At 31.5% G+C, this 72,089-nt stretch overlaps 5 protein-coding genes across 7 annotated transcripts; 1 reads left to right on the forward strand and 4 right to left on the reverse strand.

Annotated features, from left to right (window-relative positions):
- Window positions 1-4,626: 4,626 nt before the first annotated feature.
- Window positions 4,627-10,116, reverse strand: LOC126667860 (casein kinase 1-like protein 3). Of its 3 annotated transcripts, none has more exons than XR_007638302.2 (15): window positions 9,812-10,116; window positions 9,684-9,724; window positions 9,461-9,530; window positions 9,044-9,192; window positions 8,534-8,629; window positions 8,344-8,414; window positions 8,139-8,200; window positions 7,897-7,960; window positions 7,635-7,719; window positions 7,428-7,554; window positions 6,995-7,077; window positions 6,724-6,781; window positions 6,148-6,266; window positions 5,471-5,947; window positions 4,627-4,959 (listed from the first exon to the last, which is right to left on the reverse strand). XR_007638302.2 is itself a non-coding variant. In XM_050360972.2 (15 exons), exons 1-14 carry the CDS (start codon window positions 9,885-9,887, stop codon window positions 5,768-5,770), a joined length of 1,281 nt encoding a protein of 426 aa, XP_050216929.1. In that variant the 5' UTR covers window positions 9,888-10,116; the 3' UTR covers window positions 5,041-5,679; window positions 5,760-5,767. The 3 variants fall into 3 exon arrangements, 2 of the variants coding, with proteins under 2 accessions (XP_050216929.1, XP_050216928.1); XM_050360972.2 differs by lacking the exon at window positions 4,627-4,959 and having other exon boundaries at window positions 5,041-5,679; window positions 5,760-5,947; XM_050360971.2 differs by lacking the exon at window positions 4,627-4,959 and having other exon boundaries at window positions 5,041-5,947.
- A 17,673-nt stretch (window positions 10,117-27,789) lies between these two features.
- LOC126670049 (uncharacterized) lies at window positions 27,790-28,455 on the forward strand. The gene has a single exon (XM_050363703.2). The coding sequence runs from the start codon at window positions 27,905-27,907 to the stop codon at window positions 28,313-28,315; it is 411 nt and encodes a 136-aa protein (XP_050219660.1). The 5' UTR covers window positions 27,790-27,904; the 3' UTR covers window positions 28,316-28,455.
- Window positions 28,456-29,000: 545 nt separating this feature from the next.
- LOC126670048 (probable xyloglucan endotransglucosylase/hydrolase protein 26) lies at window positions 29,001-31,255 on the reverse strand. The gene is made up of 4 exons (XM_050363702.2): window positions 30,904-31,255; window positions 30,650-30,750; window positions 29,934-30,127; window positions 29,001-29,572 (listed from the first exon to the last, which is right to left on the reverse strand). The coding sequence occupies exons 1-4, from the start codon at window positions 31,079-31,081 to the stop codon at window positions 29,164-29,166; spliced, it is 882 nt and encodes a 293-aa protein (XP_050219659.1). The 5' UTR covers window positions 31,082-31,255; the 3' UTR covers window positions 29,001-29,163.
- A 1,176-nt stretch (window positions 31,256-32,431) lies between these two features.
- LOC126670047 (aldehyde oxidase GLOX1) lies at window positions 32,432-35,003 on the reverse strand. Its single transcript, XM_050363701.2, has 3 exons — window positions 34,379-35,003; window positions 34,000-34,160; window positions 32,432-33,913 (listed from the first exon to the last, which is right to left on the reverse strand). The coding sequence occupies exons 1-3, from the start codon at window positions 34,904-34,906 to the stop codon at window positions 32,746-32,748; spliced, it is 1,857 nt and encodes a 618-aa protein (XP_050219658.1). The 5' UTR covers window positions 34,907-35,003; the 3' UTR covers window positions 32,432-32,745.
- Window positions 35,004-48,598: 13,595 nt separating this feature from the next.
- Window positions 48,599-51,524, reverse strand: LOC126667311 (protein SPEAR3). Its single transcript, XM_050360279.2, has 5 exons — window positions 51,031-51,524; window positions 50,853-50,927; window positions 50,172-50,257; window positions 49,906-49,987; window positions 48,599-48,960 (listed from the first exon to the last, which is right to left on the reverse strand). Exons 1-5 carry the CDS (start codon window positions 51,235-51,237, stop codon window positions 48,844-48,846), a joined length of 567 nt encoding a protein of 188 aa, XP_050216236.1. The 5' UTR covers window positions 51,238-51,524; the 3' UTR covers window positions 48,599-48,843.
- Between the last annotated feature and the right edge of the window lie 20,565 nt (window positions 51,525-72,089).

The raw sequence follows: 72,089 nt of genomic DNA on the forward strand, positions 1-72,089 counted from the left end.
GGTAGGTAAAATGTACACATTGAGATGTTAATAAGGTTAAACTATAAGACGAGTGATTAAATGGATAAACACAATTAAATTTAAAGGTTTAAAGATATATTAAGCTAAATAAGTTATTTTATCTACGAAATGTCGTACCACACGAAATGAATAGCACAAATCACAACAACACCGGACTGGAACTAGCCGGTTTGGCCAGGCGGTTCTATATTTTTTGAAAATTAGTGTCGCTTTACGTATTTTATACGTGACTCGTAACGTGACTGATCAATTCATATTTCATTACTCATTAATTATTTATTATAAAAATAAAATTTATATAAATAATAAATAGTATGATTATTATAGTAATTTGTGCTTTAATATATATGCCATCCTTTAAGTATGGCTGCCGGTTTCATTACAAACCCTAAATTTTAAAAACCTAAATTTAAAAGATCTAACCTATCCAATCTAAGGTTGGAAATTTTCTACACGATCCGTTTACACGAGACGAAGCGAGTTTAGGGTGATTCTATATGAGTTCGGGTTATAAACGGATCAATCTGATCGCTAAAAGAGACCCTGGAAACAAGGCAAGCCAGGAGACCCAACCTCAGAAACCAGCACAAAGGCCGGCAAACTAGAGCAAAACACACAACAAAGAGCTAAACCAGGGGACAGCAACAATATGACAAGAGCACTAGCAAAAAATTGAATAAGAAAACAGCTAACTAACTCCCAAATTTACCATCAAAGGCTCTTCTCATTTTGATGAAGACTTGATCAGCTGAAAAGGTCTTCTGATTAAAAAAAACCTAACCAATCCAACCCCATCTAGATTTAAAAAACCTAACCTAAACTATCCTACCCCGCCTTAATTTTAAAAACCTAACCTATCCAAGCCCCCCCACTCCCCCCATCTCCATCAATTATCCCCTACATCTATCTTCTCTAGTCATTAGTGTGCATTGATGAATTTAATTCGTAATAAAAATATCAAAATCTTTTTGTACTTTTAAGTAAAAGTCAAATTGATTAGAGTAGAGAATATTTTAAAAAAATGAAGATAGAATTGAATTGAAAACTAATAGATATTAAATTTATGTTTGAATTTTAAAATATCATTCATTTTTACTTATATATATATATATACATACATGATAATATTATTCTTCAGAATAGTATTACTTTTTTAGAAAATTAAATTATAAAAATATAGTTTAGTTTTTTTATTTTTAAATTAAAAATCAAACCATATTGTTAAAAAATTTACAATAAACAAACGGTTTAATATATCTTTTAACTTCTGAACTTGTATGCATTAACCTATCTGACCATTCATCTTTCAGTTTAATTTATATGACGTCTCGACATGTAAATTTTTCTTGTTTAATCTTTAAAAAAGATAAAGAGACATAAATGCACTGATATGGCAACAATGTTGGCTCGGCCGTCACCCAACTCAATACATCACTAAAAATGGGCTAATAATCACTCATGGCACCTCAACTTTAGGGGTACGGGCGCTAAACCCCCTGATGTTTAAAAACGGGCGCTAAACCCCCTGAACTTTGAGGCGGCGCTCACTAAACCCCTTTTGGACGAAATATGACCAAAATACCCCTGGCGCCGTTTTTTGGTCAACTGACTTTTTTTCAAAAAAATAAATAAATAAATAGTGGCGCCACGTCAGCAAACTACCCTAAAAAAATTAAAACACCTAAAATACCCCTAAAACACCCAACCCAATCAAATCAACCCAATGACATCCAACCAAACCACTTTCACCCGAACCGCCACCACAACCGCCGCCGCCGCCGCCACCATAACCACCACCGCCGCCGCCGGGATCTGTTCCTCACTGAGGAACAGATCTGGATCTATTACTCAGTGAGGAACAGATCTTCTGTTCCTCAACTGAGGAACAGATCGTTCCTCAGTGAGGAACAGACCGTCGTCTGTTCCTCAGGAACAGATCCGGCGACGGATCTGTTCTTGAGGAACAGATCCGGAAGATGACCGGAAAATTTTTCCGGTCATCTTCTCGGAAAAATTTTCCGGTGTGGTCCGGTCGGGTGGAGGTGGTCCGGTCGGGTGTTGAGTTAATCTTTTGATTTAGATTGGGTTGATTTATTTTTTTGTCTTTTTCTAAATCAAATTAGGGGTATTTTGGGTGTTTGAAATTTTTAAGGTATTTTACTGACGTGGCAGCTGATGTGACAGTGTCAGATTTTTTTTGAAAAAAAGTCAGTTGACCAAAAAAACGGCGCCAAGGGTATTTTGGTCATATTTCGTCCAAAAGGGGTTTAGTGAGTGCCGCCTCAAAGTTCAGGGGGTTTAGCGCCCGTTTTTAAACATCAGGGGGTTTAGCGCCCGTACCCCTAAAGTTGAGGTGTCATGGGTGATTATTAGCCCTAAAAATGGGTCAAGCGGGTTAAACTGGAAGATAAAAGAGTTTGATGGATGAAAAAGTAAAAGATTAGGGTTAAATGAGTGAAAAAATACAAATTTAAAGGTCAAAAATATATCTTAACCATATAATATGCCAGCTAAAAACATATGTCTACGCGCCTTTTTTGGTTTCTAACGTTTTGTCTAACTAGATAAAAAAAAGAATCAAATAATTATAAAATTAATAAGTTTAGAAATTAAATAGATAAAATTTACAAATTGAGATGTCAAATAGGTTACACTTAAAAATAAAAAGTCGGATGAATTAATGAATACAAATACATAGGTCAAAAAATGAATCACTAATTTTTCTCAGCTTGATGTATTATTTAACTCCTAAACTTTATCCTATACGACCCTTAACTATATTTTCTTCATATGACACATCTAAATTTTTATTGTTTTTGATGATTTAACCCCTCAAGGAATACGTACACTGAAAAATAAAAAGTCGGATGAATTAATGAATACAAATACATGGATCAAAAGATGAATTAAGCCATAAATAAACAAAACTGCCAATTTTTCAGTCGAATTCAATTTTTTCACGCTCCTTATCCCTTATACACTAATTTCTTTCAAGCTTGATATATTATTTAACTCATAATTATCCTATGCGACCCTTAACTATATTTTCCTCATATCACACATCTATTTTTTTTTTTTTTTGATGATATAACCCCTCAATACATGAATGACACGCGCCAAGGAAAGAATACATGTTGATATTTGACCTCTAAAATTATACCATTTTAACATATAACCTCTTTAACTTTTTTTTATTTATTATATAAACTTTTATTCTTTTGTTTATTTAACCTTTCAAAGAATGTAGTAATTTTGAGAAAATATAAATTTGTTCCACACTAGAGAAAAATATTTAACACCTCTTTTTTTCTTTTCCATTTAAATTTTTCATATTAAAGCTCAAATAGATAGACTTAATATAAATTATTTTAAATATTAATTTTTTCAAAAAAAAATTTATCAAACCTGCCAGAACCAGCTCCGTGGCCATAGCTACTTACACGTGCATACTTTATTTATTTTCTTATTGTTTAAAAAAATAGTTACTTAAAAATTAAAAAAAAAGTAATTGCTCAGTTCATTCTTCTTGTAGCACAATATCACCAACATTCTTCCCACTCATATCAAACTTATTCATAACTACACTATATACGATTCCACCAATTCAAAATAATACTAAAAAAATAAACCAAGAACAAGAACATTAACATAAACATCAATATGCAATTATGAAAAATAACATATCCAAAATAAATTAAATTAAACTGTAAACTCCTCCCGCCATTCTCTTCATTACCTAGAAATATTTTTTTCGCCCAATTTCATAGCTTAAACTTCATCAAAAGCCGAAAGGTTCAGAGCGCCAAAATCAAATGGATGTCACTGAGACTGTATCTTCCGAATATTATATAACTTATCAACAATAGTCAGTATCTCGTCATCACATCAAATATTAATTTCCAGATCGCTTAAATCAGTAGATGACTTGCAAAATGTCATAGTTGCATAACTTGCATATACCACAGATTACCAATAATCTGTTAAAAGGAGTCTTCTCATAAATGGAAATGCTCCAAGCCCAAAAAGAACTATCAGCATTGTAATCCTAGAAAATAAAGATTCCGACAAGCTTGAAGGAGTAACATAAAATTCTATTTTTAACTTTAGCAAGAGATTCACTTCAAACCACCGAGGCATCCAGAAATTTGAGAACTTCAAATGCTGCACTGCCTTATAGCGAGCAGTAACTGCTACCATGTCTAGGCTTACTACTATCAAACTAGCTTACTACTATCAAACCGTAAAATACAAACCGAATGCCCGAGGAGACCATAATAGAAGTTTCATAGAGATACATAAGCATTAGCAAGAGCTCAACTGGAGAAACAAACTTGAGTTCTAAAACTCCATTCTTAATCATTTAACTTTCCAGATGATTCTGATTGAAAAAAAGAGCAATATCGCTGCCAAAGTTTTGATAATAAACCTGGAACAGATCGTGCAGCTGGTTGAAGCTAGTGATAACTTCCATCTCAAAACTTATATCTGCTGAATATTTTGTACGTAAATTCCTCAGACGCTAACAAATCATCCAAATAATTTACAGAATATCACATATCACAAGCTCATCCACCGACACCGACATGAGCCGAAGTTGCAATCAGATTAATCGACAAAATCACTTATATATTGCAGCATCATTAGCAAATCTAGCTTCAATGGTGAAGTTTACATCTCATGTTCCTGGCTGTAGCATAGCACAGCTGACTTCTACTTCAGAAGATTCCTAACCAATTCCATACTTTCAACCAGAGATAAATAAGCAACATAATTAAGCGTGCATGCTAAAAGACTTCTGCAGAGTTCTAGGCACACATAAAAGTATCAATTTAAAACCTTGTTCTCCATATTGCATCCTCTAAGATAGCCTTCAAATGCCACCCTCTAGTAGGTCTACTATATTCGATCATCGGACAGTGCTGTAGAAGAAAATGAATCCTGCAAATTACAAAGTATTAACTGACAATAACACATCTATTTATATTAGTTATATGAAATGTGATTAGAATGCTACTGTCATAGTAGTAAAGACAATTTTCCTCATTTTCACAGCAAAACTTCCATAAACTGAGGACAATATAAATATAAATAGTACACCCGTAACACTCCTTAACGGGATCTGAAATGAGAATAGCAGAAAGAAGATAGTACACAACAGATGCCTAGTCCCATTAGGCCACCACCATGACAACAAGATAGTACACCCCAAAGTTATAACCTTATCGAAGCTAACAACAATATTAATAAAAAAAAATCTCGACAAACAAGGTTTGGTGGAGAGAAATTATGTCTCCAGGTGAGAAGTTGAGGAAAGGGGGGGGGAAAAGCTTCACATTACATGAACCATAAATACAGTATTTGTATGAGCCATTCATGACAATTATGTACAGCACAGAGTCTCAACTTTGGGTAGTTAGCATTCCAGACTAACCAATGTGTTTGAATTCACCTTAAGACAAAAAAGTCAGCTGCTTCTGGGAGAGGAATAAAGCACAACGGAGCCCCTTAAATGCATCACTGGAAACTTCTTAACAGATATACAGCTGAAAGCGTGACAACGGTAACTGAAAGTTTTGCTGCCTCCAATAGATGTATCACTAAATTCGTCTGGCATCGATCCATTGCTAAGACATGATGCACAACAGTTTGTCACCCGTACTGTTAAACATGACACAGCATAGCTTCCATAAATATGTATCCCACTTTACCCACTGGTAACACATTGTAAGAAAAATTACCACAGTGATCACTTGGAAGAATGTATTCGTTGCAAGGAAGAAATCCAGCTACTTGAAGGACCAATTCTGCTGCTGGGCCCCTGACTAGGATTTGCAGCTTCATCGGGCAGAACAGGTTTTGGTGCATTTCTTTTTGAGGTACCAGCAAGTGAAAATGAGGTGGAGGGGATGCGCACATCATTTACAACCTACAAAAGAAAATTTCTCAGGTCATTGATTTGTTATGGTCTTTGATAAACTGACTCATAATATGCAAGCAAACCTTCAACGGTAACAAAATTAAAAAGAAAAATGTTTTGAGTATCTATCATTTGGGATTAGTGAAGGATGATACACTTCCCGTTATATTCCTTTTGATGTCCTTGTTTAAGGTTAAAGCAAGACTTACATTGTTATCGACATGCTTATCAGAGCTCAAATTCTTTCCTATTGCTGATTTAAACTGCATGTGTACACCAGGACCAGCAGATCTTATGAGATCAGTAGAATATGGAGCATTATTGCTTCCTGCCATCAAGAATAATTATACAGTTACATTCTAGAACAGTCATCAATAATCAAGCTCTATTTATAGTGGCACTGATAACAAAAATGCCATCTTCACGAATAACCTGTGCATATGCTCCACTGATTTGTACTTATCACCATAAGAATAAACAAAAGAAAATTTCTAGTATATAAGAGTTAAATCTCACGAAAATGTAGAAAATAATACAATCTAGTAAAGTGAGGACACTTTGTGGTCCTTCACTTTCCAGGTTCAGCAATTGAGATACTATCTGAAGTACACAGGCTTGCTTTGAAACATTATCTTACCATACAGCATCAACTTATGGTACCAATACCATAATAAACTAAACTTAAATTTCAAGTAGACTTGTGTCTTGAGTCAACCTAAGAAACTTCTTCCAAACTATGTTTTGAAAGGCGACTCAAATGCACATAGAATTCAAAAGTATCTAACCTTGATGATTCTCCATATCCGCTGACACAATGTGACTGCTGCTTGCTCCAGGAACTGGCTGCAAAATGTGAAAGGTTACCTTGTCATCAGTAATATTAATATCACAAACTCAAATTATGAATGTAATTTATTTACATGATAGCTCATGCACATAAGGAATCAATGATGCAATTTTGGAGTGATAGCAAAAAAAAAAACACTAAGAGAAAGTAGCTGGTGGCAGAGAAAGGAAAATTGAAAAGAACAAAAAAGGTGTGCTAAAGATACTAACAGATATACGAGGTTGATTTCTGTTCTTTTGTGCCTGCTGGTACTTTATAATGGTCCAATCAAACACATAATCAAATTCATATCCTGCCATGGAAAGAAGGAAAACAAATGTTAAAGTAGTGATATTTCCTAGAATATTTAAAAGAAAAGCCAACAATTAATGAGTTTAGTTGGGAAAGGTCGGTCTCTTTTTTTTTCGTCTTCTTGGTACGTTGTACTTGTATGCAATGTTAAAGCATTTAAAAACCAATGCTTGCCAAATTTTACAAACACAGAATGGTTTCATTCCATGGATTATTATCAAATTCATTCCTAGTATAAAAACAGGATGTATCGAGTTGAATCATATCGCCATGGTTCCAAAAAGTGATTAAATAACTTTGTTTGCTTTTGCCAATCTTGTTAAACATCATCTAGAACTAGTAATCAAATACCTTCACGGGCAAACAAATCTCGAAACAGGCGTTTTAAAAATCCATAATCAGGTCGCTGATCAAATGTCAGCGAGTGGCAGTAATGTAGGTATGAAGCAAACTCCACTGGATGAGATTTGCAAAGAACCTGAACAATAAGAAAGCAGTCTTTAGATGTAAGCCCAAAAACTATTCGTTTAAAGCCGTATCCAAATAAAAGAGACTCACCTCAATAGGAGTTGACAATTTCTTTTCACAAATTTTATCATATTTTTGCTTCTTCGTGGCAGCTTTCAAACCCTGCCATGGAAGGCTGCGGTCGTAAAAAAATTAAGTTAGCTCAGAACAAATGATCCACACACTAAAATGCATAAGCTCATGGTTGTCTCAAGCATTTGACTACCCCAGCCCTTAAACATTAAACATGGCTATTCGTAAGTTGTACCTTCAAGTAAATCAAAAGAAATTTACAGCTAAGCTAACAATTTACCTTCCGCGCAGAAAATATAACAATACATATCCAAGTGACTCCAAATCGTCTCTCCGACTTTGCTCTGCAACAAAAGAAACCAAAAGATGAGGTGAGATAAGGGAATGCTGTAATCAGCATGAGAAATATTTACGTTGTAAGTTTACATACAAATGTGTATGGTCCATGAAAAAAATGGTCATACAAAAAGGTAGCTGATTGGACATTTATTAGAAAGAAGAGTGTAGTGTTTCCTTGCTTACCAATTCCAAGGTGAGTGTTGCAACTGGCATAACGTGCAGTTCCCGTCAAGTTTTTGTTCTCCCTGAAAAATAAATATATCACTAAAATCAGTAGTGGATGATATGCTTTGAAATTAAAAACATATATAAAGAATAGAATTATGGTTAACATCATATAAGAAAAAAATTCAATTAAAGTAAATTCATAGCTTAGCTGGAAGATTACCTATAAGGAATATGACGATGAGTTGTGGCGTCACGATATCTTTTTGCAAGGCCAAAATCAATTACGTAGACCTGATATAAATAATAAAAGCATATAAAATTAGCAAGTACTCAACAGCAAAGAGGGCAGAAAAAAGATAATTCAATAACATTTAACTAAGAAAACTAAATTATAATAAAACCGCCATTACCTGATTTGCTTTACGACCAAGACCCATAAGGAAATTATCAGGTTTGATATCCCTATGCAGAAACCCTTTAGAATGCACAAACTCTATCCTTGAAAGCTAAAAGAAGGACAGAAAGAAAAGTTAAGAAAATAAAAACAAAATAAAGGTTCATTTTGCCACCCGAACTTGGCATAAAAGATCAATTAAGACCAAGTTTGTGGCTTTGGAAAAAAGACACCCTGAACTTGGCATTTTGGCTCATTTTACCCCTTCAGCTTCAATTTCTCCAATAATATTCCGAAGCATCATCTCCAATTTGTATATAACGGACCACTCATTTTTTGACAACTCATATGAGAGGATAAAATGAGACAAAAAGCCAAGTTCAGGGTTTTTTTCCTAAAGCCATGAGATTGGCCTTAATTGATCTTTTGTGTCAAGTTCGGGGGCAAACTGAACCTCTGTTAAAAAGCAAAAACTAAGCAGGATCTTAACAGTGAATCAAAGGTGTACAAAGCCATGCTTCCTTACCTTTTGTTCAGCTAACATTAACACTGTCTTTAACGAGAATTTCCTCCCACAATACACAAATAAATCTTCAAGACTAGGTCCAAGCAAATCAAGAACTAGTACGTTGTCCTCGCCATCGCCACCGGACCATTTTATGTTAGGAATACCACCTAAGTAGTAGAAATAACAGTAAGCATATCAATTACTTAAATTCAATTCATTAAGGTAGAAACAGTGAAATCAAAAGCAAATGACCAGCAAGCAGTTACTATTAGGTAGGACGGACACTTCATCCAATCACTATGTCCTGTTTCGGAAAAGTTTCGGACTCGAAAGTTATTTTTTTACATATGAAACTTAAAATAACACTGTCTGGCCATATCCGTGTCCGTGCTACTTAGGTTACTAATAAGTAGCAAAGGTGCTAATAGTACTTACTGCCTCCTTGAAGAAGATTATACAATTTAGCTTCGTAGAGCAATTGCGGATGCTTTGTTTTACTGTTCTCCTGCAAATATTAATCAAATAATTACAAAAGTTAAAATTCACCTAAAATAAGTTCAGCTCTAGCTAAAACCAGCTCACAAGTATCGCATTAGCTTTAAAACACGATCAGATCATAATCAAAAATTAAGTAAAACACAATTAAATAAAAACTCACGATCTTAACAGCAACGATTTCAAAAGTATCGATATGAGTAGCTGCAAACAAAAATACACAAAAAAACAGTTATAAAAACACAAATTTAAACCGAATTTAAACAGTCAACAAAATTAAATTAAACTAACCTAGAAAGATTTCACCGAAGGAACCACTGCCGATCTTACGGCCGAGCTTATATTTTCCACCGACGATCCGTTCCATGAGAAGTTAATCCACTAAATCGAATCTAAAAACCATAAAAATAATCAAAACGAACAGAGATTTGATATGATCTGGAAGTAGAAATCGGAGAGAAGACGACTGAGGAGGGTAATTTTGGAATTCTGTGAAGAATTGAAGGCGGAAATAGAGGAGAAGGAGCAGTTTTGTATAATAGTACAGAAGAGCAGACACACAGAAAGAGAATGGTTTGACAGACGTGGCTGTGAATTTATTTGCGAGGATAAAAGTGGGAAATCATTTATATAGGGGTGTTTTTGGTATTTGGGGTAGGTAAGGTAGAGTTCTATTGACCTGTTGACTCTTTACAAATATTTTTAGCAAGTTGAGTGTGTTTGCTACTAATTTTTTCCGTGTTTTGGCCTAATACATATGAATCATTAAATTTAGGGAAAATTTTCACTGACGTTCCTAAACTTTTTTCTTTATATCTTAATTGTGGAGGCGTGTGCACGAATCCTGGATATCTTTAAAACCGAACCGAAAACCGGACCGAAATATATCCCTTAACCATTAACTTTCTCCAAACCGAACTGTACCAAAATTTTATTGGTACAGTTCTGGATCTTTTATAAATAACCATACCGAAAACCGAACATAACCGTACCGAACCGAAGTATCAAACTTATACCTGAGAACCAAAATTATATATATATATATATATATATATATTATTTTTTAATTTGATTATTATATTCGTATTAACTTGAAATTGCTAAACATTAAAATTGTTTTATAAAATTAAATAATTTATATTAAAAATATTAGTCTATATATATAGAAATTATCAATTTACATAAAGACAAAATAACTTATATATTTCAATAAAAATTATATGAATTTGTCAAATATTTAATAATTATTAAAAGTATTTATAAAAGATTGACATGAACAACATTATTTTCTATCATTGACCAAATTACATAATTTTAACAAAAATGATATAGTTTTAGATTTGAGAATAAATAAAAGTATCCTTATCAAATAATCAAAAATTTAATATTAAATAATCAATAATATACATATTGTGTCTCTTTATTTTATTGATGATTATTTATTTATGATAGTTGAAAATATAAAAAAATTGAATGAATGAGTATCTAATTAATTTTAAAAGTCAAAATAATATATTATAATATAGTAGAGATCATATTTTAAATAAAACAATATCTGTGGTTATAGTGATATCCTATCGAATCGTACTGAACCATTAGGACCGAAATCCCGTACCAAACCGTACCGAAAAATAAAATCACTGAACCGAACCGAACCGATTATTGGTATGGATCTGAAAATCCAATTTTTTATATGTCCGATTTTTAGTTTGGTTCCGGAGATTTATCAATTTCCGGATTTCTCCAAACCGTGCTCACCCCCTACTTAATTGTACCCAAATATTTTTTATTGTAGTGATGAACCAAAAAATGCTTATGATTAGAACTTACAATTTTTGACACGATACAATTGAATGATGCAAAACGACATAAAATTAAATGAATCCATCTATTTATGAGACGATTAATTTGTGTTTAAATGGATTGGACACTATAATTCGTTTAAATAAATTTAAACAATTTCAATTAAATAAAATAAATTTTTTGATTGTATTTATATTTTATATTATATGTAATTATAATTTTATTTATTTTGATAGGTGATAATAATTATATTGAGAAAATAACAAGAAAACAAGAAAAAAGGCTTCATATTTCATCAAATACAAAAAAACGTATAGACTTTACATTTGTACCACTACTTTATCTTTAATACCAAGATTCTCTATTTGTTTTCATCCAACACCATCTTACTCTTAAGCTTACACGTGTCCCACCTTATTTCTTTAACTGCACCATCGCGTTATCTTATTCCTTTATTATTTTCCCTTGTCTATATTAACAATTCTTTACTTTTTATTTCTCAAAAATAATTGGGCTTTTTTATTTTAACTGAGCAACGGCAATAATTACATTAGCTGCTCATGGTTTGGTTTCTTCTTCACAATTAGCCCTAATTGTTGTTTTGTTTTGCACCATGTTTTTAGGACAATCAATTAAATAATACATGTTATGATGTACGTTTTGCCCCTGATTTCATTTTTATTTAATTTTTATATTTTGCGGTGTATTAAATATTAAGAGTTAAATGTACATAAAATTATAATCTATTTAATATATTTTTTAATTCATAATATTTAGATTTTAATAATTTTATTTTCTTTATATAATCTCCACTAACGATTAAAATTTAATTAATCAATGCTAATATAAATGTCATAACTGATATTATAGGTGTGCATGGTTCGAGAAAATATAGGAACTGATAAATTTCAAGAATCATACCAAATATTAGTAATTTTTAAAATGAGATTTTCAAAACAGTATCATAAATCAATTCGGTTTGGCTTGACGATACATATCTGATACATTATACATATTCGATACACCTCCGATATATAATTGATACATATTAGATACATATTTGATACATTTCAAATACATTCTGTATTTTTATCGATTTAATTGAATCAACCGACTAATTCCATCAATGAATTAATTTCTCTTTTTCAAAATTTTGTCGAGAAAGTGATTAAATGTAGTAAAATTGAAGTTTAATTAACCAAATTAATTATTATTTTTTATTTTTATCAATTTAATTGAATCAATCGACTAATTTAATCGGTTTGTTTTTATTTTTATACATCTCGAATATACAATTTATACATGATAGATACATTTTTTATTGTACTTTATAGATACATCGCTAATACATAAGTTATACATGATTGATACATTTCGATACATCTCAGATATATTAGATGATTATTGATTTATTATTTAAAAAATAGTTAAACAACTCGTAGGTATTTTAAAATTTACTTAATAGATACATCGTTACTATATAATTTATACATGATAGATACATTTTTAGATATACTTAATAGATACATAATTTATGTATGATAGGTACATTTTATTTTTTGATGTATATCAAAAATGTACATTTGTCATTGAGATATTTTTTTAAGCGTATTTGATTGACATAAAATTGATACACCATTGATACATCTTTTTTAATACAGAAAATGTACTAAATACATATTTGATACATGTCTGGGATGTTTTATTAAATATTTTTAAGTTATATATAATATGTATTAAAGATATATATTTGTTATTTAACATTATTTAATACATTTGTAATACATATTCGATACATCTCTAATTGATATTTGATAAATACATCTCTGATACATAATTTATACATAATATATATTACTTATGCATCAGAACCGTGTTCGGCATGTATCAATAATATATCCGTAATTCATAAAATTAATTTTTTAAAAATTGTATTATTTGTATATTTGTATATTTTTATATTTTTAAAATTTAATATATTAATATTTTTAAAGTTAAGATTAATATTAATTTTACTTTTCCAATGCGTTAATATTACTTTGAATAATTTTGTGGATTTTTTTATATTTGTAAATATACAGAAATAATAAAATACGATATATAATCAATATATATTTAAAAAAATAAAAATAAATTACTATCAATTTTATTTTTTTTGGAGAATGTATCAATGTTATCTCAAATATGTATCGGAGATGTATCAGATTATATTACAAAACTGTGTCTATAATTTGTTGATGCTTGCGTGTTATTGGCTGACGCGCTGACGCGCTCTGACACACAAATCACATGTGCTAGCTGTTTTTATTCCTTTTTATTAAGATAGTGTCATGCTTGCCATGTGTCACCTATTTAATGGAATGGTATTTGTTGTAAACTTTTGTGCTTTTTTTGTAGGAATGATAAATAATGGAGTTAAATGACATTATATGAAATGTTGAGCCCTTTTTGTGGTATTTTTGTGATATTCTCAATTATATTTGTATTATATTACATAATTTACATATAATTGAAATAATGAAATGAATTTAAACTTATCATTTTAAATAAATTGATCCTTTGACATGTTTGGTTACTGCCTTACGGTGCTAACAACTTTAACCGACCTTTTGCAAATTTATAGCTATTAAAATTTGCAAATTTGTGCTAATTTGATATCTTTGTTATCAGTCTATCCAATTTTTATAATTGATTTAATTGTTTCAACATTTTTATCTTGGTATAATATCTATTTGCCTTATTTTATTTTTCTGATCATTTTTTACTTCAGATTTGCTTCTTTTTGGTTCAATCATAAAAAAATTAGAATTATATTTTGATATTGTTCTTGATTTTATTAAAAGTATTTAAATTTTAAAAAATGAGTTTTGCTAATTAAGAAAATAGTATATTCAACTGAAAATTTGAACAATCAAATTAATTAAAAAAATTAGATAGAATTACAACAAAATTATCAAATTAGGATAAAATTATAAACTTAAATTTTTTTGATTAAATTTGCAAAATATCAAAATATTTGCCTTTTTGCACTACTAAGTCTTTAGTTAAACTTGTTTATATGCATCATGTCATGTAAATCGTAAAATAAATGTGTTGTATTTGAGCTTTTATATATATAACCTCATTAATAACCGTGTCAAGTTCGTATTTAGCTTATCGCATTTTATGTCTAAACATAAATGACGCGGTTATAATTTGGAGATATGAATTGCGAGGTCTAATATAAACCTAATCGGCAAGGCCATAACTTGATAGATAATTTGGTAAACATATGTGCAGCAAATAGTACCCGAAAAAAATTAAAAGTTTATCTCGTTTAAATTTAGGAATTCAAATAAAAATTGAAGTACCTATAAAAATACAAATGTCGAGTGAATAAAAGTAAAAATAATTAATTTCATTTATTATTTAATTAAGTAAAAAAAATATTGATAAAATTTGAAATGATAAAATGGAAATAATTATAAATGAGAATGAATGATTTTGATATTTGTTCATTCATCTTTCTACAAGTATTTAGTTAAACATAAATAATAAAAAGTAAATTAGTTTTTCAATATTTAGGAACCAAGTATAGTCCCAACATATATAATAGAAACGTGATTAGCTGGTGGGGCGGGTGGTTAGTGAACCCACATGATATTTTGGTTGGTACAAAATAATGAGGGCGCCTAGAGCATGGTGACCACGAGTTGTGCCATGGAGCCAAAAGCGGGTCACCTACAGCAAGCAATACCTAATTATTTTTCTGTAGTAAAGCAATGCCTAATTTGAGTGCTCTACCAAATATCAGACATGTACGATTGTTTCCGTTTGGTCGGTTATATTTGCATAAATTCCCCCTTTCTGCCTCGGCTCTTGCATGATTTGTATGTTGGTCGTCGAAGTTGAGCATTCCGGTGGTTCGGTTAAAACCGAATTGAAATCTTCAAAATCAATTAACCGATCCATCAAATGCTTAAAAGCAAACCGACTGAATATAATATTCTAATCGAAATTTAACCGAATGAAAAATTAAAACCAAACTGAACCGAATAAGTTGGTAAGTTGATCGGCTAGGTTAAAACTGAAACAATACAAAGTAAAATTTTAATTTATTCAGTCGGTTCGGTTAATTCGGATATTCTAAATATCAAATCTAACCGATTACTAAAAAAAAAAAAAATTAGTATCAAAACTGAACGGACCAAACCCATATTTTTTGATCGAACCAATTTGATCGAAAGTCATTGATTTGGCGTGAAATCCTTCGGCAAGCAAGGCTCGAAGTTGGCGCAAACAATTGCCAGCGAATTTTAATAACGAATTGGTCATCAATTTGGCGCAAAGCGAAGCGCCAAATTGTAGTGTCCCTTTGAAATCCCAAATGCTATCTTAGAGGGGGGGGGGGGGGGGGGGTGAATAAGGTATTTTAAAATTTAAAAGGTGATTAGTGTTTAGTTTAGAGTTTGAGAGGTAGAGATTCATGATTTTTTTGAATTGCATGTTAAGGATCTATGGTCCAAATATGAATTTTTGAAGTCTTTTCGGATTGCTTGTAAAAAAAAAAAATTTGTTTTTTTTAAGATCCATGGACCTTTAAATATTGGAGTTTTTCTTCAATATTATATTGTTTGTTCTTTTTGTTGTTTATTTTAGTATTTTGTTTTATGTTGGTAAATTTCTATCTTTTAGATATTCTTGAAGAACATGGTTGCAAAGGTTGAAACCTCAAGCGGTTTCTCAGCATTATCGATCAAGTTAAGACACTCCCCGGAACTTAGTGTCACGACCCAAAATATTGAGCCGCGACCGGCGCTAGGGAATGGGAGTGGTAGCTCCAAAACCCGTAGCAAGCCTGAAAATACATACTAATTTTTCGCAAATCAACTTATATCTCATATATAATAATAATATCAAAATATACATGACCCCTGTTTGAAATACATATCAGAGTTAAAGCGCTTCACAAATAGAGTCTGACTATTCTAAACTACTGCGGACTTGCTAGAATGAGAACTTAGTCTCATGACTCGTACTACTTCCGAGAATTAAAACTTCGGAAGCTTCAATCTCCATGTCGTACCTAACTTAACCTGTAAAAATTGGAGTGACAACGGGGTCAGTATAAAACTGAGTGAATACATTTAATTACAAGCAATATTACATAAAGAGTGAAAACGTTTGAAAACCTCTTTATATAGAAAGTATTATTTTTGGATCATAATTCATATGATCTTACTTCATATATTCACTCATACCTTTATAGGTCAGGTACGTATCATAAACTAAGCGGTTATGTTATAGACGTACTTGATATACTTGCCTCATTCTTATGTCTTATGTACGTTTATACTACGTGTATACTTGACATGTTTTCTTTACTGTTATAGTTTTGATTATCTTTATTCTTCTCATTAAGTTTCTCTGATTTTATCCTTCTGACATCGATAGCAAAGCCAACCGATGTAATCACTTCTCTGACATCGATAGCAAAGCCAACCGATGTGATCACTTCTCTGACATCGATAGCAAAGCCAACCGATGTGTTTTTAATCATCTGACATCGATAGCAAAGCCAACCGATGTGTTTTTAATCATCTGACATCGATAGCAAAGCCAACCGATGTGTTTCACATATCTGACATCGATAGCAAAGCCAACCGATGTGTCTGATATCATATCTTAATTATTACTCTTATCTCATATTGATTCTCGATATATTACGCTTGATTTTATCTTCATATGAATCCCGAGGACTATTATCGAGAATGGATAAGATACAGGTCTCGGGATTCCTCTACCGAGATCAACCTTGTATCTTAGTTCTTATATTTGGTTGTACCATCGTACAAATTCTCGTTTTACGCTTATTATATAATTCTATTTTCCGTTCTGTTGTATTGATCCTTTATGGACCATGACATGCACATTCCAATCTACAATCATACATCTATAACACACGCACGTATGGTTATTCGTTATAATTAAAAGTACGTATGGGGACGTACTATGTTTCTTTATAACATATGAATAATAGTACATATAGGAATGTACTATACTTTCCTCGTACATATTTGGTTCGATACTTGTATATTGCTTAACCCCTTTCCCAGTATTTTAAACATATATGTTCTTTTCATATATTTATGTTATTCTTAAAATAACGCAGTACTGAAAGTAATCGTTTTCAAAACATACATACATGTACTTTTTCAAACATATATTAAACATATAAGTATTCATATAGTCGTCCGCATATGAAAATACGCGACTTTATGAATATTAACGAGTAATTAAAATGTACTCACAGTGACTGCTATCCAATACCGCAATGCTACCAATCTATCACGCAGGTTCTATGTATTGTCCTATCTTGTAGCTATTCCAGCTCGTCGGCCTGGTAGCTCGTCGGTACCTCCATTACTTATCCAAATTACCTGTACGTTTAATTCATAAACGTAAACTTAGTACCGAAATCCTAAGTTGTAAACTTAGGTTATCACGATCTTATTCTAAATACGTCTTTTAACTTTGATCGTGTTCTAATACTTAGTCGAGATACTTATTATATCTCTTAATCGTAGTCATATACGTATGATACTTCCAATCTTTAGGGTTTAGTTTCATTCCGATGAAGTTTCCAGTAGTTTTCAGGACAATGCGCAGGTGCTGCCTGCACACTGACACTGTTTAGTAAAACGACGATCTCTCCCAATTGAACCGTTGGATCGAGATGAAATTTGACAGAGGCGTTCCTAAGAGGCAAATCTATAAACTGACCGTTGGGATTTTGAATCTGGCAAGTTTTGAATAGTGTGCGAACGCACACAGTAGGTGTGCGAACGCACACCCTAGCTTTTAAGGAGTGTGCGAACGCACACTCAATGTGTGCGAACGCACACCCTTAACAGCCCCCGGAAAGTCGTTTTCCGGGGCTTTTCAGCCATCCCGACGTGCTATACATTCAACTATACAAAACCCGCATCTCGGTTTTCATTAAAACGCTATAATAACTTCAAAAACGTCGAATTCAATCCTAAAACTCAATTCCATCAAAACAGCCAATAAAATCCTATTTTTGTACCAATTCTCGAGATATTTACCTTGATTTGATGCTCGGGATTGATAGAGGATTCGATTCTGAAGAAATCGCCGCGAAAATCATTCGATTCGGACGTCGAACGGCGAAACGGCGACGAAACGATCGTATTCGGCGATGTCTCTCAATTTCTCTCGAACTCTCTGATCTTCTTCTTTCAATTTCCTTTTCTTATATTTCTTGGCTAAAATACCACTTTGATCCTTGTTCTTTTTGTTTACTATCATTTATCCTTTAAACATTTCTTTCGTACGATTTAGTCCATAACTAAATCGATAAACTCTTAAATTATTACTGTTACGTATTATTTATATCCGATAAATAATACGAAGCTCGATATTAACACTTTCCCGTCAAAATTCAATATTTCCATTTCCGACACAAAGTGGCTAAATTACCACTTTGGTCCCTGTACTCTATTATGGGCTTTACTTGACATTTTTCCTTTTAATTCCAATTCTAATTTTAGAATTGAAATATAACCGTAATTTCCTCATAATTAATTTCCTGAAACCGACCTACTAAAATTTATTTATCTAAATTTTATCTGAAAACTTTCTGATAACGCCAGCCTGGCGAATCCAAACTGGACAAGTTTTCCAATTAGCTAATAAATTATTTTGGGGTATTACATTCTTCCCCCCTTATAAAAATTCGTCCTCGAATTTTCATATACCTTCCTTAAATACCTTGTTTAATCGTATTCTTATAAATTGCTATAATGGTTTACCTTTTTGTTCTTCCTCGATGGTGAGTTCAGTTGTACTCACATATATACTTTATCATTAGGGACGATAATTTTCGTCACCAGCCTCCCTCGTTTAGACAATCCATTACTCTTCTTTATTTGGTCGTTGTCACGGCTTGATCTTGTTTTCCACTTATTATATATAAGTTCCTTCTTTTACTACTTAGTACTGGATTTATATTTAGTATGAATCAATTCTCTTTCGTCGACCATTTACGATAATATCTCATTTATATTCCTTAACAAGTCCTTGTTCATAACCTATCATTTTTTTTCCTTCCACACTTCCGCTGCGATACTCTGATTAATCATTCACTAACTGTTGACTTTGCAGTTAGGTTCATACGGTCTCTTATTTATTACTATTCCTCGTTGACAGTATCTCGATATACTTATCAAGTAACTTCTTATGCTAACAATCCTTAACCTTTTTACTACTGCTTGATTCATAATCACTATGAATCAATTCTCTTTATTTGATCTTTTTGAACAAGGTTTGTTTGTTTGTAGGATTCATATCCCCTGACGTAATTAACTTCTATGTTTGATTTCCTCGTCCTAGAGGTAAACATGCTTCGAGTTTAAATGTGGTCGCTATCACTTTACATGTTTGTAAAGTAGCGTTGTTGTTCTTGTATTTAATATATAAGGCCGCCTTAGAGATTTGCAATTCAAATCTCGATACGTTGCGATTCGAATTACATTACCCGTCGTTCTATATACTTGTCGTGTTACATACGCTTGTTTTCATATAGGCCTAACAAGGTGATCAGTCTTGTTCTATGCCTCTATGTACAGAGTCACTGTCAAAGCTTACTTACGTTAAAAACTCATCCATTTTAAATCACGATACTTTTCATTTCACAACTCATGTCATAATTGTGCGCCGGTGTGATGACTTCTCTCATCACAAGAGTTGCAATGACACTCCTCTTTTTCATTTTCAGACATACACAATGTATATGATGCATGTCCTATTAGTGAATGCAATATGGATGTAGTGATGCAATTCTATTCATGTCAATGCGATGTTTTTATGATTCGTGTCCGGGCACAATTATGTCTTTTCAAAACTTCTCATTTCAATCAAATACTTTTCTTTTCATAAAACGGGTTTTACGTAAGTTTCTTTGACATCAGACTCTGTATTACTACTTGTTCTTATCGTTTATCGTACTATCATTCGTAATCTACATACATCTTTTGCACACGAAAAGATGTAGTTCTACTCGTCTGCTTTCGACGTCGTTCGAAAAGTACGTCCTAAGTGTTCGTGTTTACACTAGACTAACACAAAAGATTCGATCACTATTGAGCTTCTAGCGATCAATCTTCGCGATGTTTGCTTCTTCTATATGGTTTATCTGGTTGTATCTAACCAAAAACCATCACGACATACTATGTCTCTTCGGAGACGGGTGATTCTTGTTATTCGTGGTATTCTCCTTCATAAAATGTGGGTACTGCCTCACGTAATAATCTCACTGCTCACATCGTAAGCATATGTCCGTCCCAGTTTAACAGTTACTTATGTGCCTTTTACCGCATTGCGGCATATGGGTTTTGCAAAACTAGAACTCCCTTACTCCGATTGCAACTAATAGTCCTAGCTATGAAGGCTACTTTCCCTTGTCTACCTCTCTTAAGAATTTGGCCCCGTCGCCTTTCGAGTTCTTTACGTGTTCATCCAAACTTGTAGCATTCATAATTCGTATGTTCACCTCTTATTTGGCCCTTGTCAAAATGGACTAGTGCATTTTCCAATTGTCTAACACTATTGACAAGCTGAATAACTTCTCTATCAGTCTGAGTTAATCTTTCCATAAATTGTACTCCTAATCCTTTCATGATTCCTGTATAGATTCACACTTAATCTATCATTAAGTCTTGAGCGAATCCACTTAATCGATTAAACTCGATAACCTATCTTTGGACTGGTTTGTCTCCTCGAATTAACGACATTAGCTTTCTTGCTTGTCCTTACTCAAAGCAAATAGTAAAAAGAATTACCTAAATCGGGTCACTAACTCCATCCATACTGTTTGACCCTTTATCGGTCCAATTACTTGTCGAAACTAATCTTTGATTGAAGCTTTCATCAATACCTCTATTGATTTTACCGTTTATCCTTCGTCCACTTGAAATCTACGAGCAATTAGCTCTACTCCGTCTAGAAAATCTAATAGATCGTCCCATCCACCAAACTCCTTTAATCTTAACTTTATTTATGCCAATGTCAAATCTCTATCTTGTGTCTTGCCCTTTCATATTGATACTGTCCTTGTATTACTATCTTATTATTAGCATACAACTCAGCATATCAGTTACTTCTGCGGCCAGTCGATTGACATCGACATTAGGTGGTTGCGGCACTCCTAGTGCCTGCACGTTCCTGACTAGGCCTACTCCAGGTTCCTTTTGATCTCTGCCCCGTCCACGGCCCCTACCTGCCGATTGGGCCGGGTCATATTCGCCCGTATCACCTCTGGCCTCCCCGCGGGTCTCGTTTACGAGTTGTGCGACTGCACGCGCTTGTATAGTTCTTTGCTCATCCATTCTATTCGTATAGAACTCTCGATATGTCCCTTAAAACATAACATAAACAAACCATCACAAACAATTTCCTTTTGGCCTAACTTGGCCATATCACAAACTTGATAACTTATTCCGCTCTTTGTAGATTTAGCAGAACATCAAGAACATATAGTCATACGTATATGTTTCATTCCTATGCTACGGACGTCTATGAACATTCTATGTCGATCAAATCCAAAGAAAATCAATATTCCCTAGATTTTCCTCGATGACGTCGCGTATTTTAAGTCTTGCGAGCATTCCGCTCACTGTAGACTTAGCAAAATTAAGCAGCATCTAATCAATAAGCGCAAGTTCTATTCATAACAACCAATCACAAACACACATTTCCTATATCGTATATATTATCACAGGCGTACATACCTGTGAGCATATCACTCTCCTGAGTGATCGCGTTTTGCAGCGCGTCGCATATCTCATCAATCATATAATATCCAATCAATTCAAAACCATTACGATTCATAACGTTATTCTTATATAATATGAGTCTCGAGAGTATACAACTCTTCGCAGACTATAGATACTCGAAAGCGTATTGCTTACTCGAGTAAACACAAAACATAATTTGTGCTCATGCACACTCCTAACTCGACTCCTAATAGCACATATAAGGAAGGACGTTTTAATAAGACGTTTGAAAAATTGATGAAATCGACGATAACGTTCAAAAGACATGACTAGAAATTCCTATAATCCGCAGTAGTGCCTAGGTACTGACCGACTCTTACCTAAACTCCAATCACAAAAGAACAATAGCCTAGGAATACTAAACCATTGCTCTGATACCAACATTGTCACGACCCAAAATATTGAGCCGCGACCGGCGCTAGGGAATGGGAGTGGTAGCTCCAAAACCCGTAGCAAGCCTGAAAATACATACTAATTTTTCGCAAATCAACTTATATCTCATATATAATAATAATATCAAAATATACATGACCCCTGTTTGAAATACATATCAGAGTTAAAGCGCTTCACAAATAGAGTCTGACTATTCTAAACTACTGCGGACTTGCTAGAATGAGAACTTAGTCTCATGACTCGTACTACTTCCGAGAATTAAAACTTCGGAAGCTTCAATCTCCATGTCGTACCTAACTTAACCTGTAAAAATTGGAGTGACAACGGGGTCAGTATAAAACTGAGTGAATACATTTAATTACAAGCAATATTACATAAAGAGTGAAAACGTTTGAAAACCTCTTTATATAGAAAGTATTATTTTTGGATCATAATTCATATGATCTTACTTCATATATTCACTCATACCTTTATAGGTCAGGTACGTATCATAAACTAAGCGGTTATGTTATAGACGTACTTGATATACTTGCCTCATTCTTATGTCTTATGTACGTTTATACTACGTGTATACTTGACATGTTTTCTTTACTGTTATAGTTTTGATTATCTTTATTCTTCTCATTAAGTTTCTCTGATTTTATCCTTCTGATATCGATAGCAAAGCCAACCGATGTAATCACTTCTCTGACATCGATAGCAAAGCCAACCGATGTGATCACTTCTCTGACATCGATAGCAAAGCCAACCGATGTGTTTTTAATCATCTGACATCGATAGCAAAGCCAACCGATGTGTTTTTAATCATCTGACATCGATAGCAAAGCCAACCGATGTGTTTCACATATCTGACATCGATAGCAAAGCCAACCGATGTGTCTGATATCATATCTTAATTATTACTCTTATCTCATATTGATTCTCGATATATTACGCTTGATTTTATCTTCATATGAATCCCGAGGACTATTATCGAGAATGGATAAGATACAGGTCTCGGGATTCCTCTACCGAGATCAACCTTGTATCTTAGTTCTTATATTTGGTTGTACCATCGTACAAATTCTCGTTTTACGCTTATTATATAATTCTATTTTCCGTTCTGTTGTATTGATCCTTTATGGACCATGACATGCACATTCCAATCTACAATCATACATCTATAACACACGCACGTATGGTTATTCGTTATAATTAAAAGTACGTATGTGGACGTACTATGTTTCTTTATAACATATGAATAATAGTACATATAGGAATGTACTATACTTTCCTCGTACATATTTGGTTCGATACTTGTATATTGCTTAACCCCTTTCCCAGTATTTTAAACATATATGTTCTTTTCATATATTTATGTTATTCTTAAAATAACGCAGTACTGAAAGTAATCGTTTTCAAAATATACATACATGTACTTTTTCAAACATATATTAAACATATAAGTATTCATATAGTCGTCCGCATATGAAAATACGCGACTTTATGAATATTAACGAGTAATTAAAATGTACTCACAGTGACTGCTATCCAATACCGCAATGCTACCAATCTATCACGCAGGTTCTATGTATTGTCCTATCTTGTAGCTATTCCAGCTCGTCGGCCTGGTAGCTCGTCGGTACCTCCATTACTTATCCAAATTACCTGTACGTTTAATTCATAAACGTAAACTTAGTACCGAAATCCTAAGTTGTAAACTTAGGTTATCACGATCTTATTCTAAATACGTCTTTTAACTTTGATCGTGTTCTAATACTTAGTCGAGATACTTATTATATCTCTTAATCGTAGTCATATACGTATGATACTTCCAATCTTTAGGGTTTAGTTTTATTCCGATGAAGTTTCCAGTAGTTTTCAGGACAATGCGCAGGTGCTGCCTGCACACTGACACTGTTTAGTAAAACGACGATCTCTCCCAATTGAACCGTTGGATCGAGATGAAATTTGACAGAGGCGTTCCTAAGAGGCAAATCTATAAACTGACCGTTGGGATTTTGAATCTGGCAAGTTTTGAATAGTGTGCGAACGCACACAGTAGGTGTGCGAACGCACACCCTAGCTTTTAAGGAGTGTGCGAACGCACACTCAATGTGTGCGAACGCACACCCTTAACAGCCCCCGGAAAGTCGTTTTCCGGGGCTTTTCAGCCATCCCGACGTGCTATACATTCAACTATACAAAACCCGCATCTCGGTTTTCATTAAAACGCTATAATAACTTCAAAAACGTCGAATTCAATCCTAAAACTCAATTCCATCAAAACAGCCAATAAAATCCTATTTTTGTACCAATTCTCGAGATATTTACCTTGATTTGATGCTCGGGATTGATAGAGGATTCGATTCTGAAGAAATCGCCGCGAAAATCATTCGATTCGGACGTCGAACGGCGAAACAGCGACGAAACGATCGTATTCGGCGATGTCTCTCAATTTCTCTCGAACTCTCTGATCTTCTTCTTTCAATTTCCTTTTCTTATATTTCTTGGCTAAAATACCACTTTGATCCTTGTTCTTTTTGTTTACTATCATTTATCCTTTAAACATTTCTTTCGTACGATTTAGTCCATAACTAAATCGATAAACTCTTAAATTATTACTGTTACGTATTATTTATATCCGATAAATAATACGAAGCTCGATATTAACACTTTCCCGTCAAAATTCAATATTTCCATTTCCGACACAAAGTGGCTAAATTACCACTTTGGTCCCTGTACTCTATTATGGGCTTTACTTGACATTTTTCCTTTTAATTCCAATTCTAATTTTAGAATTGAAATATAACCGTAATTTCCTCATAATTAATTTCCTGAAACCGACCTACTAAAATTTATTTATCTAAATTTTATCTGAAAACTTTCTGATAACGCCAGCCTGGCGAATCCAAACTGGACAAGTTTTCCAATTAGCTAATAAATTATTTTGGGGTATTACACTTAGTTTCGTGTTGAATGCCAAAATGGAAAAATTAGCGGGATTTCAGCTTAATTTTTTTTTCCGATTATTATCATTTGCTTGTATTTTTATGTGTTTCATATATTTTTAGATTATGGTATTTGAAAGATCATATATTTTCTTATTGTTATATGGCTTTTATTATTGTACTTTAAATTTATTCTTTGATATATCTATCTTTGATAAAATAAAAAATTAAAGTAGAACTTCACAATTAAACAAGCCATGTGTGATGTGTGGAGCAATTTCAGGATGGGTGATCTGCTGGAAAATTAACGAAAATCTCAAAATGACATACGAAAATATTAAAAATGATATTAAATAATAGTTATTATAAATAACTATTACAATGTAATAAAAAGTATATTCTTTAATACCGTAACTAATTTTATCGCAAATATGTTGCTATATAATCGATAAATTGTTGAAAAAATTGATGATTGAACAACAAAATTTGCCGTCAATTTTCTATCGCTAGGTTTTTAGCGATGGATTGTTTCAGTCGCTAAACTGTTGTTCTTTTACCATTTATCAACCAAAAAAATCCACTACTGCAACACTGTTTTCTAATTGTAATTTTTGAACTAAATATACGACATAAGCCCTTGATTTTTTTAAAATAAGTCTCATCTACTCATGGTGCGATAAATAGTAAAAACTACTAGGAAACTTTTTGAAATAAATTTATTAATTAAATCCAAAGGGACTTAATTGTGAGAAATAAGATTGTCTCCAAGCTGTTAACATAATATTTGGAAACATGATTAATGAACAGTGAGATCAATTCACTAAGGTCATCGAAAAATATTTCCCCAAGTGGTGATGATCGATATCACAGCTCGGTTGGACGATATTATTAGGTCGGACTCCGAGTATTTCTAAACGAGACAAGCACCCGACGTATTCCGAATCAACACTCACGTGTAACTGATTATGGGGACTACATGAGATCCTCTAACAAGTACAAAAAGAATGTTCCTTGCACCTGACGCACCTAACAAACTGCGCCAAGTGTGGAAGAACATGCCACATAAGCATACAGAATAAAGGGATCACAAGAAGGCGAAGAGGACAAAACAACAAGGTTTTCACGGGTTCCACTATAAAAAGAACTTTACGTGAAACCCTAGATAATTACTCTTTTTTTTTATCATTCTTCTTCTTCTTCTTTTTTCCTTCACTGAAAATCTTACTTGAGCGTCAGAGCAAACGTCCGGTGAGCCCCCCACCGGAATTCAAGATGCCCTATGTGCTCTAGTGTGTGTAGGTGTTTAGGAACTTGGATCTAGTTGGTGATTTATCATATAGGAATTCTTTTATACCTTTATCCATTTAATTTTCACTTTCTTTTTCGTTCTTCTTCTTCTCCCATCGTCCTTGCAACAATCCATCCACCGCCCGCCGCCTATCACCTGTATTGCTATACAATTTTTTCTTCTTCACCTCTGATGGTGACATTTCTATATGTCGTCACTAGACTGATCAGTACATTGCTGCCTAACATTCGTCGCATCCAACAATTGGTTGTCGCGTCGTTCGATCACAACTTGCAGCAGCCATTCGTCGCGTCACAACCACACCAACAACCATGACGAGGTGAAGGTGAACAGTAGCGATGGTCGGCTGGGAATGGAGGTTAGATTAATTAGATTAGGTTAATTAAGGTTAAATGTTTAATTAGGTTTAAAATAAAATAAATAAGGGTCAATTAAAATTTTAATGAAAATTTAATTTAGGGTTATAATTAGGAGTTTAAATAAATTATGATTAATTAAGGTCAATTAAATTAAATTAGATCTCTCACTTTGTTATATCGGTTAAAATAATCCCGTTTAGCCAAATTTAAGATGAAAATATCCGGCTCGATTAATATTGACTTATTGAATTGTGGAATAACCCATTTTCAGGTCCATAAACTATACTTGTTTTATTTATCTGGTACTTAAACTATTTTTTGTCTTTATCTGGTACTTCAACTAAGCAAAAACGCATTTTTAAGTCCCAAAATGATAAGAACGACGCTGTTTCGTTATTTTCGAAAATGCAAATTGATATGCTAAACGGCGTCGTTTTTGGCAGTTAGAGACTGGAAAATGGTTTTTCGCTAAGTTGAAGGATCAAATAGAACAAAAAATAGTTTAAGGACCAGATAAATAAAATATGTATATTTTAAGGATCTGGAAATGGGTTTTTCCTTGAATTTTTTGTGCCAAGTTGTAGGGGTGAAATGATATTTTGTTCCATGATCAATACAAAGTATAGGCGGTTCAAGCTAATTAGACCAAACGGGCTCATTAAACAGCTTCAGAAACCACAAAACGCAGTCGTTTACCTACCTCTCTATAACAAGTAAGAACATCTCCGATCTCCGGATCCACCATCGCCAGATCACAAATGGCAAGAGACGTAGAAAAAATGGTGGCAGTAGGCCTAATTTGGGGCTCCACCAACGCCTTAATCCGCCGCGGTGCAATCCTCTGGGACAAAAAATCCGGCAATTCTCCCTCCTCGTCGCATACTTCACAAAAGCTACACCACAAACTCATATCTTCGCTCACTGACTTACTCAATCTCCTATTATTTTGGCAATATTCCGTTCCTTTCTTGGTTAATCTCTCCGCCTCCGCTACTTTTTTTGCTCTCTTAAACGACGCACCTATTTCTTTAGCTGTTCCCGTCACTAATGCTACTACTTTCGCCGCTACGGCTGTGTTTGGAATGCTTTTAGGAGAAAACACACACGGTGGACTCGCTTTGTTAGGTACGGGCTTTATTGTAATTGGTATTTGGCTTTGTATTACGTGATTTGTAGCTTCATTTTGAGAAGAAATTACCTGCATTTGCTAAATTTGCAATCTTATTTTTTGTAAAATTTGTATAGTTTTTTTATTGTTCAATTTTTTTGCTCTTTTTGATTGATATTTGATATGTTATTGCTGCCTCAACTTGTAGTTTCATACACTCTCGTAAGAAACGAGTGTTTATCTCATGCAGTGTGTGTCATTTTTACAACAAACTTAATTAATAAAAATTTGCGATAGACCGTTTGGATTGAGCGTTTTTAAAATCCATGGATTTTAACAAAATCGATGGATTCTAAATCAATGGAATTTATATCTATAGATTTGAAAATTCCATCGTTTGGATTGAAAACAAAATCAATGGATTTTTAACATTATTTATGGAAAAAAATAAATAGTATAACAATCCATCATTTATAAAAAATGATAGATTTGGACTTTCCCACCTAGTAGGTGGGAAATCAAAACCCTAAAAAATGATGGATTGTAGAAAATGAGGGAATTTATAAATTCATGGATTCTATTAATTTCTTTTATAGGCAAACGATGGATTTTGTCTAAATCCATGGATTGTTTAGACTCCATCGTTTAGAATCAATCAATTTAAACGGTACCTTAGTTATTTCTTATTGGCTTGTTTCACGAATCATGTAGCACAACCGTTGGATTTAATAAAAATTCGTAAGCAATTCAAGAGCACAAAACTTTTTTATTCATTGTATAGTTGTATTTGATTGAATGGAAACACTGTTTGATAAAACTGAGCCAAAAACAAGAACGAAATCAAAAAAATTAAACACAAAGAATCAATTGTAATAGTTTAATAGGGAAAAAAATTGGAGCTCCTGCATTTTAGAACTGTGGTTTGGAGCATTCTGGAGGCACTTGTCCATTGTATCTTTTAGTATCCGTGCAGTAATTGTAGATCATATAGTTATCTCTGACCCATTTCAACTGACCGAGTTTGGCGACACTCAATTGGCTGTATACTGGCGATGTCCACCAGTTGGCTGGAGTGGTGGCAGCGCATGTATTGATGCTGACTGGTCCGTTCCATTTGCAAGCCCTGCCCCTGAAAGTGCGGTATCTTGCTATGAATGGTGCACTATTCCAGTCAATTTTAACTAGTCCGCCTCTTGTTGCCCAGTTATCTGCGTTCCATAGGCTGGAGTATGCCCTCATCCCCTGTTTGTTTGGATAACCTATGCCCTCGTTCTCATAGTTTCGGTAAACACGGATTGGAATACTGTCAACATACCACCTGAAATTGCAACTAGGAGTGTTAAGTTTAGCTATCATTTGTCTTCTTGATCAACTTTGACTTAGATGACTCTATTGGATGATTCAGTAAACAAGCTGGGATAGTTATTGGTGCTTGGTATAAGTGAAAAATGAAAAGTTAGGAAGATTTCCAAAAGAAAATAAAGTTGTTGACGTAACAGTGAGCCACAAGTGATGAGAACATAGATGTGAGTTTGTTTTATTTTATTTATATCTTATAGATTTAGAATCTTCGATCATTCTGTCTTCGGGGATTAAGAATGACGTTAAACATTTACTAAAGAAAAGAAGAATGATCTTAGCGTACTATAGACATTAGCTTACTTAGTTAGCTAACTTACACGACTGCGGAAGGGTTCCAATGAATGGTGTAGTTGTGGAAAGCTGCAGTTGGATCAAACCAGGGATAAAATTGCTGCTCCCTGCTTCCATTTCCTTGAGTGAATATGTTTGTGTGGATAATATATGGTTGTCCTGATACATTACCTAAGAACTCAAAGTCTATCTCGTCATGCCTGTCTCCAGTAGATGACACCTGCACAATTTGCACAATGTGAAGTGTTGAAAACACAACTTGTGTATCCCGTATCCATCTTAGGGGATACGGAATCAACGTTACTTTATAAAGATGTATGTTTAAGAATGTTATTGAAATAGGACAATTATTGTTACTCAGATTTTATGCTATTTTATAGCTGAATGCCTTCTGCTTGGACAACCTTTACATTATTCATAAGTTTCTGTTTTTGGTCCTTGGCGGGTCAAATTATGAATTTATGATGGAAGAAATTAATTTTAAAGTTTAGAAAACTAGGAGCAGTTTTTATCCTTTAAATGGCCTTTTATGATAGTTTATATGACTATCTAGTATGAAAATGGAAACGCGGAGACAGAAAATGCTGAAAGAGCAAACTACTTAATGATATTACAAGAATAGGTTTTAAATATAGAACTTCTGAGTTTCATAGGCATTTTTAAAAATGAAATTAGCTTGCCAAAATGTAGAAGTCGAGAAGCTCTCATACAATATAGATGTTAGTTAAATCATTAGACTTACATAGTAGGCTGTGACTGTTCCAGCTGAGTTCCCAGATACCAACTTGATTAACATTTGAATGCTTCCAAACAGAAATGATTGTTTTGATTTAATACCTGATCCTGAAATTCAAAGTAGTGGTTTGTGGTTTAAGTGAATGTAGTAACTGTTGTCACTTGTCATCGTATGAATTGCTAAACGAAACATCAATAGTAACATTACATACTAAAACATACAATCATACTGTTTGATGAATGCTGATCAAATATGATTACCTGATGTTTGATCCAATACAAGTTGAAGCTCATCACCATTGCCCAGAACTGCAGAGTGCTGAGCACCCCAGTAGAAATACGTACTCTTGCGGAAGTTAGCCTCAGCTGGACTCAGCTGACATGCTGTTATAAACATGAGTAGAGCTAGAGCTACCATCAATATCTGTGAACTTGCCATTTCAACTCCAATGTTAACTTTTTTTTGTCCCTACCAAAATCTTGGAGTCGACACGGAATGTTTTGGTCCATGCCTTGTGGTTGCTTTATATAGATTATAACTTGCATATATGCGTGCTAGTTGACATAAATTTTGGTTGAATGTATTTCTTCATTTCTTATTTTATATAAAAATATATTCTATTCCTGGCATTTGATATCCATTTAAAAAATTATAACAAAATGTTAATTTAGTGTAGTTAGGAAGAACTGTAATCATACAAAATCTATCTGGGGTCACAAGTTATGCTTTCCATGAGGTGGTTGTTGTTCACCAATAATCTGTGCATAACTCACCTCTAACTATGTATCCTATTCTTAGGAAACAGAAAAAAAATCGTTGAAAAAATTTAATTTGAAGAGTTCATATGCCAAATTATATAAATAAAAAAACACTTTGCGTGTGCCTATTCTATATTAGTGGTAGGGGTGTATTTAAAATTTTAAATCGAGTTGAGTCAAAATATCGTCAAATTTGAACTCGACTCAAACTCAATCAAGTTTTGTTTTAAGAGTTAGAGGCTGAGTTTGGGAGAATAACTGAGAATTGAACTTCATCTTTCTAAATATCTATAAATCAAAATTAATTTAGTATAAAAGTAAGAGTATATATAGTCATAAATGATAACAAATAAATTAATCGAAGCTCGATTAGGATCACGAGCTTGTAGTATGTTTAAATTTGATTCGGTAATCGACTCGAGTAACTTGAATTGGAGCTCGACTCGATAAATATCGAGTTATTTTTAGATATTTTTAAGTCAATCCCGATACCGTGACATGGATTCGGTTATCCCCCTCTAGTTAGTGGGAATGTCAATGCCATAAACGTAAGGAAATGAAGGTTTATGTGAGCCAAGCTGGGACGCGGTTGGAATAGGAGAAAGCAAATGTCGTGCGCGAGACTAATGGCCCAGCTGTGATGTGGACGTGCTCCCTCGCCTATACGAATTATTAACGAGCCTACGCTTAAGCGTTATAATTAAGGCAAAATTGAACTTATCCAATTCACTATTTTAGCCTCTTTCCCAAATATATCAAGATTTTTAAATTTTGCCACATATATCATCTTTTCGACCTTTAGTAAATATACCTACGATCTATTTGGAGTTGATGAGACACGATGTTATATACGCAAGGTAGAATTAAATTTATCCACTAGATATATAATATCGCGCCACTCTTGGGTATATTTGGAAAATGTTGAAAAATAATAATATATACGGTAAGATTTAAAATTCATGATATATATGACAAATGAGTTAAAATTGTTGGTAGATAAATTCAATTTGCCTACTATTAATTACTGAAATTTTGAGATAAATTAAGATTGAAAAGTTAGTAGGAATAAACTATTACATAAACATATGCTAGCATTAACGTTTAGTTCTATTTTACACAAGCAAAATTATTAGCCTACTTATAATAGACCATAAAGAAGCGGTTTAGCTTCCAAATTAGACAACAACAAATATATCTTTGTTAATCTTTTCTCTCATCTTGCACCGTACTATCATTAATCGCACAATTTAGGAACAAAAAGAACAAAAAGTAATAGAGAATAGATTAGCCTTCAAAGAGAAAAAAAAGCATAAAATACAGAACAAATGTCCCTTTAAATCAGCCTCACTTTATCTGCACCCACTTGGAAATGCTGGGCACACCTTGGTAAACAGCAGAGAACAAATAATACCCGGGAGGAGCAATGATGCCGCTCGGCGGCGCCACGGCTGTAATGGTGTGTAATCCAAGTATGGGATTGCTCAGCACTTGCTTCAATCCCAAATCTATAAGTCTTTGATTCATATTGACTCCGTGAGTCGTAAAAGCCGGCGCGTACATTGTTAGTTTAATGTCTTTTTGCTCTACTGTAACTCCGTTTAACTTGATTTGGACTTGGAAATCGAGGCCGTAGAGAAGCAACAGCGGGACTACGATAATCTCTGATCTTTTACCTGCAAGGTTAGCATTCAAGTAAGGTGGGGAGTATTTCTCAATTCTGAGCTCAGTTGGGTACATTGCGTCGTAAATGTAGCCGTTGTTGGTGTTACTGCCACCGACGAGCACTTTTCCATCAGGTAGAACAACGGAGGTTGAATGGTACATTCTAGCAATTTGGGTTGGTGCTAGCTCGGTAAATCTTTGTCCCCTCTTGGCTCTAGGGTTATACAAAACTGGAACGAAATTTGGATCTCTAGCAAAACCCCATCCTGAAGCTCCTCTTTTAGCACCGTTTAGCAAAAGAAGATCTCCGGTTGGAAGAATCATGGCGTCGCCCATAAGACGAGGTGTTGGCATGAGTTCTCTTTTCCAAACAGCGTTTTTATCCGTGATCTTGATTCTTGCACAATCTTGAAGTGCAGTAAAGAAAATCTGTTTCTCAGCTTTTGAGTATGCATCTTTATGTGCTGAACCGCCACAAACCAAAACCTCGGCTGGAATCAAATCTGGATTCGAATCGTGAAGTTTTAAGGGAAGGAGTGCTGACATGCCAGAGGCGGGATAGCTACGGTGGCCTCCAGCGAGTACTGGGAACTCGCGGACAATCTTATTTGACTTTGGATCGAGCAAAACAGAACGACTGTTAGCAAAGATGAACACATTACCATCCGTAGACAGATGCACAAACGGATACAAATTATTCTCCTCTGGGTCGCTAGTTTGGCGAAGGAACTCAAAGAAGAAGGGTTTAGTATTCGATTTTCCTTCCGCCGGTATATACTCATAGCTGAAAGCATCACGACCACCAACCACGATGTATCCACCATCTGGCAATGTTGCTTGAGTAGAGTACCTTGAATAGCAAGCAACCAAAAAAAAAGTTCAGTTTCTTGTAGAAATTAATAAGAGGTAGTAATTGATTCAGATCAAGTCTAATACCATCTACGGTCAGCAAGTGCAGTTGGGTACTCTCTCCAATTGCATCCCGGGCATGTATTCAAGTATCTAACAGTATTTGCACCGCCTTGATACCCACCGGTACTCACTAGGTTACCGTTCACATCGAGACCTCCCGACGAGCACCACGTATCAGTATTGAGCTGCCGCAAAAATTCATTTCATACACTTAGATTTCACAATAACTTGCTAAAGTTAACAATTTTGTTAATATTTTCCTAAAATATTAATAGTTAAATGCTTTAAATCAAAATATTGATACATCAATGTTATGAATTAGGGATAATTTTAAAAATTAATATTTTGTCATAATATAAAGAAAATCATATAATTTGGAACATTAATCAAATTCAAAATATACCTCGAGAGGGGTAAGTTCCCCGGTGTTAATGTCGAAAAGGATGGAATGGCACCAACAATCTTTATCGGCGGGGTTTTTATTAACAATACGGCATTGACCGTTTGGCAAAGGAAGTTTAGAAATCTTCCAAATGGTAGCATCATACATTAAAACTTTATCAACTTTCGGAAGCAATATAGCGTGCATAGCGGAAACACCGGAATTCTGAGAAACAAGCTCCCAATCGCCTTTATATCCGAGGTCCGCCGCCGAAGTCGAAGCATTGGCTACGGCACCGGCATTACTCGGCTTACCCACCGGAATAGCAACATTTTCACCTTTGAAAAGAGGAGTACCGATATCGTTCGGAATGTTCAATTGAAAATCAAATGGATTTCCGAAAGGGTTTCCGAACAGTTCATGAGGACCAAGAACATGGTCATGGTTAAACAATTTGTATGCATTCGGGTCCTTCCATATTTGAGCAAAGGTAGAAATAAATAAAAGAGGGAGCAGAAAGATGGTAGTTTTGAATTTAATAATTGCCATTCTTGAAAAGTTGAGAGAAATTAAAAAATTTGAAGTTAAAAATTGTTTTTTATATATTTATACACAGTTTGCTTCCGCCTTGCGGAAGACTTTTCTTTCTGCTACGTATGCCATTCTTTCATAAGATTATTTATAGATGAAAATTTGGTTCGTTAATAAGGCATGCAAAAATAGAGTATTGTTCCTTGTTTAGAGAAGAGCCGCACGTAATTAATGTATTACATTTGTATTGTACAAAAAAAAAACAAACATTTTTAATTTTTCTGTATGGTAGGTAGGTATATAGTGAGAGGTTTTTATTGTTTCAAATCAATAACTAAATTCATGAATCAATGAGTATCAGAGAAATTTCATAAAATGTAGTAATTAATAATTAGCGTAGCATCTATATTCTCGAAAAAATTGATATATGTTGAAAATATCTTATTATTAATATTTTTGGAGATATAAATAAATCTTGACAGATTAATTTATAAATAGAGAATGGTTCTTAGTATAAACCAATTGGTTTTATGTAATAATATTATTCAGTATTTTAGAATCCATTTAATGTTTATACATATGATCATACTATGTTTAGGCCAATAATAATATTAAATTTATGGTTTGAAGTATTTATTCGGTATATTAGAATAACATCAAATAGTTTAGATATTGAGCGAATTCGGACCCGAGCTGGAAGTTTAGGCCAAATACACTTGATTTGAAGAAAAATATTAAAACTATGAATAAATTTCATAACAATTCAATTCATTTTTATATAAAAAGTTCTACTATATTATGTATTACTTGACCCGTCATTCTTAAAGTACATAAAATCTCTACAACTATAAAATAGATATTAGTATAAGTTAATTATATCTGAGTGTATTTTTTAAGCATTAGTTTTTTTTTTGACGAGTTTTAAGCATTAGTTTGTTTAATTAAATCATGTAAACTAAAAATATTAGATTCTCCTGTCATATGATATAGTAACTATTTTTTTTGAAATAATGATACCAAATAGAGCTGGTTTACTGTTTTTGTTTGTCTTACTATTGTTGTGCTGTTAAATTTATGCATAGCAACTCAAATTTCCAGGATAACTAATTTGGTACAACAATATGATTCTATGAATAATTTGATGTGTAATATTTTTTTCTAAAAAAGAAATTAATAAATTGCTTCTAGAATTATAGAAAAGAAAAGACAAGCACTAGCTAAAAACGTATAATATGCGAGTATATAATCACGTATACTAATGTTTATAGCAAATATTTATATTTTATTAAAAATATTTTAAATCATATGAAAAAAAACTTATAGTACGTAAGTTGAAAATTAATAAATTATCCAAGTTTGAAGTCATCATGCAACGGCTAACCCTGATACATCCGATTTTTTTTGGGCCTAATCGCTCAAAAGCTTTCCACTTTTTTTTTTTAATTGCACTCTGACGTTGGAAAATTCTCTAAAAACCCTCCCATTTTTAAATTTCATTTCAATTGCACCCTGACGTAGGAAAATCCTCTCAAAATCCCCCACCTTTAGATTTTTTTTCTTCAATTGTACTCTACATTGAAATTTTTTATAGTTTTGATTTTAAAAAGTTATTGGATATAATTTTAGGAAGAATGATTTTTTATATTATTAATAATATTAGTGTTCAATTAGAATATAAATTAAAAATGAAAGATTATTTTAATTTCTTTTTTCATGTGAAAAGAGGTCAATTTAATATTTTGAGGTACAATTGAAAAAAAATCTAAAAGTGGAGGGCATATGAAAGGATTTTCAGGGTGCAATTGAAAAAAAAATTAAAGATGGGAGCTTTTGAGTGATTAAGCTTTTTTTTTTAGGCTTATTCCCTTAAAAACCCCTCACCTTTTACCCCCAATTCGTTTGCACCCTCACGTTGCAAAACCACAAAATATACCCAATTTACGACCTTTCACTTTCAATTGCACCCTCAAGCATTAAATTGATCTCTTTTCACTTGAAAAAATAGGTTTATTTTGTTTTAAATAAAATATTAAGTCCTATTTTAAAATATATGCTAAAATTTAAAGTATTAATTTGAACATTTTTTAAGTGAAAAGAGGTCAATTTAATATTTGAGGGTGCAATTGAAAGTGAAAGGTCGTAATTTGGGTATATTTGGTGGTTTTACAACGTGATGGTGCAAACGAATTGGGGGTAAAAGGTGGGGAGATTTTAAAGAGATAAGCCTTTTTTTTAATACTAAACTGAACTACATGACCGTGCAAATAATTTGGTTTGTATACTGACTTAGGTCAATTAAGACATAATAATTTGGTTTGTAAACTGAACTATTGATAAGTTGATAACAGATGTGGATATTCCATGACTTGGTCTAAGTGCTGTTTTACTAATGTAACAATTTAGAAGTTGATTGCATTCAAATTTATTTTAGTTTATACTTTTATGTTCTAGCTACTCCATGATTGTAGGCAAACGTATATTTTTTTAAAGAAATTGTAGGTATACATATGGACTTTCACTTGTACAGTTGAACTCAACAGTCAACACAAACAGACACACACATTGACACATATACCATAATAATACCACCGTCCATAACGTTATAGCAGATACTAAACTTGAGAGGATATTGAACTATGCGAAAATTTCAAAATAGATACTGAATTATATAAAACATTATAAACTGAGTACTTTCGGTCACTTGTTGTTGACATGGCTTCTTCTTTCGTTAAATCAGTGGAAAACACGTGGCTAAGAATATCCATTTTGTAATGTTTCGTATAATTAAGTATCCATTTTGTTATAAAAAAATTCAATATTCATTTTAAAACTTTCATATAGTTCAGTATCCGCACAAATTTAATACTCAATTATAGCACATTAAATATTGCAGCCTAAAATACCATTAAAACTTATCTGAAACAATTATGGTTGAACTCATCATAATTTCTTTTATATTATTAGTTTTTATTTCACTCGATTCTTTATAAATATTTTACATTTAAATAATTTTTAACTACTTATTTTGTACACTTATATATATATTCTTTTTATAGACGAACGCCATCGTTTAAATTGGCATGAAACGACAATGTTTATTGCCAAAAAAGGCCACATGTGTACAAAAATAAATAGTTAAAAAATTATTTAAATATAAAATATTTATTGACGATCAAATAAAATAAAGACCTAATATCTTAAAAAATTCTGACCTTTTAGCACCCTTTTCAATTCTATCCTGACGTTGAAAACTAGTCAATTTAGAAACTAAAAAATGTACTTATTTGTAGTATGCGATCTTCTTTTACAACATCTACTAGCTCTTGCAATACACGGTCTTCCTCCGAAAATGGTACTTGAACCTCTCTTTCCCCCCCAGAAGTTAGAATCCACAAGAATAAGATTAAAATATAATTTACAAAGTCATAGGACAAAAAAACTATATGGTCTTTCCAATATCAAAAACTTAATTCGAAGATATATTCTCTTGATCCTACATTTAGTTAGGATGTCTCTAACCCTTAGCCGGACAGGCTTCTAGCTCTAGCATTGATTCCAAAACAACAAAAGGAAACAAGTAAAATAATAAAGGAAATTATTGACTTCGGATAGGAACTCGATTTGGTTTTCTGTTATTTCTAATAGCTCATCTATTGTTTCCGGTTTTGATATAGACTTGGCTAATCCTTCTCATCTCTCACACATTTGGAAGGGAATTGTTAATTCTTGTGTTAACAACAGTGAACTTTGGAATTGTTTCAAGGATTCAACAGTTATGATTTTGGGGGATGGCAATAATATTCGATTTTGGAAGGATAATTGGACGTCGGCTCCGCTGAATCAAACTTTCCCTGACCTGTTTCGTCTCTGCCGCAATAAAGAAGCTACTGTTGCTGCTGTCTTCAATTCGGATGCTCTGCAATTCACGGGCTTCTCCTGGAACCGTCGTCTTCGTCTTGGGGAGAAGCAACGCTTCTCAGAATTGCAACAGCTTCTGCCGCAGGGAGCTGCTCTTCGTGTTTTGCCGGACAAGCCAGTTTGGTGCAAAAATCAGCATTACACTTCGGCCTCAATGGTGGAGCTGCTGAACTTAAAGTTCAATATCAGGCCTTGTGGCTTTCTCTTGAAGCATATTTGGAAAGAAAATGTTCCACCTCGGATACAATTCTTTGTTTGGTTGCTAGCTAGAGATCGCATTTCTTCTAAAGTTAATTTAGTTAGGCGAAGAGTTCTTAATTCTGATTCAGTCTCCTGCTCCATTTGCTCTGAGGAAGAATCGGGCATTCACATTATCTTGCATTGCCGATTCGCTTGGAATTTTTGGTCGACTTTATTATCTAAGGGTAATGTTAGCTGGGTGGCTCCAGGATCTCTTGATGAATTTTACACTCATTGGATTTCAATTTCTGTCGGTAGGCATCGCAAGCTTTGGAAGTTATTTTGGTTTTATGGAGTATGGCACTTATGGAAGGCTAGGAACAGACGATTATTTGAAGATGAAGCAGTAGATGTTAATTCTCTGATTTACATGACTGTTTGCAAGGCAGTTGAGTTTCATAAGACGCAAGATCAAGGATTTTTTTACTCGGGCAATGATGTCTTTAGATGCTTTGAGTTCTTTTGTAACTTTTATTAGTTATTTTCTGTTTTGATTTCTCTTTTGCCATCCATTATTTGTGGATGAGCTAATATATTTATCATTTATCAAAAAAAAAACAAACAAAAAATCAATCGAAAATGAGAAGAATTAAACCGCTGATCTCGCTAAAGTTGCCATCTTGGACCGCAAATGGTAGGAACAAAGTCTCGTTGCGTGCGAGGGTCTTGATTTTGAACCACTTTCGATTAGACTTTGAAACCGCTAGATCCATTGAAATTGAGTATTTCCTATCATCTTTGTCCATGAAATTCTAAAAGTTAGAAAAACCCTTCAAAATTTTAGGTCTACAAGAAATGATTCTAAAACCTGAACAAGCACTAAAAATTCTTGAGAGATCTAAGCAAACAAACCGCAAAATAAATATAAAGTTATAAAAAAATCTTTCAATAAAAGATAAATTACATATCGTAGAGCTATATAGCGTACATATTTTATTAAATAACGATTAAAATGATATATTATTTATTATTTATAGCCGGAGAAGAGGTGAATTCCGATCTAATATTATTTATTATTTATGACGGAGAGAAGGTGATTTTCGATCGAAATCGAATAATCACCTTCTCCTACTCTTCAAAGGATGAAAATGAAAAAAAATTAAAGAGAAAGGAGAGGAAAATTTTAGAGAGAAAAGTGAAGGAAGTGATCCAGTTTACCCAGGTCCTCACATCACATTGCTTGCTTTAGTTTTAACTATTTAACCATCAATTCACTTTTTGAACCTCTAATTGAATTATCTTTATTTAGTTTTAAGAAATTGAGAGTAGATGACTTGAATTTAATTGAATCTCTCCAATAATTTTGTGTAAGTTAGAACAAATCTTTCTCCCTTCATTTTTTAATGTTATGATACATTTGTCAATTCATTTAGCATATGAAGCTAGAATTTATGGGCCAGTCCACATTTAAATGGATGTACCCCATTAAGCAATCATTAAAAAAAAATTGCTTGCAATATAACACATCTAAAAAATTCCATTGCTGAGGGACATATTGCAAGAGAGTGCATGACTTTTTGCTCAAGATACCTAAACGAGCTATATTGCAAGATAAATAATTTTACATATATAAACTGCACAATTAAATTTGCAGATTAATCTGTAGATTTTATCTTGCAGAAATAAAAAAAAGTACAAATTAATATTATGCAATATGTAAGTTTTTAGTTTTGCATATTAATCTACATAATTAAAAATATAGTCTATAGAATTCTGCTGAAAACAATATACATTGTATAAAATTAAATCTGCAAATTTAATTGTGTAGATTAATCCGCAAAAATGTACAGATTATTAAAAATTGCACTATACTCTCTGATTTTTGCTTTTACTAAATTATTTCGTGTATAATTTGTTATAGATACATTCGCATCAATGTGGTAAAACTTTCAATTTTAATTCTTTTGATTTGTACATTTTAAAGAAAGAGTTCGAGATCAGCTGAAAGCCACATAAATTCCCACCCCCTCAATCATATTTTTTATATGGAGGGAAATAACTATTTGTTAATGATTTTATACAGGTTCAGGTAAAAGATCTTATGAACAATTGCTTGAAATTCTATATGAATATATTTACATATATAAAAAAAGTTGTTTGTAATGGAGATTTTATATAACTGTATTTTTTATTTTGGTGAGTAAAAACGAATAATTCAATACGAGTTTTGTTGGTGACGCAACATATTCAATAAATACTGATAACTTTCTGATAGAGTAAAATGAGTTCATCTAATTCTAGGAACTTTTCTATAATTTTTTTTTGGATATCATTTAAAAAAGAACTATCCGAAACACAACCACACTTGTCGTAAGAGCATTCCACATGTCGAACGCTAATCCGTCGCCAAGTGTGTTACATGCTTATTAGTATTTATGAAGAGATACTTGTCATTTGAAAAAACTCAATGAATGGATTTTAATGATGTAATGAGGAAAAATTATTCCTTGAATAAGAGAACTCAATAAACAGCTAATTAATATCTATGAGGGTTCTGATTGACTAATGAGGAAAAATTCGTCTCTAGTGTATGAATTAATGACAGATAAATAGTACTCCCTCTGTCCATTTTTAGTTGTCGCTTTAGGCAAACAATTTTGTCCATCAATAGTTGTCACTTTAGAATTTCTATGTGATTTTCACAATAGTATTTCAAATTTGACCTTCTTATTAATTCACTTTATTAAATGATAGTTCAATTTTCAAAGTTAAATCATCCAATAGTGGATTATAACTCTACTTTCAAAACTAAATTTTTCAATAGTGGAGTTTATAAATAGGGTTATATTAGTCTTTATGCTTATAATTCAAGGCAAAAGAAACACTTTCTTAATCTTAGCAATATAGCCTAAAGCGACAATTAAAAATGGACGGAGAGAGTAAGTGATGAAAATATTTTGGGTAAAAATTATATTTAGTGAGGATATAAAGACCATCAGTATTCAATTAATGAGGAAAATCTGATCCCATCATTAGTTGTTTTTAATGACAGAGGCAATAATGAGGGTACATGAGGAAAATATACCGTTTTTTATTTATTTCTATTTATTTTACATTTTACGTTAGAAGTTATTTCATTTAGTGTGAAAAAATTGATGATTTAGCGACGGAAAAATACACTTATTCCGTCGCTAAATTAGTGACTGACACGATTTTTCGTCGCTACACGTCGTCGCTAAAATACATTTATTATTACTGGAATAACATAAATTTTCACAAAAAATTGACTTTTTTTAAAGTCATTTGGCCTATATAATAATATTTTATAGTGGTAGTCTCTTAGTCTTTAGGAATTTTCTGCTACCTATAAGGGTGTCAAAATAGATCATGAGTGCATGACACGATAATACGATTTGCCTAACACGTAAATTTGGCAAATCAGGGTTGAGATTTAGCGGATTCCTAATGTGTCAACCCGTTTATGACACGAAATAAATGGGTCGTGTCACATATTGACTCGCCAACCCATCTAACACGTTTGACCTGTTTATAAATTATATTATTTATAATAATATAGAAATAAAATAGTTTTACTTTTACAAAATTAAAATTAAAATTTTTAAATTAATTAAATCTTTTATTGATATGTAAATAAAATTAATTATATTATAATTTGATTATTAAATGATAAGTTCGAGGTTAAAGTTATATTTATATGGTTTTAAATATTTTAAAATGTTAAGTGGGTCGTGTTATCCTGTCGTGTTAATCGTGTAATTGTGTTAATCGTGTTAACCGTTTATCTTAACATGTTAATTGTGTCGTGTCGTATCACTCGTTTAAAATTCGTGTCGTAATACGGTTGAAGATCTTGACACGATTAGTTAATTAAACAGGTCGTACTCGTATTGACCCTAATCGTGTCAACAGAGTGGGTCGACACGACATGAACACGACTCACCAACCCGTTCTGATACCCCTAACTTCCTAGTTAGTATAAAAATCTCTCGTAACTTCCTAGTTAGTATAGAAATCTCTCGTAAATGATGATAAATCAGAAGATTTAATATGAATTAAATAATATTATAGAATACTATATTAGAAAAATTAGAAATTTAGATAATTATCCATCACATTCTCTATTTCCGGCATTTCGGATTCTGCCTTAACATGTATTTGAATAGAAAGCATTGCTGTGATTGTAGCACTTGGAGTAGGATGAAGAACTGCAACATCTCATTGAGATTACACATACAATGCATTTAGTGCACAATTTAGCTATTGAAATATGTCCAAACATTATATTATACATTGCATTTATACGTACTATATATATTTAGCTATTGTAAACGTCAAATTAATGGTTTTCGTGCTTAATTCCATTTAGCTCCGTTGAATCTAATGCTTTAACTTATTACCAATTTTAGCTTTCTTAGTTTCAATAGTTCACTCGTCTCATATCAAACAAAAAAAAATAAAAATTGACTTAAAATCTTGACTTATTAAACGTCAAATTCTACTATGTTCAAAGTGCATGGCATGCTAGAGTACCGTTAGGATTTGAAAATCTACAACATTAAATTGTTTCTGCATATATAATATATATTACATTGGAATGGTATTTTCATTTGAAGCAAAATAGTTGGTGCTTCTAAATTTACTTTGATCTTTACAAAGTAAATCTTATTAGATCTATTTATCATCATTGGATGAACTATTATCAATTTATCTAATGGTGAAACTAATAAAGTAGACAAAAAACAAAATAACTGAAAAAAGCCAAAATAGCTATATTTAAATAAAAATTAAGTAATTGTTGTAAATCTTAATATATATTCTTGGATTTTATCTCCGATGAAAAAAATCATTGTTAGCTAACTTTTTCGGATAATCCAAAGGAATAGAGATTTTTTTTAAATGAACGTATCTAAATTTTTTTCTCTTTACAGTAGCTAGATTTTAATTCAGTATTTGAATATAACTAGTTTCGCATTACGTGCTATGCACGTGGCTCGTAACGTAACTCGTCAATGAACATATTAGTAAATTTATTATAATTATATCAATTTTTTTATTTATAATTAATATTAAATTAGTTAAAAAAAAATTAAAAGTAAATATAATACATTCGGCTATTAAATTTTGTTTCATACTAAATTTATTCTTCTTTTGGTTTTATAATAAACATAATTAAATAATTAACTTAATTTTATTAATAATATCTTTAAAAATAATAAGATAGAAATTTTAATAATATTATATTGACCAAATACAGTATTTTAATTTTATAGTTCAATCAAACTAAAAGATAGGTATTCATACTAATTTGGAGACAATTTAGTTATTTTATAAATACTAAAAACTAAATTACAGATAATTTAGCTACCTATTCTAATTAGTACTTTAATTACGATATGGAGATAATTTAGCTACATATTCTATTTAGGACTTTAATTATAATATTGATTAATTAAATAACTAATTAGTTAATGACTATAAAACCTTTATTTAGTACTAAAACTAAAAAGGATTATTCAGTAAATTTGCATGTCCCTCCCAATCCGTGCTTTTATAGATAGTATAGATTAAACTATACTTTTATAACAATTAAGTATATTATGCTAATAAATTTATATTTTCTAAAAATAATTTGACATTGCAGTCATGTAAGGGCAGAACTAGGAATTTTAAAATGAGATGGATGGTTGGTATAAAAAAATTATAAGGGAAAATTGTACATAAATTAAAGGATAACTATATTTTTAAAAAATAATTAAAATTGGAGGACTAAATCTTCCTTCTCAAAAAAAATTGAAGGGCGGTCCCCACCTCAGCCTATAAGGTTGAGTCCGCTAGGGGTCGGAAAAAAACCGGTCAAACTGATTAATCGAACCGAAACCGCAAAACCAAATCGAAAAATATGGTTAACCGGTCCAAAAGTTTAGATTTAGGTTTTAATTTCTAATTTTTATGGTTAATGGTTTAGGTTTAGATTTTGGAGTTTTAAAAACCGCGGTTAACCGGTTTATAAATAATATATATATACATTTTTAATTATTCAAATAAAATATATTTTACATACATAAAAATTCTAAACACAAAAAATATATTTAAAAATATTTTATTTATCAATATATTTTTGTTTTAGGAGTATATATATAAAATATATTGAAAGAACTTTATTCTTCTTAATAAAATATTTACTTAATTGAAATATAAATGTATAAAATTTATATTTTAATAATTAAATAAAATGGAAATTAAAGTTTAATTATTCGACTATATTTAAAATTTTATTTTTTTTATATTTAAGTTTTTAATGGTTACATGGTTAAAAACCGCAAAACCGAAAAACTGAATCGTTTTAAATGGTTAACCGATTTAATGGTTAACCGTTTAAAATTTTAGGTTTAGGTTTTTAATTTTAAAAACCGAACTACTATGAACCGGTTTACATATTATCCTCGTGGACCGGTTAATCGGTCTATGCACACCCCTAGAGTCCGCCCCTGCAGTCAGGTGAATATTTACTTATTAGGATGTTGCTTTTAATGGTAAAAAGTACAAATAAACTCTCGTAATTTTCACAAAAGTGAAAATCAACTCTCTTTTTTGTACAATTAAACTCTCTTTATTATCAAATAGAACAAATAACCCCTTTCGTCCAACACTATTAGAAACACTGGTTAATGGCTGACATATCTCTCACAATCATATAGGAAAAATGTTTACAAATGGTTTTAATATTTAAGATATTTATCGAAAATTTAAGAGGGCAAGTGTCCAAAAAATAAGTTAAAAATATTTATTTGTTTGATTTTAAAACAATAAAGATTTAATTGTTCAATTTTAAAAGCACGAGGGTTAAATGTGCCTAAAAAAGATAAAAGGATTGATCTGTATTTTAAAAAGATCGAAGATTTTTTTGTACCTTTTACCTATTTTTTTTAAACAAAGATAGAGATTACACTACTACAATCAAAACTACAAACAAAACTATATATATATATATATATATATATATATATATATATACATATACATATATATATATATATACACACATACTATCCTTTACAAAATGTGCATATCCGTCATTCACGCCATCCACACCATTTATGTTGAATGCATCGCCTTTACAAGCTCGCCGATATGATGTTTCTCCAAATGCTTTCAATAAATTTATAAATATGTGCTCACTTTTGCTCACACGAGGGATAGAACCCAAAATCTTTAGAACTTATAAGTTATACCTCACTCCTTAGCCAATTGAGCTGGAGGTCATTGACTACTTTTTACCTACTAATATCACATGAACAAAGAGCCATGTAAAACTTGGTATGAATGCACATACAACAGACATTAAATTCTACAGATCACTAATTTTTTTTCAAATTATACAAAGTTGACTAAATAATTTTTTCTTACAAAATAATTATTGAACTATATCTTTTATTACAAAAATATTTCCGTTGTCATAAAAAGAACACTAAATGGTAAAAAAAGTCCATTTGAAAGTAGGATTAATATATTTTTTGATCAGATAGACATTTATAAAACCGTCGCATCAGTCCATTCAACAAAAATAAAAAAATTTAATCAATAGAAAATAATGTTATAAAATTATAATTTGCAAATATTCTAAATATGAATTAAAATTTAAATACCGAGTAGAGAGAAAAAAAAAAGTAAGGTGCCATCAGCGGTTTTTCTTTCAAAGGATTAACTACACTGACAGCCTAATATCTCTTAAACAATAAACATTACGTTAACACACTGTTTATTATAATTAAAATTAAAAATTTAAACATAATTCTCTATCCAAACCGTACAAGATTTTGCTGCTCAAGGAAGGGATATGGTTAGGGGACCATTTAATTATTTTGGCACAAATCGAGTCATATATATCAGTTGTTAATTAATTGATTAACATCCTTCAAAAAAAAATTAATTGATTAATATTGTTGAGATATTCCGAATCCTGTATGAGCTGTTTTTGAATTGCCAAAGACAATACATTCTTCTCTACCATTGCATCTTAAGATCCACACTTACCCAAAGAGGATATATAATATGTATTAACCATTAGGGTTAATTGTAAAAAAAAATTATATATGTTAGCGTGTTTTACAATTATAACACGAACTTTAACACATAATAAAATTGGTTCCCATGTTTTTTGATAAATCGAAAGACCGACCTATTTTCTATTGAATAAACGCTAATATGACTGCGGGAACATACACATTACCGTTTTTCAACGAAAAATAGTTCTGTGTTTCTATTTGCTAAAACATAAAAATTTGTGATTGATTTTGCCAACTTTTAAAATTAACGTTATATTTGCAAATCACATTAATTTTGTAATTTAGTTTGCAGTTAACCCTATATATTAACAACATTATTTTTGCAAAATTTATGTATTTTAGACTGGAATCATGGTGATGAGCCTATTATTTTTGACTGATTGATGCTGATCATAAAGCTATTTGGCCATTTTATGCATAACTGTAAAGAGTCTTTTATAGCTGTAACACTGCGTATTAAGATAAAGTGGTCACAACTTTATTTAACAAGTATAGTGAAAGTTAATAATTAATTGGCAATCTTGACCGATAATTGTTTCAATTAAGAATAATCACAATAATGCAGATAACAATATCCTATATTTTTTGTGTCTTGAATATTTACATAGTATTGAACTTTTAAATGATTATAACTGTTGATTAATGATCTTGATTTCGTGTTTGAAGATATTATTGGATTAAACGCTTACGTTGATTCGACTATTGTATGGTCTAATTTAATCTGTCACAGGAAAATTATTGTCACTTATCTGACTAATATTCTTCCTCTCAACAATTGCTCTTGTAAGAAATCGACCTTGGCTACGATACTAATTGTTGGATCAAACGCTTACTAGTAGACTAACGCTATAACTGTTCGTTCGAACATTATTTTTGCTTAACCTTGTAACTCGGCTCACCTTAGTTGTCTCAACAACGGACAATGTCGCTACTTATCTAGCAAACAGAAGGTAGACTAGCGGAAAAATTAAACTAGTTAGATTCCGTTAATAATTTTGGATCATATAGAATAAAGGCAGCTGAAGCTTAATTGCACTTAGAGACCGTATTGAATAATTACGAGAAATCAAGCGATATATACAATTAGAAATCAAATAAATTTTAATAATATGTTATATTATAATTGATTATGTCCGCAGACGATGTAGTGAACGGACTCTACACAGAAGTTAATAATTTTAGCACAAAACAATTCAAAAGTAATTTCGTATACCACTAGCTTATACATTGGCTTATTCCATTAATTTCATGACAAATGATATCTTATACGTAACCCTAATTTTTAAAATTAAATCTATATCGGTTTCCACTCGCTAGCTAATCCGATTTTTATATTCAACGAACGGAAAATGTTTACAAAATTGGTTAGAATTATGTATTATTCGACCCAAGATCAATTTAAACACCCACTAACTACGGAATAGGAGTAATAAAAACATTCCCCAATATCAAATTTACTGGAATCGAGAGTTATAGATGGTGTCAATTAAGTATCTGTGGACCTAAATGAACAAAAAAGATAGAATTTGTGAGATCTACGACTTTCTCATTTCTTTCATAGTTTCCTGAATAACAAGAAAATTTTAATGTTTTATGCAGAAAGTCAACCTTGCTATATTTTTTTTTTTCATTACACAAACTTTAACACTAGTTCATAATCATCACCGTCACCTTTCTTAACCAGTAAGTATGCAGTTTTGCAAATTTCCCACATTGTATCATGTAATAACTAAGCAAAAAAATCTGCATTTGATGTAAGCGATCGAGTGCTTAAATGGACAATCTGAGCTCCAAATCTAATTCTTGAGAGTCGCTTGATTCCGAGTTTTGACTGCTCGAACCCATCGAGTTGCTCCTATGTTTTTTATTCATCTTAGGCAATGTGTCCTGCGATTACCATCAATATCAAGTTATATCACATTTAAAATTCGAAAGGCAAAATGTATATATATACCATCCTTTCGACCTTTGTCAAGTAAACCACATTCACTTTGAATCTGATGCGGCACGATGTTATCCGTCTATATGTATAAAATTAATCTTACATGACGTATATAATATCGTGCTGCGTCAGCTCCCAATCGATTCTGGGTATATTTGATGAATGTCAAAAAGTTAATGGTATTGTATGGCACAAATTTTAAAGTATGATATATTTGATAAAATAATTAAAATTGTGGGTAGATAAATGCATTTTGCCAATTCAAAATACAGATTTTCGGAGAATTAATTTTGGGAATTAGTGAAATCCTTATGTTATTTTGTGTTGCTCATAATATTTTGATTTGTTTTAATTTAGTGATGAAATCTAAATTTTCTAATTTTAACGAGAAGATTGTTTCTGATTTTAGGCTGTGGCATATGTGACAATCAATGAATTTTCATATTACATGTTTCAACATTGATTGCCACGTGGGTAATACTCAATTTGAAGTCATACAAAATCTTCTCGTTGCAGGACGATTTAATTTTTAGTACTAATTAAATTGAAATCAATCAAAAATATTATCATCAGAATAAAATGATAAAATGGATTTATTTATCCACAGCTATAGCTAGTTCGCCAAATATATATTATGATTTTAAAAATGTCAGTTTGATCCATCATTTTTCAATCTTTATTGTATAAATCGATAACTCGATTAGAACTAATATCATACGTCGACGTGTATGAAGCTTATCATACTTGCCATATACAATATTGTACCCGTCAGCCATAAACTACGTAAAGATATATTTGGTAAGATTTTAAAAATGATGGACCAAACTAGTGGTTTTAACCCCACAGATTCTCATTGTAAAAAATTAATCTATGAAATCTAAGAGATATACCTCAACATGTAGAAGAGGTCTTGCGACTGAAGGCTGTCCAAAATGTTGAGGTTGCAAGAAGCTATTCCCATGAATGTTCCAGCTGTTTGAAACAAAAATTGAGCATTTTGATCGTTAATTTTACGCCTAACATAACAATCTAGAGACATTATCAAAAGAGAAATTAAAACCTTACTTATGATCAAGAATCAAATAATAGCAAACATAATAGTACTGCTTCATAGAATTAAAGAATAATTCGAATGTATGTGTGTATATATGTACACCTTGCTGCAGTACTCGAAGGTTGTGAATGAGAATGAGAATCTCCGTATCTTATGTTTGTTCTTTCAAAATCGTGACCTATCCCCATCTGCAATATATTTTACCAAGGTATTAAAGTTAACGGTTTAACATACGAGTAACTATTTCATGCAACAGACGTGCCACATCATTTTACAACACATTAATCTTGTGTTGACAAATTTATACAATCAACGCATGTATAAAACGGGACAGATGTGTTGTAAAATGACGAGGCGTATGAAATAAATTAGCTTAACATAATTTAGGAAGTAATTTGGAGACAATAAAATCAATGATAATTATGATGTTTCTTTCATACTAGAGAAGCGAGTAAAATTGTTGGCTAACCACCAACATTGAACCTAGCTAATGGTTTGAGTCAATTTTTTGAGGGCCCAAAAAGATTTATGTTTTATAGTCTCATTCTAGGGTTAGTGACTAACTGGGAAAAAAATATATCAGAGATTAATGTTTCCATATAAATTTAACAAAAAAATCCTTATTCCAGATCTTTTCTATATATAGATATACTAGAAATTCATTTTAAAAGAAAAAAAAAAGAAAAAAAACTATTGCATATTAACCAAACTGTACAATCTAGTTTGCTTATTTGCAATTTTAGATCAAAAGTTTTGAAATAATTGCATATAGAGTCAACTCACCATAATATTAGGATGAAAACCATAAGAAACTGAAGATGGTACTGATGAATAAGCTGTCTGTGTTCTCAAATCCTCCTGCATGTTAAAATTTCCAACATATTAAGCCATAATAAATCTTTAAACCCTACATATATATATATATAAGTTAACAGAAACATTATAATATAACAAGAGGGACCTGATTGAAATTAGATGGATAATTAGGAGCATGAATTGAAGGACCAATTTGTCCATGTAATCTGATTTTCTCCAATTGAGCAACACCAAGTCCTCTTTGAGGCTGTTTTGGCTTATTTTCTGAACTATTTTTCTTCCCTTTTCTTGATGCAGTTGATGATGAACCTCCCCTTTGATCATTTGCTTCTCCATAATAACTGCTACTCATTTTTTTTTCTGTGTAAAATTTGTTGAATATGAACTGAAAATTCAGAGAGAAAGAGAAAAATATTTATAGGATATGATGAACAGCTTTTTAATAGCTTTGCAAATCCCAACCCACTTTTTCTTTAACAAAAAGATGGCAAGAAACGGCAAATTTGTGAGAAATCAGAGATCTTCATCAACCATTTTTAAGCTCTCTTACTAATTATTGCATCGCTGGATCAGATTTTGTGCAGATTTATTACAAATATATACTTAGATTTTATGCTCTTTTTTTTCTCTTTTGCCTTGTTTTTTTATTTCTTCATCTCTATGATTTATTTAAGTATTATTATTATTTTATAATGTATGAATCACAATTAATATAATATTTATGGACTTTGTAGACTATGACTTTGATTGCGATTGTCTTTGATTTAATGTGTTATAAAATTCTATTTGTAAATTTGCTATCTTACGCGCTGTTTTAGTGCGTTCATTTTGATTATTGCATGTATTACTTTTTTTACATTTTGTTGAATAAAATGTTATTTGCATTTGTAAATCATTTTTTTTTTTTGGGAAAACAATATAATGTAGACGAAATTGATAAATTTGTCCTGAATAACAAATTATGTGACCAATGAGCTTTAACTCAAATGGTGTAAACGCTGAGCAGAAAAACTATTAGGTCGTGGGTTCGATTCCTCCCATAAGCGCTCTCCCTCCCCAAATTATCAAAAAAAAAAAAAAAATTATGTGAGTTTATAAATTATATCCAATATTTAGTAAAAAAATTGTAGAATTAAACTAATAAAAATAAAACTTACATAATCTATCTGATATAATTAAAAATAGTTAAGTTGAAAGGATTTTCTATATCCGTGTGTGACCTCAATTTTGAATTATTGCTTAAAATGGAAGCAAATATACTTTTGATATTTAAGATTTTTTTAGAAGTTATAGATTTTAATTTATTGAATTTAGATCTTTGTAGGTTATTATATATTCCCTTTGTCTCATTTTAATTAAAAATTGTCTCTTTGTATATTAAAAATTAATAGTTAATTTTTAAATATTATTTTTTAAGAAAAAATAATTTTATAATTTTATATTATATTAAAAACATCATATCTCTGGATTTTGTTAATTATATAAAAACATCAAAGGTAGAGGACAACAAAAATAAAAATAAAATTATTATATAGATAAAAATTATCAAATAAAAAAACACAAATGTGCATCAAATACACTAAGACGAGAGAGCATATATAAATGATGCAACACATTTAAAATCAACAATCTGTTAAAATAATAATTAAAAGTGATGTCACTAAAAAAAAATCCTAGCCGTTAATAGCATTTTTTATATTTTTTTTGGACTGCCGTTAATGGTATAGTTTTTTCATTGGTGGTGGCCAGTTTTTTTTATATTATTTTAATTTGATAAAAATAATAAGTAGTCAATTTTTTTTCTTTATGAATTAAAATTTGCCGACGAAACATATATTTAAATCAAATCAAGAATCGAAAATAGATTGAAGGTTTTTCAAGATAGAATGCTTTATAGCTATAATAGTTTTATTTATTTTCAATACATTATATTTTTTTGTTTGTCCTTCTTTTGAAAGTTTATATTTGTCATCTTTTTGTGAAAGGTTTGTTGTCCTTTTCAATAAACAGTTTGTTCTCCCTTTTTAATAAAAGGTTGGTCATGTGGTGTTGAACCGGATTTTATGGTTGTAGTTTCTAATAGTAGAAATCAGTTTACAGGGGGTGGAAGAGTTTGCTCGAAGAATGCACTTCATTAAATGAAATAATTAATAATTTAATTTTTATTTTTATAAGTAGATCCGCGAATCACACAACATGTTGTCTCTTCTATGTCAGATCATCGAGTTTAATTTTTCAATTTCTCTGAATTTATTACAAAATGCAATTGTTAAAAAAAAATCAAAATACGTAAAATTCAATTTTATGATAATTTTTTAGATTTTGTTATCCTTATTTTAGATTTCAGTAAAATTATTAAAAATTACGAATGAATTTTATGGAGTGAAATATTTTTTTTATTATAAGATTAAATATTAAAAAAATTAAAAAAAATTAAAAAACTATAAAATTTAAAGATATTATATTGAAGTACAATTTAGATTTGTCTCATTATCACTTTAGAAAATAAAAAAAAATAGAAAATAAAAATTTTATAGACAGAAATAATCAAATTTAAAAAAAATGAAAAGGGAAAAATCTAAAAACTTATAGAGATGGAATTATAAATTAATTTGAAACAAAGAATTCATAAAATTTAGTTAGATAAGTTTACAATTTTTCAAGAGATAGATTTTTAAAAAAATATATATTTTTCTTAGATAAAAAATTATAGGCTTAATTACTTAAAAACCACCCACCTTGTAACTTTTTTTCATTTATACCATGACCTAGGAAAATTTTCAATTGTACCCTATATTTGATTTTTATGTTTCATCTCTACCCTAATGAGTTGAATTGACCTATTTTCTTTTAAAAAAGAGTTTAAATTAATCCTTCGTTTTTAACCTATATTCTAATAAAACGTTAATGTTAATTATTTATGTATCTTGTTTTTAATATTTTCATCTTTAAATTAATTAAATAATCAAAAAATTTACTCTTGGGGTACAAACAAAACATAAAAATCGAAAATAGGGTACAATTGAAAATTTTCCTAGGTTGTGGTATAAATGAAAAAAAGTTACAAGATGAGTGGTTTTTAAATAATTAGACCTAAATTATATTAATTAAAAGCTGATTGATCAGTCAGCATATAGAATTTGATACTTGAAGGAGCATACTCATCCAATTAAATAAACTAAAATAGTTATATGTCAGCATATGAGATTTTTTATGATAATTAAAATAATATTTATGCATCTCTATTAAACTATAATAGTCATGTACTATCAAATTGATAATAGGCTTAATTTCTTAAAAAAAACCCACCTTGTACTTTTTTTTCGTTTATACCCTGACCTTGTAAAAACACCATTTGTACCCAATTTTGAGTTTTTATGTTTCATCTCTACCCAAAAGCATTAAATTGTACTCTTTTCATTTAGAAAAGAGTTAAAACATACTTTTTTCTATTTTTAAAAATACAAATAAATCCTTAAACTTAAAAAATGATCAAATCTATCCAAATAATTAATTAATTTTTTTAATTATATAAAATAAAAAAAAATAAAAAAAATTATTATTATTTTTAATTTTTTTGTTAGAAATATTTTTTAAAAAAATTAAAACAAATTAAAAAAATAAACAAAAAATTCGGAATTATTTTTTAAAAAAATATTATTATTTTTAATTTTTTGAAGAAGATGTTATTTTTGTACTATTAATAACTTTAATATCTAATTAGTATATAAGTTAAAAATGAAGGATTGTTTTAAACTCTTTTTCAAATGAAAAGAGTACAATTTAATGCTTTTGGGTAGAGATGAAACATAAAAACTCAAAATTAGGTACAAATGGTGTTTTTACAAGGTCATGGTATAAACGAAAAAAAAATGCAAGGTGGGATTTTTTTAAGGAATTAAGCCTTGATAATATTATAAAGTACAAAGTTGTAATCGAAGACATTTATTACAACATTTGAAACAAATAGAATTAGATTAGCATTAATTGTCATGATAATACTAACTTTAATCGCACGACTATTACAGCTAACAGCTATAATTTCATCGTTGAAGTTCATGATCACATCTTTTTGTGATATATCTTTTCTCTTAAACATTAGAGATGGTGGCTCTAATTGTTTCAGAGATCCAGATCGCTTGCACCGTAAAAAACAATTTCATCTACAAAGATAGAAATTAAACTATTCTTAAGTTTGATTATATCAGATCTAATCCAATTGAAATTTTAGGGTAGAAAATAATTTGTAAATGTAAACTAAAATTGACCAAGAGATAAATTTTATTCAAAATTAAAGACAAAAACTATAAAAACAAACTGGAAAAAAAAATTAAATTTGAGAGATTGGGTGGTGATTTTTGGCTAAGAATGGTCGAATGAATACGAAAAAGAATATTTATTTGGATTTCAGAGGTTTTTCAAAAGAGAAAGGTGGCTTGGGTATTATTTGTATTACCGTTGCCGCGATGAAATTTAAAAGAAGATAAAAGGTCGAGATTTTTTTGTGTCATTAACTTATTCCTAATTAAATTTAGGGTATTGGCGAAACAAATACTAACGTTTCACTTTTTTGCGACTTAAGCCTGTAATACCCCAAAATGTTTAATTATCTAATTGGACCACGTGTCCAGTTTGGATTTGCCAGAGTGGCAAAATCGGAAAGTTTTCCGATAAATAAGTTTTAGTAGGTCGGTTTTGGAAATGATTATATGCGAGGAATTTAATAATATATTTCAATTCAAAAGTTAGAATTGGAATTAAAAGGAAAAGTGTCGAGAAAAGCTCAAAATAAAGTACATGGACCAAAGTGGTAATTTAGCCACTTTGTGTCGAAAATGGAAATTTGCAGGATTTGACAGGAAAATATTAATATCGAGTTTCGTATTATTTATTGGATATAAATAATACGTATAAGTTATAATAAAAGGATTTATCGATTTAGCTATGGACTAAATCGTACGAAAGAAAAGTTTAAAGATAAATTGTAATAAACAAAAAGAACAAGGATCAAAGTGGAATTTTAGCCAAATTATAAGAAGAAGAATATATGAATCAGAGAAGGATCGAGAGATTTTGAGAGTTAACGAGCGATACCGTCGTTTCGCCGCCGTTTCGCCGTTCGACGTCCGATTCGAGCGATTTTCGCGGCGATTTCTTCAGAATTGAATCCTCTATCAATCCCGAGCATCAAATTAAGGTAAATACTTCGAAAATTGGTGATAAATTCGAATATATTGGCTGTTTTGATGGAATTGAGTTTTAGGATTGAATTCGACGTTTTTGAAGTTATTATAGCGTTTTAATGAAAATCGAGATGCGGGTTTTGTATAGTTGAATGTATAGCACGTCGAGATGGCTGAAAAGCCCCGGAAAACGACTTTCCGGGGGGCTGTCAAGGGTGTGCGTTCGCACACATTGAGTGTGCGTTCGCACACTCCTTGAATTTTAGGGTGTGCGTTCGCACACTCACTGTGTGCGTTCGCACACTACCCTAAACTTGGCAGATTCAAAATCCCAACGGTCAGTTTATAGATTTGCCTCTTAGGAACGCGTCTGTCAAATTTCATGTCGATCCAACGGTTCAATTGGGAGAGATTGTCATTTTAGTAAACAGTGTCAGTGTGCAGGCAGCACCTGCACATTGTCTTGAAAACTCCTTAAAACTTCATCGAAATGAAACTAAACCCTAAAACTTAAAAGTATTATACGTATAGGAATACGAGATTCACGTCTAATCATTAAATGTTAATTATTTATCAGACGTGTCAGCGAGCAGAGAGGTCAGTAGACGTGGGATAGCGAGGGCATATCATTTCATCGACCATATTTGTGATTGGATTGCGGTCACTGTGAGTTGCACTTTACTTTCGTGTATTATATATATAAAGTCATTTTATATTGATATGTATACTGTTTTTACGCATCGCATGTTAGATGATTTGATTAAATATTATATGTTTCTATCAAATGAATATACGAGAACTAGTATGCGATCCGAAGAAACTAGCTACCTATTGGGTGTCAATAGGCTGTGTGATCACCAGTATTGAGTCAGTCTAGTGTGTTTGCATTCGAGAAATGATTGGATATGTATGATATGATATGAATTCGATACGAGAGTGAACTCGGCTACGGTGTAGCCTGGAAGTCCCCGTATCTAGTGGGCTGGGCCCACCAGTGAGTTGGACTCACAACTTGAGATTTATGATTGGGTTGAATGATATATGATTATTCGAGAGATGTGTCGCATGATAGGATATTAGTTTCGTACGGATCAAATACCTGTTTATATGTTTTATATTATTGTTTTATGGAGATGCGATGCTATGTTTTTATAATAATACCGTTAGTAAATGCAAACTCACTCAGTATTTTCCCAAATACTGACCCCTCACCTTTGATGTCTTTCAGGTACTTAGTGTGTGGACTTAGCTAGAGGCCAATTTTGAAGTCCAGAAGTCAGCTGTATATGTATAGTTTCTGACTTCTGTGAATGCTGCAGTAGTGGTCCCGTGTGACAGAGTCGTAGCCTAGACAGCAGTACATTTTAAGTGTACACATTACTTGCTGTCTTGTTTACATGTTTTTGTAGGCTACGTGTTTTATATGTTGTGCACGGCACTAGGTGCCAGTGATATGTTGGATACACTAACTGATGTATATAGTACCGCGAGGCCAGTTCGTACGAGGTACGGTAACTAGAGCCCGCGAGGATAACGGAATAGTTAGTGTAAATGTTTGTGTATACTTGTTATGTATACTTGCTTCTGTTGCTTTATGTTATTTGTTTATTATCTGCGAAAAATTAATAGTGATTTAAGGCTTGCTACGGGTTCCGGAGCTACCACTCCCGTTCCCTAGCGCCGGTTGCGGCTCAATATTTTGGGTCGTGACAAAGCCCAACGTTTAAAACTTTACGAAACAAATCTCTTCCTTTCCAATTTTTGCATTTTGTAGTCCAAACCCATTATTTGCTTATGTGGCAGCCATATTATTGGTATATTAAATTAAATCCCAACGTTTTATAATTTTGCAAATAAAATTCCAACGTTTCGGATTTTTGCAAATTGTAACCTAAAAAAGATGACAAAATGGCTAAAATTAGAACTTGGGATACAATTTGCAAAAATTGAAAAGGTTAGGATTTGTTTCGTAAAGTTTTAAACGTTAGCCTTAAATCGCTAAAAAAAATAAAATGAGATTTGTTTCGCCAATACCCCTTAAATTTATAATTTTTAAAAAGAAAAAATCTGTAGTTTTTGTAGAGATAAAATTTATTCTTTTTAAATTAAATTTTTCAGTTGAACCAGTTTGTTTAATTCAATTACTTATGTGACGGTCATTAATTGAGATCGGCTATATTTATTTCTCTTAATTCAATTAGACTAAATCTTTTAATAATAGACAATTATCCAATGACTGACGTATAAAATAAATCAAAATCAATTGATTTAGTTTTATAAATCTAAGACCTGATGACCCAAAAAGGCCAAACGTTTAGCGAAAGTCTCCATTACATCTAAACGTTTAAATCGTCTCGATAATGTCTAAAATATATGATAACGTTTTGAAAATGTCCAACCCTCAAAATTGAGGATATATCGTTTAGGTGGCATGTCGTGCGTGTCACGACCCAATCTCAGGGCCGAGACCGGCGCTAGGGAATGGGAGTGGTTGCTCCGAAACCCGTAGCAAGCCTAAAAACGTAAAATAATTTTTCGCGAAATACAAACGTCATGCATGACATAAGCAAACACGTGTCATGCAAGCACACATGCCAGGCACACATATCCTCTGGCAGTTACAATATAAATAACGCAGCAAGCGTAAACGTTTAAAACTTTAAAACGTTAAAGTTATATTTACAGAAAACTATACATTACAAGCTGACTTGCAAAAGACTTATCTACTGCAGCTCTAAGAGTAAAGTACTGTTTCTTTACATACTCAGAAATACAGACTTCTGGAAGTAGGATAAAAGTCTGTTGCTTCAAAGCGTCTTTATCCTGAAAGGAAATCTGTGAGGGGTCAGTATATTGGGATATACTGAGTGAGTTCATACATTGACTAATAAGTATTCAAATACAACATAAAACCGTAACCAATCATATGCAGCCAAGTACAAGATCCGATTGAAACCTTAATCCTCAAACATACTAATAATCAATCGATCAACCCAATCATAAATATCAATTGCGAGTCCAACTCGCTGGTGGCCCAGCCACTAGATACGGGGACTCCAGACTACACCGTAGCCGAGTGCTCTCTCGTATCAAAATTATAAACCCAATCGTAAATTTCATATTCATCATCAGCTCCCAGCTGAGTTGTATCAAAACTGGTGATCACACAGTCCTATTGTCGCCCAATAGGTAGCACGTTCCATCGGATCAATACTGGTTTCAAATCAAGTATATACGCAATTCATATAAAAGTTTCGTATATAAAACATGTAGTTCGAATATAAAGCAATATAAAATAATTGCTTAAATAAATACTTTAAAAGCAAATCGTATAAACTCACAGAAAACGCTTATCCAAAAATACGTCGGGGCTTTAGAACGTCAAGCTTCCCGAACCACTGGTCCAGCTGCTTCTTGCCTCGCCGGATCTAAAGCAATTTTTAAAACATTTGACTTGAGTTAGAATCCTATTCTAAGATTGACTCTAGACTCGAGACTAGACACACTGAACTATATTAACCGTCGTGCCTCTTACGTGATTATCCCGATAAACGGTATCAAACTCGTTTATGGATAAAATATCACTTTAACTCAATTCTCTTTTAACCTCATTAGGTTAATGTCTCACATTAATCAATTACTAATCCATTTCAAATCTCAATATGCGCGTATATAATTTTCTTGAAAAACTAGGTCGATTGGCGAAAACACTGTGCGTTCGCACAGTCCATGACTGTGCGTTCGCACAGTCCATGACTGTGCGTTCGCACAGTCCTGTTGTGCGACGCACAGCCACGAGGTTTTGTCCGGGAATCGATTTCCGACGAGTTTCAACGCGCCAAAACGCTCAAAACGTATCCAAAACGCTATTTATAACTTCAAAACACCCAACTACGATCCTATAATCAAATAAACGATAAAATCGTTTCGTGGCCTAAAACTTTGAATCGATATAACTCAAAATATAATCAACGAAACGGTAAAACGTCAAGCTTACCGTAATTACCCGTCGAAATACGATCGTTTGGAGTTATAGAACGTCGGAAACGGACGAGAAACGGAAACCGCGCGACGAACCGTACGTTATCGTCGTTTATGATCGAAAGAAAAGGAAAGGTGATGAAGTCTGGATGGTTCCTTCATCTCAATGAATGTTTATATATATTCTGGATAATTTGCACTTTGGTTCTTGAAACTTTTTAAAAGTTTCAATTTAGTCCATAACCTATTCGCGTCCAAATTTTAAACGATCTCCGATCGATTCGGAACTTTTACCATTAATACTATAAATTATTTCGCGGACTTTGGCGAAATAAAATCCATTACGAGATTTATAAATTATTTTATATTAATTTCTAAAGTCAAATCCCCAAATCCCGCTAATTGACTTATTAAAATTTATTCTAAATTCCCGATATAATTAAATTAAATTCTTCTTAATTTAATTTATCGGAAATCACGACACGTGGCACGACGTAATTATCTTAAAATATTTTGGGGTATTACAGTGCGTGCCACGTCATAACATTTTCTGGCATTATTAGATTTTTGCTAAACGTTTAGACATTATGGAGAATTTTACTAAACGTTTGGCTTTACTAAGGTTTAGTTCTTATTGATGTGGCAAGCACCAACGCGTCACTTATAAGTGACACATCAGCACAAGTACACTCCATTTGTGATTTGGACATTTTTAAAATGTTATCATACATTTAGACATTATCGAGACAATTTAAACATTTGGACATAATAGAGTCTTTCGCTAAACGTTTGGCTCTTTTGAATTATTAGGTCTAAATTTAATTATAATTAAAATATTTTTTTGAATCAGATTATAATTAATAAACAATTTAATTTTTAAATTATATTAATAAAAAGGAAAAATATATTCTTCAAACCACAATTATAGCTCGTATGCCAAATACATTATTGTTTAAAAAAAATCAATTTGGTCCATCATTTACTCATCACTTGCCAAATATATTCACAATACGTTTCGAGCTGACATAACACAATATTATGCGTACATATATACAAACCTAACCTACTTGATATATACAACATTGTGTCATGTCAGCTATAAATTTGATATGAGTTATAGTTGTTGGTAAATAGATATATTTACGGAACAGAAACAATTAGATTTATTAGAATTTAAATTTTTTAGATCATTGGATCTTTTTTTTATTATCAACTAGGCGAGTAGTTGAATTTCAAAATTCTTAATACTTGCAATATATTATTTTGAACGAAGGATCACTTTACCCCTGAACTTGGCACAAAATATTAAAAACGTTCAAATTAGCAAAACAGTACCACTTTAACCCTAAACTTATCAAATTTGGTACAAAAAACCCCCTCTCCACTCTCACCTAAGAGAGTGAGATACACTCTCCGGTTTTGATAGTGGTTTCATTTTACCAAGGTGGTTTTTGATAGAAAAAAATTTAAAATAGTCCTAATTTTTTTAAACATTTTAAATTAATATCTAATAATTAAAAAACAATTTAATCCCTAAAACTTAAAATAACAAATTAATCCCCCCAAAGTTTGCATATATAACAAATAAACTCACAAAATTTCATATATATAACAAATTAATCCCCAAATTTATATTTTTTTCAAAAAAATTAAATTTTTTTAATTTTTTTACCGTGGGTCTGTTCTCTGTTCTATTAAAAGGAACAAACCCAGATGATGTTCTTCTTCAAGAACAGTATATGTTCTCTGAAAAAGAACAAATCCAGGCAGGTGACCTGGGTTTGTTCTTTTTTAGAGAACATACGCAAGGTTGTTCTTTGAAGAATAGATAGTGTCTGTTCTTTAGAGAACAAATCCTGATCTGTTCTCTGAAGAACAAATTTGGGTCTGTATTCTGAAGAACAGACCTGGGTCTGTTCTTTAGAAGAACAGACTATCTTCTCCGGCGAGGATCCTCGCGAAAATCAGAATTTTTTATTTTATTTTTTATGGAAAAAGTTCAAAAAGGCCTCTAGGTTAATTGGGGTTTAATTATGATTAATTAATATTTAAATATGATTAATTAAAATAAATTATGAATAATTAGAGATCCACTCTCCAATTAAGGTGTCATGTCAGTATAGAGGGTTTTTGAGGCGGTTTTGACAAGGTCAGGGTAAAAGTGATATTTGCTAATTTATACATTTTTGATACTTTGTGCTAAATTCGGGGGGTAAAGTGACCCTTTGTTCATATTATTTTTGTCAAATAGCTAGTCTTTTCTTCTTTGTATTATAAAAATTCTCTCAATTATCTCTTAAAAATTTAAACAGCTTTTTATTAAAGGGAGTTACTGTAAAACTATTTCCTCTTCCACGCTCCGTCTCTCTGCAATTTTTTCGTTGTGTTTTTTTTAATGTAAATTTTAGGCATTTTTTACTTGTATGTTTTTTTTATGTGTATATTTTTGGATCAATAAAAAAATTAAAATTAATTTTGAGTTTGTACGTTGCAAACTCTTGTTTGATCAAGATATATTATAAGTTTAATAAAGATTAAATTTGTTTGGAAATAATTATTCACACGTATAATGTGTCATACAACAAATCAATCGAATGTGTGGAATGTAATTTTTCTATAATTAATATATAATCATAAAAATTTTCTGTAAAATATATTGTTTTGCTATAAAAATGACATGGAAAAATGGATGCATAAAATAATATTTTAAAATTGAGAGGTCATTTTTAAATATGTCATTCTTGATTATGTTTATTGTACTTTAATGCTTGATATGATGTAATATAATTTTCATATATTTTAAATTATTAAAATAGTATCAAAGATCAAAAATAGTATTAATGAGTTTTAATTTAAATAGTACTTGTGCATGGTAGGCAGTATTCAGTTAAAATAGCGGGATCAATTCTTTGCAAGTATCAAAAACTTCCTCCCTAAATGATTAAGGCAAAAATACTGAAAACTCCCCCACCTTTGAATTTTTTTTCAATTCCACCACCACCTAGGAGAATTCTCAATTGCACCCTATTTAGGGTTTTCAGTTTTCATCTGTACCCCAAAATAAAAAAAAATGATAATTTAATTAATTTAATGATAAAATTATTAAAACCAACTAAATAGAGGGATTGTATCATTATTTTTTCCATTTGAATAAACAAATAAATTAGTATATGAAGGATTAATTTAAACTTTTTTCTAAATAAAAAGAGGTCATTTTAGTCAATTGGGGTACAGACGAAAACTGAAAACCCTAAATAGGGTGTAATTGAAAATTCTCCTACGTGGTGGTGCAATTGAAAATAAAGTCAAAGGTGGGGGGGTTTTAAGTATTTTTGCCAATGATTAAAAAGTCATTTAAATAGCGTAACATTTGGACTTAGGTGCAAGGTCCCACAAATACATGTGGCTTAATTCCAATTTGACGCAGCTATTAAACAAAAAACAGAATCCCAGCTGTAAAAATTCTACTAAGCAACTGATTAAAAATTAATTAAAAAGAGAAGAAAATCATAAAATAAAGTAAGCCAAATCTCATTTACCATTGTAGATTCTAGAAAATCTTGTTTACAGCTTCTTGGAGATTATCTTCTGGTGATAAACCTAAATTCCTCGGCATTATAACCTATAAAAGCTTAAATTGGTTAGGAATAAAACAAGTTAACGGAGAATTGATGAATATTTAACTTTATTTAGTTCAATCTTACCTAAATATTTAATGTTATAAAAACTCACAAACTTTACACGTTTTTTCAATTTAATCACATTCTTTAAAACTTCTCATAAAAATACATCAATTTTTATTTTTTTCCCAAATTCATATACGATACTGACATATCACTCATTTATTGGTTAAAAATGACTTACACCTCAGCAAATTGTACCAATGAATGAGTGACATGTAAGCACCGTGTATGAATTTGCAAAACAATACGAATTGATGTATTTTTATGAGAAGTTTTAAAGAATGTGATTAAATTGAGAAAACGTGTAAAATTGGTGAATTTTTATGACTTTACCCCTAAAATTTATGGACAACTATCTGAATTGCTCTAGTTTAAGAAATATGAAAGTGGAGAAACAAGCGACTAATTCAGCATAAAAAAAGGTCTTCGAAATGTATCATTTATGGATTAATCCGACTTTTCCTTATTTAGGATTGGATTTCTTTAAAATCCGGTTTGTATTTTACTTTGATTTGTATATCTTTCCTCCTAGTCGTATAATTTTAATTAGTTGCACGTAAACTCATCGAGTAGTGAATTTTTGTCATTTCTTATAGCTTTTTTAGAATATTTTTAATTCATAAGTTGTTTTTAATGAATATCAGTTATATCGAAACAATAATTAAAATTATTACTTTAAAATAATAATAATAATAATAATAATAATAATAATAATAATAATAATAATAATAATAATAGATTGAATTAGTTAAATCTAAGTTGTAGAAAAATATGGTAGTAAAACTACCACTATCATCATTCAAAATTTAATACGTATCCAACCAAATTTAAAATTTAATTTGTTTGATTTGAAAATAAATAAAATAATATTAATAAATTATAATAATAAATAATTGCATTGCAACTATTAATGCAATAATAATAAATTGATAAATTTAATGAATTTATGCTTGATGCATTATATAAACAAATAAATATAGCTGATAATTTATTTTTTCAATTTAAAATGAGACGAATAATTTAAAAAGATAATTTGATCTAAAAAATTGCTGAATACTATATTATGTGACTTGAAAAATTAAAGGCTTAATGCCTTAAAAAAAACCCCGACCTTTCATCCCCTTTTCAATTCTACTCTGATGTTGAAAATTTGTCAATTTTACCCCATTTTGCATTTTTTTCATTTCAATTGTACCCTAAAGCATAAAATTGACCTTTATTTATTTGAAAAAAGTTTAAAAGAATTTTTTAAAAATGGTCAATTTAATATAAAAAGTCAATTTAATGCAAAAATGATCAATTTAGAGAATTTTTGCCAAATAAAAAAAAAGTCGAGTTTATGCTTTAAGATACAATTGAGATGAAAAAATATAAAATAGGGTAAAATTGACTGGTTTGCAATGTCACGGTAGAATTTAAAAGGGAATAAAAGGTCCGCGTTTTTTAAGACAATATGCCAAAATTAAAAAACGAAAAACATAAGTTAGCTAAAACTTTTACTCCATTCCTTTTATATTTCTGGTTCCACGACTAACTTCATATATAAATGTTACTCCCTCCGTCCCGTTTAAGAAGGGACATATTTTAATTTTTTTTGACCCACTTAAGAAGGCCAATTCATGATTTTTGTGCCATTTTATAAGAAATTCTCTCTTATACCCTTATTTTCTTTTTTCTTTTTTATAATTAAAGCTAATACTCTACACACAAATTATAAGACAATAATTAATATGGATAAAATAAGAAAAATTAAGAGTAATTATTATTTTCTTAATCTATGTGTATAAGGACTATATCCCTTCTTAAGTGGAATAGAGGGAGTACATTTTTTTTTAAGCTTCCTTCTCCTTTTCTAAAATTATATTTGAAGCTAGTTCACCAACTTCTTTCAACAATTTAAAATCTAGGTTTTTGAATTGGCAATTACATAATATAAAAAAAAAACAAATTACTATGAGATATTTTATATTTGTTATAATTCATCTTTAATCTCACCTGTTTAAAAATTAAAAGATATGATCACCCATTTTTATTTCTATCAACTATTTAGTCCTTCCATCAACTTTTATTATTAGTCACTCCAGTTAAGAAAACTATGTGGTCCCCCATTTTTAATTCTCTCAACGATTTCGTCCCTCACTTTTGTTTTTATTAATGATTTCATCCCTCATGTAAAAATTAATCTATCCCTAAATCTTTTGACTTCCCTGAATAACACTAAAAATGGACAGAGGAACTAAACTCTTGACGGAAATAAAAATAAAGGATCATACTTTTTGATTTTCAAACAGAAAGAATTAAAGTGTGAATTATGATAAATACGGGAACCTCATAGTAATTTGCTCGAACAATAATTAAAAGCCTTCAAAGTTGGTGTACAATATATTGATGATATCTACTAAACTAAAAGAATAAGAAAAACATAATCATTGAGTAATTAATGCTAAATATCAATCTTAAGGAAAAGATAATGATAATTTGAAGTTGATATATAAATGCAAGGAACCAAATCTAATTGAGCTGTTTCATCCATGATTTGTGGGTCATATTTTATGAGTTGTTTTGTGGTGGAAAAGTGAGAATCCCCTAATCTACAAGCATGTGAAGACATTTGAAAATACTAAAATACCCCCATCCTTCCCTTCCCAAAACTTGCCATTTGTCACTTAATTAACACTAAGCTGCTACACTTACGCTTAATTATATTTTAATTATGAAAAGTTCATTGTAAATGTTATAGATTAATGTTTTTAACCTCATGAGCCTAGGAGCTCTCTATATAAATAGGTTTACTAAACATATTCTCCTTTTCCAACTCTTAGCTCCACTAAATACTTAAGTTCCAATCACTATTAATTTCTGAATGAATTCTTTATTATGTTGGCTAAGCTAATCCACTTAAATGACTAATTTTAGGTAAATTTAGTATTTCAAAATTATATTAGAAGATTTAATTTTGGATAATTTGTATGAAATATCTCCATTTTTGCGGATCATTATGGTTCAAACACATTTTTTAAAATGTAGCACTTTATATCTCAACCTTTTTAAATTTGTTATCATGTAGCTCATTGCGGTTATAGATGGGTTTTTTTGCAAAAAATATCGTTTTATCTATTTCAAATAACTAAAACGACATCAGATAAGATATTTAGACTCTAAATGTCAAAAAATAAAATATTAGGCTTTTCTATGCTAAAAATAAAAAAAATGGGATGCGAGGTGCTACATTTTAAAAGATGTGCTTAAATTACAAAAACCGCGAAAGATGGAGATTTTGTATAAAAATAATCTTTCAATTTTTCATATTTTCTAAATGCATGGGTTAAGATTGAACTATATAATCAGAAAAAATAACGGAGCAGAAAGAAATACTAAAACAACTACTAAAAATAATTAAATATAGTTGATAATAGGCATTCGGGAAGGCCGTCCCCAAGGACGGAACCAAGGGGCAAGGGGGCGGCCTCCGCCCTCGACTGATAAGACGCCCAAGACTCGTGAGTCTAGTTTCAGTTTGGATAATTTCAAGTTTAAATTTTTAATATTTTTCAGAGACCAAGATGACATAGTTGTGATCTTTCACTTTCAGTTTAATATTTTTAAATAAAAAAACATTGTTTTGATTAAGCCCTCAATAAAAACCAACAAAATTTTCCATTTATTCATGAAACATAACAGCCCCTAATTTTCTTCTTCTTTACTTTTCATGTCAAAGCTTAAAAATTTACAAAAATTTGAATTATTGTTAAGAATTTTATATAGTTCATAATTTTTTAAAGTTTTTATAAGAATCGAGTAACTTAAAAAAAACAAATAAATTTTGATTGACACAAAAAGTAATGCTATGGCGTGCGCCTAAAGTGATAGAAAAAAAAATTAACAAGCGACCAAACAAATTTTGCCTTTCTAAAGTGAAATTTTTGGTTCTGCCGATGTCCGTCTATAGACGTAACTCTTAGTTCCGTTATCGTCGATTATACTGTTATAATTAAGCATAATCGATGGGAACCTATCTTATGCAAAATGGCTACAAACATAATGAGACTTATTAAACATAAAACATACGGGGACATAACTAGCACATGTGGTCGGCGAAGCTTAAAGTGATTAGCATTAAAATTAAGGGTGATTGGATTGACGATAAAATAGAATTTTCGGTCGCGAATAGTGATTCGTTATAAGAGAATACATAATGAAAATGATCTAAAATTGAGGGTAAGATTTCGTAAAGATAACAAAGTTTGCCAATAGAAATGGTCTTTATGCATTAATTAGTCAAATTCGTAGAACTTACCCATATAATATGGGATGTTCCATTACTCAATTTTTCAAAAGATTACATGATGTTTCAAACAAATAGATCAGGAAATTAAAAATAATATAAAGACAAACGAAACATACATATAAATATATTCATGAACATTATAAAGTAATAGCAAATCAAACACTTGTTTTGCCAATTTCTTATTGGTTTTGAGGTTACCAATGGTTGATGCAACTTCTAAGCAAGTAAGTCTACTTTAAAGTATTATTTTATTTATGTCGTGAATCAGATGATTCAAATTAAACATCTATATTAAAGAGTTGTGTATATATATATAAGTTAACTAGCTAGGCCTAACTCGAATTGAATTATTTCCCATTGCAAGAAAATTTTGGCTAATAGTAGTAAGCCACGTGTTGAGAATGTTGCTTTCTAACTTATAGTGAAATTTATTTATTTATTCTGTTAAATAATGAGTTAAAAAATGACCATACATTTCTTCAATTAATGTATAATTAAAAGAAATTTAAAATTAGGTCTAATTGATTAGTTTTACCAATGATGTAGTGGATATAATTTATTTAATTATTTAATTTACATATAATATGTAAATTGTATTATTTTATTTTTATTCATAATTTTTTTTGCAATATTTTAAAAGAATTGATAATATTAAAATAAATATGATTTGTTGAGTAGGTGTGATTTAATGAGTCGTGAAATAAAGAATAACGTACATTAATTATCAAAACAAATCTTATCAGTGAGAGAGGAAAAAGAAAACAAAGATTAGTGAGTGGGAAGAAAATTAAAATGATATCTATAATAGATTGTAGGCACATGCAAACTTACAGGGCGTGCATTACTTCACATGATTTCCATGACAATATAATCCCTAGGAAAACGCTGTCCACAATCTTACATATAATATATAGTTTCCAAATCTTTTATTTTTATCTACTCATATATATGTATATAAGTATATATAATAAATTTCATTTTTATTTCAAGTATGGAATACAGGGACTTGTACCAATTCATTTTGTGATTCTTCTTCCTCTTTATTTCCATTTTCTTTGGTTTTTAAGTTATGAGGAATGTGTGGCGCGGGTCGGAAACAATATCAATTTTATTTTATTTCAATACGTAAATGATACAACTATATGTTGAATACAAATGAGAGTGTTTTGATATATATAAAACTCATCTAACTTAGATGCAGATAGACGTTATCTAATACTTTATCACCCTCCCGCAAATTGAGCTCAGGGTGGCTGTAGCACGACAGTCGACTTATCACGTAGTAAAGTGAATTGCAGACTAGATAATGGTTTAGTGAGGACACCAGTGATCTATTCATGCGTGGACAAATACTTTACGTGTAACTGTTTGTTGGAGACTAGTTTCTAGACGTAATAAAAATCAGTTTTTAGGTGTTTCGATCTTGAGTGAAAGATCGGGGTGGTAATGAGATAGGATGTACTAAGATTATCACACCATAGTGTCGGGTTAGTTGTGGTTGGGATGCCCAATTCTTTGAGCAAGGAAGCCACTACAATTTAGAGACAACAATAGACATTGCCCTGTATTAAGCTTTTGTTGAAGGCTTGACTATGTTGGTAAAAATACGCAAGCGTACGTATGCCAACTTGTAATACAGACTGCGAAGTCCGGATATCGTATCCACAGAGAAAGCTATAAAGACAACCAGTTATGAGACTCGATTTGAATAGCCAAAAAGACAATTTTTGTTGGTTTTGTAAATTAAAAGACATATATTAACTATTGTAGACTAAAGTAAAATAAAACTGTAAATAAAGTGATTGTTTAACAATAATGGGAAAAGCAGGGATTATTAATCGTCGTTATGCTGTTTACTTGATTCGGGTTATGGATTGTATTGTTCTGATGAGATTCGAACTAATCTCAAGCACCTACAATTCTCTCTCGAGCAATTACAGGCAAAAGCATTAAACTAACTAATACTAGGTTAATTATTCACTCTCGCACAATGATTAACCTATGTATAAATCAATTAAATGGTTGTTAAGCAAATTCAAAGAACACGCACTCGTTAATTCACTCTCGCACAATCAACTCCTGCGTTCTTAATTATATTGTTCTATTCCAATTTTACTCTCTTGAGTTAAAACTAAAACATATGGCATAGACTAAGTGATCGGTTTAGGCTAAGCATTAGCATAATAATTAAAAACCATCAAGAACAAAAACCTATAATTCCAATTCAATTACACATACATAGTTGATGGAGTCTGCCTTCTGAACCGGTGAGTAAGACCTGCAAAACAGGGTAGAAGCTAACCGGACGGTGGTTGTCCGATTAACTCTCCGATGCTAAAGTCAGTTTAGAGCTTTGAGCAGCGTTTTGTGTATATGAATGTAATTGTGATTCTAGGCATACCTCGTGCTCCTTTTATAGTAGTCGAATATATCTAGTAGAGTTGTATTAGGCAGGTGAATCCTACTTTGTAGGGATTCGGCGATATCGTAGGGATTCTCCTGATTTGTCGTGATCTACCTTAATCAGATAAGAGTCCTATTTAGGAACGTCTTCCTAAATAGTCTTATCTTCCTAAAGTAGAGCTTATCCTTCCATATATAATGTTTGTGTCCGAATAGGACAATTACTTCCATTCTTAGTCGATTACTCGAATCCCGGACCTAACGCGCTTTGGGCGGATCATATGGGATTCGGTCTTTATTGGCATATCTCCGAATCTCTAAGGATTCGGTCTTTATTAGCATATCACCGAATCTTAAGGGATTCGGCGTCTCTTCCATATCTTCGGATCTTCAGGGGGAGTCCGGTATCATCTGAGAGTGGGTCTCCTGTGACTCGGCTCCATTATATTTACAATAGGATTCGGTATCCATCAATAATTAAGATTAATAATCCCCAACGAAGGGTTTAGCTAGACATAATAATAGATAAACTAAAAATAATAATTAACGAATTCATTCTAAGATTAAACTGAATACTGAATATGAAATTGAAATCAATCGTACCTTGTTCGAAGTAATATAATAATGATTGCAGAAGAAAATAATAATAAACTATGAATTCAATTGCGAAACGAATAGAAAACTAAGAAACTAGGGTTTATGTGATTACAAAAACTACGCGAACCTTTGTTTGATGTTAAAATTCACTATTTATACGGCTCCTAACTTTACAATCTGATATTAGGTCGAGCAAGATTAAAACCCAGAAGTATCCTTTGAGTTTCTTGGAGTTCGGAGTTAAAAACGGACATTTATGTCTTTTTGAGTCGTGGCTTCAGAAACTTACACGACCGTGTAAGGCAACACACGAACGTGTGCTTTGAGACTTAGCCAAAATTTTATGTTCAAACAGCTTCAACAAAACATGCCTTTCGGAAATAATGCACGACCGTGCACGTTCGTGTACCTTCAAACTTAGCCAATTCTTGATTCCATTTCAGCTTCCTAAAATCACCCTTCGACGAAAGTGCACGACCGTGCACTTTAGAACTAGATGGAAGTACACGACCGTGTACTAGGTAACTTAGCCATTTTTCTTGATTTCTTCATGCATCTCTAAATCCACCTTTCGGCAGAAATACACGTTCGTGTATCTTGAAAAAGCACGTTCGTGCATTCTTTACTTTGGCTAAAATCACCTATTTCCGCTTCCCGATTCTCCTATGATCCATTCCAACATCCGGCAATCTCTGAATAACATCAAAATGCTCCAAATTACACCATACTTACACATTTTCCTGAAATATTCAAAATAACAATAAGTACCCGAATAAACCTCAAAAACCAATACAAAAATGCAAATATCGTATCAAAAGTACACCTAAATATAGGAGTATTTCTACTCCTATCAGGCTATAACTTTTTGCTTACGAGAGTCCTAACTGATTAAATTACGACCATAGAAGATGCATAAACCTGTCGTGGGACGGTGGTCATTTGGAGAACCAGCCCAATCACTATCATTATAAGCAGATATGGTTGATGAGCTTGTTGTTATCAGAATAACTAAGTTAGTGTGGCTGCCAAGTAGCGCAATATTCGTTTTACTGTTGTTGATCAGCTTCAG

Source organism: Mercurialis annua, linkage group LG2, assembly GCF_937616625.2.
Source record: "Mercurialis annua linkage group LG2, ddMerAnnu1.2, whole genome shotgun sequence".
In the NCBI taxonomy this organism is placed as follows: Eukaryota; Viridiplantae; Streptophyta; class Magnoliopsida; order Malpighiales; family Euphorbiaceae; genus Mercurialis; species Mercurialis annua.

What these genes read in the sequence shown, in the direction of transcription:
- LOC126667860 (XM_050360972.2), bottom strand. Translation starts at nt 9,887, where the DNA reads ATGGAACGGATCGTCGGTGGAAAATATAAGCTCGGCCGTAAGATCGGC. An exon ending in TAATGTTAGCTGAACAAAAG is followed by an intron (nt 8,630 to 9,043) that starts GTAAGGAAGCAT and finishes TCCTTCTTTTAG; the next exon opens with CTTTCAAGGATAGAGTTTGT. An exon ending in CATCGTCATATTCCTTATAG is followed by an intron (nt 8,201 to 8,343) that starts GTAATCTTCCAG and finishes TTTATTTTTCAG; the next exon opens with GGAGAACAAAAACTTGACGG.
- LOC126670049 (XM_050363703.2), top strand. Translation starts at nt 27,905, where the DNA reads ATGGCAAGAGACGTAGAAAAAATGGTGGCAGTAGGCCTAATTTGGGGC.
- LOC126670048 (XM_050363702.2), bottom strand. Translation starts at nt 31,081, where the DNA reads ATGGCAAGTTCACAGATATTGATGGTAGCTCTAGCTCTACTCATGTTT. An exon ending in GAACAGTCACAGCCTACTAT is followed by an intron (nt 30,128 to 30,649) that starts GTAAGTCTAATG and finishes CAAATTGTGCAG; the next exon opens with GTGTCATCTACTGGAGACAG. An exon ending in TGGAACCCTTCCGCAGTCGT is followed by an intron (nt 29,573 to 29,933) that starts GTAAGTTAGCTA and finishes TTGCAATTTCAG; the next exon opens with GTGGTATGTTGACAGTATTC.
- LOC126670047 (XM_050363701.2), bottom strand. Translation starts at nt 34,906, where the DNA reads ATGGCAATTATTAAATTCAAAACTACCATCTTTCTGCTCCCTCTTTTA. An exon ending in GGGAACTTACCCCTCTCGAG is followed by an intron (nt 34,161 to 34,378) that starts GTATATTTTGAA and finishes TTTTTGCGGCAG; the next exon opens with CTCAATACTGATACGTGGTG. An exon ending in GCACTTGCTGACCGTAGATG is followed by an intron (nt 33,914 to 33,999) that starts GTATTAGACTTG and finishes TTGCTATTCAAG; the next exon opens with GTACTCTACTCAAGCAACAT.
- LOC126667311 (XM_050360279.2), bottom strand. Translation starts at nt 51,237, where the DNA reads ATGAGTAGCAGTTATTATGGAGAAGCAAATGATCAAAGGGGAGGTTCA. An exon ending in CCTTCGAGTACTGCAGCAAG is followed by an intron (nt 49,988 to 50,171) that starts GTGTACATATAT and finishes TGTTTCAAACAG; the next exon opens with CTGGAACATTCATGGGAATA. An exon ending in GACCTCTTCTACATGTTGAG is followed by an intron (nt 48,961 to 49,905) that starts GTATATCTCTTA and finishes TGGTAATCGCAG; the next exon opens with GACACATTGCCTAAGATGAA.